Source organism: Myotis nattereri (genome assembly GCF_964212035.1).
Source record: "Myotis nattereri genome assembly, chromosome: 19".
Lineage (NCBI taxonomy): Eukaryota > Metazoa > Chordata > Mammalia > Chiroptera > Vespertilionidae > Myotis > Myotis nattereri.
Window position 1 is genome coordinate 14671616 of NC_138095.1, and position 70587 is coordinate 14742202.

The 70587-nt window shown below is 50.1% G+C and overlaps 2 protein-coding genes across 2 annotated transcripts; one reads left to right on the forward strand and one right to left on the reverse strand.

Moving 5' to 3' along the window:
* Window positions 1-4159: 4159 nt before the first annotated feature.
* On the forward strand, window positions 4160-30319 carry SLC37A2 (solute carrier family 37 member 2; the record flags this gene model as incomplete). The annotated part of the gene is made up of 18 exons (XM_081114023.1): window positions 4160-4218; window positions 17377-17458; window positions 17850-17943; window positions 18066-18144; window positions 19853-19988; window positions 20331-20407; window positions 21435-21601; window positions 22159-22196; window positions 22502-22654; window positions 22935-23025; window positions 25323-25385; window positions 25753-25838; window positions 26566-26614; window positions 26751-26824; window positions 27069-27147; window positions 27283-27380; window positions 27628-27692; window positions 29434-30319. The coding sequence occupies 18 exons, from the start codon at window positions 4160-4162 to the stop codon at window positions 29447-29449; spliced, it is 1506 nt and encodes a 501-aa protein (XP_080970149.1). The 3' UTR covers window positions 29450-30319.
* A 6695-nt stretch (window positions 30320-37014) lies between these two features.
* TMEM218 (transmembrane protein 218) lies at window positions 37015-46074 on the reverse strand. Its single transcript, XM_081114087.1, has 4 exons — window positions 46011-46074; window positions 41449-41558; window positions 40639-40741; window positions 37015-37461 (listed from the first exon to the last, which is right to left on the reverse strand). Exons 1-4 carry the CDS (start codon window positions 46017-46019, stop codon window positions 37327-37329), a joined length of 357 nt encoding a protein of 118 aa, XP_080970213.1. The 5' UTR covers window positions 46020-46074; the 3' UTR covers window positions 37015-37326.
* Window positions 46075-70587: the final 24513 nt, after the last annotated feature.

The following is a 70587-nucleotide window of genomic DNA, read 5'->3' on the forward strand; positions in this document are numbered from 1 at the left end:
GCCAGGCCCTTTGTACACATGATGTTTAATTCTCATAGCCATTCTGCAAGGTATATGTTATCCACATGCTACAGATGAGAGAACTGAGGTGCAGAGAAGCAGTGTCTGTGCCAGGGTGGACTCTGCCTCAAAGCCACCACTGGCCTCTCAGAAAAAAAAAAAAAAGCCTAATATGAAACTGAATCTTTAAAAGGTTAAATAATCTCTATTTCTCCTAATATCCCACTCCTACCCCATTAATCAAGGGTCTGGGTCTTGCTTCTATCATGAAAAGGTGGGCTGTTCTCTGGTTAGTAAGACAGAAGTGGGAGGCAGCGGGTACAGACTGTTCAAAGAGCGATGCCTGTGCGTGTGGTGCAAGTCAGGGTTCTGTTGCTAAATGGCTTATTCTCCTGGCACTTAGCCTCATAGACTTCCTCAAGCAGTCACGTCCCTGGGTCCCTTTGAAAAACCCAGGGAGGACACTTGTTGCCATGTCTGAAAGGCCTAATCAGACACTGGCTGCCCCAAACTCCTGTGGACGGTCAGTAGGGCTTGCTAGTAGTAGGGCCTGGTACTCAGTGGGCAGACAGGCCATTAACAGCCAGCTCCCGTCTTACAGGTGTTTGATGCCATGAAACCATAGTAAGCGTTTTTTGAAAATTACAGGTCTATTCACAATAAGAACGGAGGATCTTTTCCTTTAGTTTCTGATTCAGGAGCTCATCCCTTCCCTCATTTCCTTCAGATATTACTGCCCACACCCTGCGGGGTTTGAGGAGGTGGTGTGAAAGGGATGGCAAATAACAGGTGAGTCAGGAGTGGAGAGCTTGTGTAGGTGAGTGAAAGCATCTGAGCCACCTCGTCCTGTTTGGCACGCCCCGGAGCAGCAGGAAGCAAAGGGGTTTTCCCCGCTCACCCACAGGGCCCAGCAAGGAGCACTGGCAGCAGTGGCCCAGTTGTCATCCGGCCCAAAACATAGATAAAGGGCTGGAATGCACAGGAAGTAGCTGGGATAAGGCAAGGTCTGTCTCAGGACTGGCCCTGCACCCAGCAGCTTGTAGGCACTCCATGAGCAAGCCATGCCACCATAACGGCATATTCTTTTTTTGAAAAAATATTTTTATTGATTACAGAGAGGAAGGGAGAGAGAGAGAGAGAGAAACATCAATGAGGAAAGAGAATCATTGACAGCTGCTTCCTGCATGCTCCCCACTGGGGATCAAGCCCACAAACAGGGAATCAAACTGAACTCCTGGTTCATAGGTCAACGCTCAACCACTGAGCCACGCATGGGGGCATATTCTTTTTTTTTTGGCCTTTCTGTGCATTTATTGTGGTGGGTTTTTAAATTTTTAAAGAAGGCGTGCTTTTGGGATAAGAGGAAGCCACTTGCATTGTAGAAATGGCGAGACATAAAAGCTCAGATGCAGCCGCCACGGTCAGCTCGAGGGGCCCCACTTCTCTATGTCACAACCTGGGCTCATACAGATTCATCATTTTCATGGTGTGACCCACACCACCCACATGTCAGGAAACACAAGAACCACACATTCACCTACTGTCCAGGAGTGGAATCGGTCATATGGTTTGACCGTTTGGTTTTTGTTCAAGAGTCTAAGAAACTGACTTCCAGCCCTAACCGGTTTGCTCAGTGGGTAGAGCGTCAGCCTGCGCACTCAAGGGTCCCAGGTTCGATTCCGGTCAAGGGCATGTACCTTGGTTGCGGGCACATCCCCAGTAGGGGGTGTGCAGAAGGCAGCTGATCGATGTTTCTCTCTCATCGATGTTTCTAACTCTCTATCCCTCTCCCTTCCTCTCTGTAAAAAAATCAATAAAATATATTTTTTTAAAAAAAGAAAGAAACTGCCGAAACCGGTTTGGCTCAGTGGATAGAGCATTGGCCTGTGGACTGAAGGGTCCCAGGTTCGATTCCGGTCAAGGGCATGTACCTGGGTTGCGGGCACATCCCCAGTGGGGAGTGTGCAGGAGGCAGCTGGTTGATGTTTCTCTCTCATCGATGTTTCTAACTATCTCTCTCCTCTCCTCTCTGTAAAAAGTCAATAAAATATATTTTAAAAAAAAGAAAGAAAGAAAGAAACTGACTTCCAAAATGGGGGCTCCCTTCGGGGGTTCAACGTGGAGTAGCAGTGTCTGAGACCTTGTGACGTGGCTCCTCTAAGAACCTGTGCTCAAGTAGGTACAGGACCTTCCAAGACGTTTCAGAAAACTGGCTTCCAACGTGCAGTGATTAGAGGACGCTCCAGACATGGGCTGGAGGGCCCCGCTAATGGTGTGTATGAGAATTGTCTTTCATCTGAGTACAACCAGGTCAGCAAGGTCCCCGCTTGCGCACTGAGTGTAGAAAGCCTGGATGAGGGCATAGTCTTGATGTCTCTCTGAGCGTTCCCGCCCCAGACAGACATGGTCCTCTGAGAGGCCCAAAGGCAGTGTCTCCAGAGGGCAGTGAGATGAGCAGTCATGAGCCTTATTCCTTGGCTTTTCTCTGTCTGAGATGGGAAGATGGGTTTTCCGTATTATTGGAGTCTGGATGGCAAGTCTGGAGCCCTGGCGATGGCCCCGCCCCTTTGCCCGGGGATGCCCACGCGCTCCTGTGTAACATCAAGTAACTGCAGCACTGTCCCCGCTCATTTGTATTCCCAGCTTTCTCCGTCCTTCAGCCCCCGAGAAACAAGTAGCTGTCTTCCTGAGGATATTAGCTAATCACTCTAGTTTGCTCTCCACCCCTTAGCCTGCGTCCATAAAAGCCTAATGTCTGCTGGATGCTACTGACTTCAGAGCTGGTCTGGACAGCAAGTGTCTCCTGGACTTGCCTCAGCAAAACAAGACGTGGAGTCCCCCGCCCCAGATGGATGAGAATAAGGGACTGTCCACAGTGTGCGGTGTATTAAGGATTAAGTTAGCGGCTGTTAACTGGGCTCTGCCTTTGGTGTTTCTGTAACTTCCATCATCTAATATTGGCTCCTTGGCCCTTTCTTCTTTCCTCTCTATCCCTTTACCTTCTGGCCTCTGCTCTGTTGTCTTTATTTCTGCCGCTGACCCCCACCTCCCCCCGCCCCCCCATACACACACACACCCTGCCATTGCCTGGCATTCACAGAGGGCTTTACAACTGGCTTGCCCTCTCTCTTGGCTGGTAGCAGCCAAGCTCATTATCCTGGGTCCTAACCTGTTTGGTGAAGTTGTTGCTCCACTTCCCTGACCTTGCACTTAGGGCCTGGGCACTCCCAAGAATTAGGGACAGGGTGGGGTCCGGGCTGAGAGCCATTTGCACAAACACATGTCCTATTAACAGCTCTGTTCTCAGGGCGAATGCTTCCCTCTCCACCCCTCTGTAGTTCATCCTCGGGTTCATATTCAAAGACCCACAGTATCTTCTTTTTATAGATGGAAATACCCTGGAAATGCCAGGCTAGAGGCCAGGAGAGGATGCTCAGAGCAGAGAATCCTGTGCCCAGAATGGCCTTTCGCTGGCTTCCTCCGGGCTGCCGCCTCCGGGAGGGCAGAATGGCTGTGGCCCTGTCCCCGGGAGTGGATGGGGGCCCAGGCTCTGAGGGGCGTAGTGGGTCCTGTCTGGCTCAGCGCACTGTCTGGAGTCTGAGGGACAGGAAGCTCCTGTCCCGCCCGGGAGGCATATTTGGGACAAGTATTGTAGCTCCGCGAGATATCCCTGCGCTCCGCCCTTAGTGGGATAATGATGGGACCACCCACCGGTGTCAGCTCTAGCCCTCCGGTGTGCCTCAGTTTCCCGTCTGTGTCGGGGCCACCTCTTCTCGGGACAGGAAGGCGCCCCGAGAACAGCTGAGACAGACGGGTGTGGGGTGTGACTTTCGGTTCCCTGTTGCGGGTTGAGTGGGGAGCGCAGGGCGGGCGCGGCCCCAGAAGCTCCGCGCGCCGCGGGCCCCCAGCCCCAAGGCGAAGCAGGAGAAAACCGGGCGCTGGCGCACCCGCCGGAGGATGGGCAGTCGCTCTGCCCCCGGCCGGTCTTCAGGGCGGATCGGGGCAAGTGGGCGGGGGCTCCGGGCCGGCGGCCGCGGGGCCGGGGCGGGCCGGCCGGCGGGGCATTTAAACCCAGCTGCTGCGGGCCGGGGCGCGCCGCCCTGCACCCTGCGCCCTGCGCCGTCCACCTCGCCGCCGAGTTCGGGCACCGGCAGGCAGGATGCGGTCCTCCTTGGCTCCGGGCATCTGGTTCATCCGCACCTTCTCCAGGGACAGCTGGTGAGCAGCGCGGGGGAGGGAGGCGCGCGGGGCTGGGACGGCTTCCCCTCCGCGGGCCGGGCGCCTGGCGGCGCCGCAGGAAGGTGACCCTGAATGGCTTGCGCTGGGACACACACACCCCACACCCCGGGCGGACCTTCAGGGCCCCTCACGTCCATAGCACTGGGGCCCAGGCGAGCCGGGACACCGGGGATGGTGGAGTTGCTGAAGAGTGGCGCTTGGAGTCGTGGAGTGTCCCTTTCGGTCTCTTTCCCCCTCGGGTAACACACACACACACAAAGGCCAGACCTCAGCGGTCCTGGGAGCTGGCCTCAGGGGCTCCAGGCCCCGAGGACTTACCAGGGAGGGCTAATCTCTCAGACCAGAGCAGGCAGCCGCTCAGCTGGGTAGTCACCCCAACAGTGGGCAACCCCAACAATGAGTGAGCCACTTGCACAGCAGCGTTCCTCCTGACCAAGGGAGGCCCAGATGGGCGCGCGCGCGCGCGCATGTGTGTGTGTGTATGTGTGTGCGTGTGTGTGTGTGTGCGCGTGTGTGTGTGTGTGTGTGTGTGTGAGAGGTGCAGAGCTTTCAGCTCACTCTTCGCCAGAGACCACCCACTGGAGTAGTTTGTTTGGTCTGCGGAGTATTTTTTTTTTTTAATATCGTTAGTTGCCATCATTTACAAATGATAAAAATCAACATAGCCAGATTCCTGGCTTCTCTTAAAAAACAGATGAAGCCATACCAGGCCTGAACTCCCAAATTATACTAGGACTTAAAGATTCCCCTTAGATGGGGGAAGTGTTCTGAACACGACCAACTCGGTCTAGTTTTAAAACGTAATATCCCACACTCCTGACCCCCTTGGTCCTTGGGCTGGTTGGTCACCCTGGCCTAGGCGCTTTCCTATTGGCCACCCTAGGCGCTTTCCTATTGGCCACCCTAGGGGCTTTCCTATTGGTCTTTCCTATTGGTGACAGCCCTCATTACTTCCAGCCTTCTTCACTCGTATACATGACTCATTTGGTCCTTTTTGAGTTTGGAACTATTAAGATATATTTTTCAGAGAAAGATAAAACCTGCTTCTCATAAGGATATAAAAATGAATAGATGTTAAAGATGTTATTTTACTCATAATGAGGGAATCAGAAGATGTTATAATCCAGGGAAAATGTAGGGAGGGGTTAATGGGGAGTTACTGTTTAATGGGGACAGAGCTTCAGTTTGGGAAAATGCAAAGGTCCTGGAAATGGATGGTGGTGATGGTTGCACAACAATATGAAGGGGGTTAATGCCACTGAACTGTACTACTACACTTAGCAAGGATTAAAGTGGGCCCTGGCCAGTGTGGCTCACTGGTTGGAACATCCGTGTTGCTCAGTGGTTGGAGTATCAGCCCACACACCAAAGGGTTGAGGGTTGATTACAGGCTGAGGGGTCAATTCCAGGTCAAGGGCACGAACCTGTGTTGCAGATTCCATCTCTGGCCCTGGTTGGGGTGCGTGCAGCAGGCAACCTATCTATATGTCTCTCTCACATCAATGTTTCTCTCTCTCTCTCTCCCTCTTTCTCTCTCTCCCTCTCTCCTTCCACTCTCTAAAAAAAGAAACATCAATGGAAAAAAATATCCTCACATGAGGATTAACAATAACAAAAACAGCAAAAAAAATGGTTAAAACAGTAAATTTTATGTTATATATATTTTGCCACAATTTAAAAAAAAAGAATCCAAAGAACATGCCCATGTATAAATCAAGAAAATTGAGGCAAAACTAGTATTTCCACAGGTTGGGAGCGGAGACTATTGAAACTATCAGTTCACAGACATATTTTGTATGACTTAGTTTCCGGCCCCATTGAAGCATTGTAAACAGCCCGTGGTCAATGAGAGGCTACAGTCAGATAAGCTGAGAGGAGTCCTCTAGACCAGTGGTTCTCAACCTTCCTAATGCCGCGACCCTTTAATACAGTTCCTCATGTTGTGGTGACCCCCAATTTCATTGTTACAAATTGAACATAATTAAAGCACAGTGATTAATCACAAAAACAATATGTCATTATATATGTGTTTTTTGATGGTCATAGGTGACCCCTGTGAAAGGGTGGTTCGACCCCCAAAGGGGTCGTGACCCACAGGTTGAGAACCGCTGCTCTAGACAATGCAGTTTTCCAGTGAATCACAGAAGTGTTTCCTATAGCGTTCCCTGCTCTGATAACAAATAGTCACAAAGAAAGACCATTCTAGGCTCATAAAATAAAGTTTGTCTCATCGGATTTGATCTGATGATACAGGTGTAGCAAGAGTGCTAATTTGTAATATCGGCCTTGGGAAGTTTGCTTTGCTGGAATTTTTTATAAGAAACCTTAGATTGGATTTCTACAAGCTTGTTATTAGTGACTGTTCTGAAATTAGGAAGCTAAGCCAAGAAACGCCATAGGTTTTACCTGCTGTACCTATACATTGGGCAAAGTCTTCCTTTGAGGTCCCCAAAATATCCTAAGGCTCCTGGGCTGGCCAGGGACTGACCTCCCTTATTTGCGTATAAGGGAAAACAGTAAGCCGATTTTCTTGGGAGGGTTTTATTAGCCTTGGCTCCATACAGTCAACCTTAGTTCCTTAAAACAGGCTGATTATATCTAATTAATTGAGCATCATAGTTAATTACGACATTCCAGGGAAGGCGTTGGTTGCATAACCAATTTTTCTAACTATGCTGTGCTTTAAAAAAATAGGAAAGATTCTTATTGAACTTTTGAAAATAACCGTCTTGCTATGAAAAGCAAGAAGATGCAACAAAAGTTTATGAATTCTGGGGACTCAGGTAGGGAGAATAAGATTTTCACAAATGTTTCATTTCGGTTTACTAAAACAGAGTCTACTAAATTGTTATGGGCTACATACAGCTTAAGAAGAAAGAGAAGGGGCTGCCTTATAGATCCAGAAAGCAGAACAACATCAACAATATTCAAAACACAAACAGCGAGCATCCCTTGCCTGTTTATTCACTCCTATGCGGTTGCTTCTTGTTTGCTGAATTGGGTTCGCAATCTCACAAACCTGTCTGCTTCTTGACTAAAGAGCTTTGAAAATTCCTGACTTAGTCCATTGGTATGTCCTTAAGGGTCTCTAAGCGATGCCATCAGAAGCGTGTGTCCAAGAGCAAGTTACTGGTACAGCACTTTTCTGAGCCAGGTCTCGGTTGTTAAAGATAAGACCTTTGACCTATAGGTAGCTGGCTGCAGAGCCTTTAGGAAGCATCTGAGTAGAACAAAACAAAAGCCCTTTGTAAATGACAGAGGCCTAAAAAGGAACAGGTTAACGCACTACTGGTAATTTTCAAAAGTGAATGATCTGATGAGCTGACAAGGGCTGCTTTATTGTTCTTCCTGAAGTATGCAAAACAAAATAAAGCCACCACCCCCCCCCTCAAAAAAGAAATCTAGACAATAACATCTGATTGATAAAAAATGGATGGACACAATTTTTATAGAGGAAAAAAATCTTGAGGTATATAAAAATCTCGAGACATAATTTACATAATGTACCAAGGATATTCCAAGAATATCAACTAAAGACACTCAGTACGAAAGCTTGGAGTGAATCCTAAACATTTGTACTTAATAAAACTCCACAGGAAAGCCTGATGTACGTGCGTGCCCTGGTGAAAACCGCCGACCTAGAAGATGTTAGCCTCAAAGAAGTGAGGTTGCAGGGAACATTTTTTTTTTTATTATTTTTTATTGTTTTATTGCTTAAAGTATTACAAAGAGTATTACATATGTCTCCTTTTTTCCCCCCGCCCTTGACAATCCCCTGGCCTCCCCTACCCCCCAGTGTCTTATGTCCATTGGTTATGCTTATATGCATGCATACAAGTCCTTCGGTTGATCTCTTACCCCCCCTCCCGCCCCGCCCCCCAACCCAGGAAACATTTAAAACCCAACCCAAATCATGACTGGTAACACACTATACTGCTATTATCAGGTAACGTGTCAGCAGGATGCTGATCCATCGAAACAAACCATGGACTAGAGAAGGCACTAAGAAATCTGTAGAAACTTCTCACACAGCATACAATTTCTGAAATATTTATATAAGTAACATTTCCCTTTTAAAATTTAACTTAGAGAAGGTTGAGCGTCTCTTCTGGTTTCGCGGCTATTTCCATGCGATTGCTCAGCAATAACATATGAAACACACCTGATTGGTTCTAGACCCTCTCTTTTTAAAAGGTGAAAGAACTGATCTTTGTGGTTTCCCAGACGTCCCCTTTGGGCATCTCAGAGATAGTTGTAGGTGCAAAAGATATCCTGAATGCTTTGTTTGATTTATGTTTGTTTAGGATTTGGGTGGGGGAAGACAAAAGTGATTAGGAGGCAAGAATGCTTATCTTGAGAGCTAAGAATCAGCCCTTGTCCCACCCATTTGAAAGTAATAACATTACGTTTAAAAATAAACATAGAAGGTAACATTTAAAGAAAGCTCTTTCCTAAGAGCCAGCATCTCCCAGATTTAAGGCAGACCTGGCCCGGAATCCTTTCCGCACTGTGTGCCCCACGCAGTTAGCTTTCCTCAGCCTCAGTTTCCCCATCCGTAAAAGCTGGGTTCTAGAGGACAAATGTGTATGTGTGCGTTCTTCACCCCCTGTGCCTAAGGGCGGGTGTGCGATAAATGCTCTTTTACTTCCTCCCTCGTGGATGTAGGTTTGGACTCCTATCGAACACACGGTGTTAATATAGTTCCCACTGTAGGCACGTGATGATGTTGAGATTGGAGGCCTGCAGAGATGACTAGGACATGGTCCTCCCTTCTCGGAACGAAGGCTCAGCTAGAGAGAGGGTGTGCACTCCTGTTATCAAACTTACTGTTTCTGCGTGTCCCCAAGGAGGGCATTCTAGGTGAATGGAGAAGCAGGCGTAGCTAGACCCAGCGAGGGTGGAGTGGGCCTGAACTCTGGACTCCTTGCCTATAAAGTGAGAATACTGGGAATTCCTCCCTGGGAAGATGTGAGGGTTAAAGCAGGTCAGTGCCTGAGGTTCCCAGGCCAGCGACAGGCTCCCATTGGGCACTGAGTGGGCACTGATTATGGACTATCCCTCCACTTGCTTCCTGCTAGCATCAGGCCTCGTTTAGCTGTAGCTCACTGCAAAGCTTCCCCACCCGCTGTGGGTAGACTGAGGCACAGAGAAGCTGTGCTGCTTGTCCAGCGTCGCACAGCCGTAAATGGCTGAACCAGAATTTGAATCCAGGTGAGCCTGCCGCCCACGCTGTCCTCCTGCTGAGAGGAGGGGAGGGGGAGAGATCGCAAGGCCATTTGGCCTTAGGCAGGTCATTTTGTCTCTCTCAGGCTCCAGGTCCTGGTATATAAAGTGGGAAAAAACAGTGTACCTATGTCACAGGGTCTTGGTGAAATTAAATAAGTCATTTAAAGCACTGAGCCCCCTTGTGTGGCTTGCGGTTAGCATTGGCGGGTGCTTGTGCGTTTTCCCGGAGGGAGGGGTTCCTCCTCATTAGAGGAAAGGGTAGCGTGTGACCTGGTGGAGCTGGAGGTACTATAGCCCAGGGCCTGGAGCAAAGACCTGGCAGTGAAGGTGTTGCCTGTCTATTGAAGGCCAGAAGGTGGAGCTGAGAGGCAGGCAGCAGGGGTTTCTGCCCCTCCTCCTAGCGGGTTCACGGCCTTTCATAGTCCTCCCGAGCTCTGGGCCTGGTCAGGGCCCTGCTTTCCGTGGCAGCGTCTGCACAGACATGTCTGCGAGCTGGCAACACGGGCATCTTGCCAGAGAGATGCCCGGGGCTGTCCTAGTGGGGCTGGGCCCATTTCCTGGGGCCCTGTGAGGGGAACAGCTCGGGACACGGAGAGGAGAAGCCTGGGGAGGAGGGACCAGCAGGATGAGCAGGACTGGGGTAGGGGAGGCAGGGGGGCAGGAGCTGTGACTCCCGCCTGGCTATGCCCCACACCTGATTCTTCCCACGTGAGCTGGAGAGGCCGAGGCTGGCTATGCCCCACACCTGATTCTTCCCACGTGAGCTGGAGAGGCCGAGGCTGGCGGGTGGCTGCTGCTGGGATGAATGGCTCTGCCCTTACGCGGCCAAGGGCTCACGTTGCCGCTCCATTGGCTGCTGTTTAATCCTACAACAGTCTCGTGTGGCGGGAGTTTATCATTATCTTCTTTATAAGAAGATCAGACTGAGGCTTAGAGAGATTAAACAAGTTGCCTGAGGTCACAGTAAGCAGCTGAACCAGAACTTAAGACTCATCCTCTTTTGGTCTAAGTTCTTTCCCTATTTTTCGATGACTCAGATCAGGGGCCCCAGCGCTGCCAAGATGGCTTTCTTTCGTCTGATTTTCCAAGTCATGGCAAAGCGGTTCTAGGTGAGGGCGGCAGAAAGGGCTCCTTCAAACGAGCTATGACGGTGAAAGGATGCTCTGAAAAGAAAGGAGAGGGCCTGGAGCAGGACCCCGAGAACTAATCACCGTGTCCTTGTCCCCCTCCCCCGCCTCTCAGGGTCAGGGCTGACCCAGGCGCGTGACCCTGCGGCTCCCCTCCCCCCGGTGTGACTGCTGCTTCCCCAGCGGCTTCTGCTTCCTCTTCCTGCCTGCAGTTTCCTCTTTCCCCCTTCAGAGCAGGATGGGGAGCACCTTCCCAGGCCCCATGGACTGGTCCAGAAGGCAGCGAGGGTTTGGATGGTCTATCAGTGGTCGGCAAATTGCGGCTCGCGAGCCACATGCGGCTCTTTGGCCCCTTGAATGTGGCTCTTCCACAAAATACTGACTTCTGCGCATGGGCCACGAAGCTTCAATCGCACTGTACGTGCGCATCCGCACGTGGTATTTTGTGGAGGAGCCACACTCAAGGGGCCAAAGAGCCGCATGTGGCTCGCGAGCCGCGGTTTGCCGACCACGGGTCTAAGTGATTGGCCGAGGCCTTATTCCTTTCAGTCACGCTGCGCCAATGGGCACCGAGGTCGGACTGGGCTGTCTGAGTCACACCAGAACTGGGGACACACAAGAGGTGGAGGCCCTGCAGCCCCTGATCCCCCACTCTGCCCCCCATCTGATTACCCCACATTGGTGTTTGTGGGGGAGTGGGAGTGGCTAGTGACTGCTCTTGTTTTGGCCTCTGGCTCATGCCTCATCCCCTGTGTCCTTCATGCTCAGGAGAGTGGACGAGGGTGAGGCCTGGGGACCAGGGTGAGGCCTGAGGCGAGGCCTCCATGGAATCCCGAGAGCAAGGCCGCCACCTTAACCCCCCCGAGCAGGACACAGCTCTGCCGTCCTCACCACGGTTCCCTCTGTGCTGCTCGCTTAGCCTTTCTTCAGGAGGACTGACGTAACACCTGCTGACCATCTCTTCCAAACACTCCCAAGCCTCCCACTCTTCCCAGCGTATTCCAGCTCCCTGGACAAAACCCCCCGGCGGAGCTTAAGGCCGTGTCTTTCCATCCTGTCTGAATGCGCAGGGTTCCCCTACTCAGGTCCCTTCTCCAGGCAAAACAATCATGTTTTCCTCTTCCCCGAAAAAGATCATTATGTTACCTACTCATTCTTCTAGAGTCCCGGGCTCCTCGGGGAAGGGTTTGGGGGGGCCAACCCTGAGTGATCTTGGCCTCTCTGAGCAAGCGCCCTGAGTCCCAGGAAGGGGAACAGTAGAGGACTCATTGCGCCGGCTCTCTGCTCCAGGAGGGCTCCATGTTCCATCTTGTGCACGGAAGGCCTGGCTCAGGACCCTGCCCTGTGGTGTCTGTCCCAGGCTGGCCTTTCTCTACGTGAAGTCTCCAGTGGCCGGGCAGGATTTGGCAGGGGGTGGGGTGGTGGCGCTGTCGCCACTGGCCTGGTTCTTACAGTGCCCAGCACTCTATCCTCTTCAGGCCTGCAGAGTCCTAAGAACAGGCACAGCCACGGACAGGCCACCCAGTCTATTTTCCCAGGGCAGGTGCCAGCAGCACCTGCAGCCACAGCCAGGAGCCATGTTAGAAGCCCTAGCCATCTAGTAGCAGCCCCTGTTAGGGCAGGGAGTGGCGGGATTGATTGAGGAGGGAGTGTAAGTCCCCACCGGCCTTACAGGGGGGAGGGACTGTCAGCAATGTGGATGCAGAGCCAGGAAGGGGGATGCAGGGAGTGGGGGTGACCGACTGGGTGGCCACTTGGGAAAGGGACCTCTTCCCACCATCTCCTAAGGCCAAGGTCCCTCTGCTCTGCTGTCCCTTGCTGTTTTCTGGACTGGTGGTGGGTCCTTTGGGTGGTAATAGAGCCTTTGTTTTTTGTAGTTGTTTTTTGTTTGTTTATCTTTCTTTTTTTTTTATATATATTTTATTGATTTTTTACAGAGAGAAAGGGAGAGAGATAGAGAGCTAGAAACATCGATGAGAGAGAAACATCGATCAGCTGCCTCCTGCACATCTCCCACTGGGGATGCGCCCGCAACCCAGGCACATGCCCTTGACCGGAATCGAACCTGGGACCTTTCAGTCCGCAGGCCGACGCTCTATCCACTGAGCCAAACCGGTTTCGGCTGTTTGTTTTTCTGTTGCTGCTTTGTGACAAGTTGGCTCCTATCTCAGAAGCATTCCCAGTGCAAAGTCATCCCATGGTCGATAAAGCCGTTATCATGCTCCCCGAGTGGATACGTTGGGCTGTCCGCTAATCCTGAGACAGCTGCCCGCTCTCTACTGGACTGGGCTGCCGGGTACCAGTGCCGGTATGGCAGGTTGGACTCTAAAAAGTGCTGCTTCTTCATCGCTCCTGGGTCTTGGGGCCAAGATCACGTGTAAAACGTGCCGCTTCTGGCTAACAAAGCCAGCCCCGATCTGGGGACCTCACCACCCAGGTGCATTGGTCCTTGGCCTTTGTGCCAGGCCAGCCTCACCTTTGTGCCAGGCTGCCATCCTCCGCCCTCACAGCCTCCCTGGGGCAGTGAGGTGGAGCCCAGCTGTGTGTGTTTGCTCCCTGCTCCTTTGGGGCCTCTCGGTTCTGCAGGCAGGGCTTGAGGGAAGTGAAACCTGTGGCTGCCCACGCTGCAGGAGCGCGTCAGCTGTCTTTCCTGCGGGTTACTGTGAGTTTGGCAGCCTTGCCTCCGCTCAGCCCGGCCCTTAACCTGACAGATGTCCCCGGTCCCCCTTGAACTGGGGCACATTGGCCTTTTTCTCAGAACAGTGGCCAAAGGGGAACGGAAAGAGGGCTGGGCTAAGAGGAGGCCTGGCTCCAGGCTCTGCCCAGCCAGCTGTGAGACTGAGCTCATCCCTCTGGCACGCCGAACCAGGCAGGAAGTCCCAGAGGGGCCCGTGCCAGGTCCAGCATCACACCGCGCCGTGGCGGGCCTCCTGCCCCCTCCAGGGCGGAGCTCTGCCAGTCGGGATGTCAGCGTGCACCTCTGCTGAGCCTCTGTGTCTGCTCCCAGGGCACATGGCAGGCCCAGCAGGCCGAGTCTGCCCTGAACCATGGCAGGCTCCCCATAGGCACTCCCCTGGTGGTTCCGCCAGCCCAGGTGTGAATACTGGGGGAGTGGGGCGGAAGGGGAGTCCTGGCCTGCAAGTCCCCACCTCCCAGGGAGTCCAGGGGCTGGAACGCCCCTCACCCGGAGGAGTGTGGTGCCAGGCCCACCCCCACTCACCTCCTGTAACAGAGCAGCACGGGGTGTTTCAGCCCCTCCAGCTCTTCTTCCTCATCTGAAAGTTTAAAATACCAGCAGCTGCCCAGCCGGTGTGGTTCAGTGGTTGAGCATCGACCACGGAGGCCACAGTTCAATTCCTGATCAGGGCACGTGCACAGGTTGCAGGCTTGATCTCCAGTGTGGGGCATGCAGGAGGCAGCCAATCAATGATTCTCTCATTGATGTTTCTACCTCTCCTTCCCCCTTCCTCTCTAAAATCAATAAAAATATATTAAAACATTAAAATACCAGCAGCTGTCCTGCTGGGTGTCAGGAACTCATAAGACCCTCCGTCGTTGGCACCACCTCACTAACCTGTCAGTAACCCTACGAGAAAGGTGCTGATCTCAGCTTTTCACATGAGCAAATGGGGGTGAGGAGGGAAGCCAGGTTTTGCCTGATTCCCCAGCCCTTGCTCTTTTTTTCTACAGAGACACAAACTCCCAGAGATGTAGCTCTGAGGGCTCCCTGTGCTGAAGTCGTGTGCCAGGGAGGGGCTGGCAGAATGGAAAAGGCAGTGAGGAAGCCTGCCACGGGCTCCCCCCAAATAGTGCACAGAGCAGAGCCTCGGGTGGTGTCCAGACCTCTCTGATCTAGAAAATGCCAGCCCCTTCCGTGCCTTCCCATCCCTGTCACCACATGGCCCCACATGACCTGTCCCCTGCCTCCTTCCAGCTTGGCTCAGTCCCGCCTTCCACACGCCCTGAGCCACCTGGAGTTCCCCAAACAGGCAGTGTCATTTCACGCTCTCTGCTTTTGCACACGCACTTCCCTGTTGCTGGACGCGCTGCCTGCCCGGCTCTGGTCGACCTGGCCTCCTCCCGCTTGTTTTGAAGAGTCAGCTAAAGCCTCGCCTCCACCCAGCTGGCCTCAGCGCCCCTCCTGTGCCTCTTTGCTGTGCATGGCCGCCCGCTTGTGTCGCGCTGTGGCCCCAATTCTTCATGTGCCCCCTGACCTGTGAGCACCCGAGGGCAGAGATCTCTGCTACCGTTTCTCTGGCATGTTGCTGGATCCCTACCCAGTGCCTGGCACGTGGTAGGCACACGTGTGGATGTGGGTGGGAGAATCAGATGTCAGAGTTGGCATCACCGTGTCCTGTGGTGACAGAGCCCCTCCCCCGTGGTCCGGAGAGGAGTCCAGATGAAAAGTGCCTTGAGCGGCGAAGGAAGGACAGCAGGGACACCAGCAGGAGAGAGCCCAGGGAGGCTGTCTGGGTCCCTGCCCGGTGGGCAGGCCCTGGTGCTTGGGATGGAAGCAGCGTGGTGGTGGGGAGTGGGGGTGGGAGGAAAGGGCGGCTGGCCACCAAGCTGGACTGTCGAGCCCCTGACTGGCTCTGAGCAGCTCCTCAGAGGGCTCATGTGTCTGCCGAGTGGCAGCCTGGCTTCCTAGGCAGTACCAGGCTCCATCGCTGGCAAGGGCCTCCCTGCTGGGCCCGTCAGGGGAGAGCAGTCCGAGCCAGCGCCTCGGGGACCTTTCAGATCCAGGGGAGATGTTATTTGTCACCAGGGTCAGTGGCAGCCAAGATAGGCTCTGCTGCAGCCCGGAGTCTTAATGGTGACACCACAGGGGCCAGGGACCAGGCTGAGAGCAGTATTGGGTTCACCTCTCTTTGAGGCACATGTGGTTGGTGCTAATCCCCACGTGCAATTGATGCGGAAACCAGGGACTTGCATCTGATACACAGTCAGAGGCCTCACCCGAAGCTTTCAGCTTCTTCCTGAGCGGGCAGCCTCCCGGGCAGGGCGCTGGGTCGGGGCTACCTGTAGGGCTGCAGCTTTCTTCCATCCGTCGCTCTCCGAAGGCCAGCTGGGCACCCTCTCCAAATTCCCCTCGGGTTCCGCGAGCCCCTGACTAGGAGTCATGAGCCATATGCCAACAGTGGAAACATTTCTGCTTGCTGATGCCAGTCACAGTGACAGTCCCCTTGGAGTAACCCCAGGCTCCCTGGGGAGCCCACGCGCCCTTGGGAGCTGGGAGCTGGAGGGACAGGTTGTAGGGGAACGTGAAGTCCAGGCTCGATAGTTGGAACTTCGTTCTCAGCAGAATGAAGAGCCCTGGAGAAGTGTGAGCGGGTGATGAATGAAGCGGGGCACGTGTACCTTCATCCTTTTAAGGGTGAATTGGGGCGCAGCTAGCGTGGCTCAGTGGTTGAGCGTTGACCTATGAACCAGGAGGTCACGGTTTGATTTCTGGTCAGGGCACATGCCTAGGTTTCGGGCTCGATCCCCAGATGGGGGCATACAGGAGGCAGCTGATCAATGATTCTCTCTCATCATTGATGTTTCTGTCTCTCTCTTCCTCTCTGAAATCAATAAAAAAAAAATAGCTTTTAAGAAAGGATGAACTGGGGGCAGTGGAGAGAATGGAGACAGAGAACCCAGGCAGGAAGCTCGCGTCCAGGCGTGCATAGAGAAGGGCCTGGGAGCCCACCCTAAACCCAGGCTCTGCCTAAATCCCCTTCGTGACACAGTTAGAAGAAGTGAGTGTGGGTTTTGGAGGTAGATTCCCGGAAGGGCGGGTTGAGTCCCAGTGTCCAGCCCCTTAGGTTCATGGAGCTGAGGGATGCAAAGGGCTTCAGGTCCCTCCTAGCCTTCCCCCGCCCCCACCCCCACCCCCACCATGAGATCTTTCATGGACCAGAGCTTCGGGTCTTTGTGAGTGCCTGGCCCTTTCTCCTGGGCAGGGAGCCTTTGCAGCCCGTTTTCCATGGTCTCCTGACTCCAGTTGCTGACTCAGCTCAGCTGATCTCTGCTGGGGAAGCAGACGGTGACTCAGGGCACCGAGGCCCTTCCCAGGCCCCGCAGCCGGGCGTGCACGGAAACTTTACTGGTGTTTGGCTGAACCGTTCTTTCCATCCCAGACGCAGCGCACGGGGTGAGGAGTGGGGGGTGCGGGGGCACATGTGATGGGTGAGCCACAGATGGAGAGAGTGACCCTGCTGTCCAGGCGGAGGCGAGACTGGGACCAGGAAGAGCACGTGGTTCTGTCAGCAGCTTCCCCCTGGAGCCACGTTTCCATGTATGGTCTGGGCTCTGCGGGACAGGCCGCAGGGGGCTAGTTCCGCTGTGTTCTGAGCTCACAGGGAGTACTGAGCTCACTGTGGAGATGGACCCTTCTCCCCTCTCGGCCTCCCATCCGCTCCCGTCATTTCTGGTATTTTAAACACGATTTTCGCTCCCTGCCCCCATCTCTCTCACACATGCATCCAGCCAGGCACCCTGCCCTTAGTGAGGCCGAAGGAGCTCAGAGGTGACGGAGGTGATAAGAGGCATACTGGGTGCTGGTGCTGAGCCAGTGCGGTTGGAAGCACTCAGAAGAGGGGACCAGGAAGACCGGGCTCCCTGAGCACCCTGGCCTGGGCATCTGTCCCTGCTATCCCTATGGCCTCTGCCCAAGACTCTTGCGTCCGGAGGGGGCCTGAAGGTAGAGAGTTGGTGGTGCTGAGGCCCGGGGCTGCAGTGTGGGCATAGGTGGCAATTTGGGTCCGATCTCCCTGCTAACCCGGACGCCCACCTTTCCCTGCAGGTACCGAGGCTTCATCCTGCTGCTCACCTTCCTCATCTACACGTGTTATCACATGTCCAGGAAGCCCATCAGCGTGGTGAAGGTGAGGCTGGCTAGCGGCAGGAAAGATGCAGGAGAGGCTAGAGAAACACACTCTAGGCGAGGGGCCCGGGACTGGGGCCAGGACCGTCCTCCTCCTTACCGCAGCCACCGAGCCTGGTCCTTGGCCTGGCGGCTCCCTCTGTTAGTAGCCCTGCTGTTGCAGAGAACCGCCCTAGCGCTCCTGTGAGCAAGGACCCCGGGCTCTGTGGGCTCTGCCTTCACTGAGGATCCACTGTGGCCACCTGTCCCTATACCAGGTCCTGCAGGGGAGGTGCCAGAGGCCGGAGCAGAGGCCGGTGGGGAGGCAGTGGCGCTGGTGTGGCTGGGGAGGGAGCTGCTTGCTCCTCTCGGGCTGAGGGGCCCCTGGCCTGTGTATCCCATTGTCTGTCCAGAGCCGTCTGCACCAGAACTGCTCAGGGATCATCCAGCCCCCCAATGCCACCCACAGTCCCAACGACACCACATGGTGCAGCTGGCCTCCGTTTGGTAAGAATGGGGCCAGTTGCTCCCCCACCCTCCCCAGGAAGGGGGTCCAGGGCCAGAGAGGCCTTCCTGCAGGGGCAGCCAAGCAGCGAGCTCAGCTTTCTGTCTCCCCCTCCTGCTTCCAGACCAGGACAACTACAAGGAGCTGCTGGGCGCCGTGGACAACGCCTTCCTGGTGGCCTATGCCATCGGCATGTTCATCAGGTGAGAGAGGCGGAGCCGCTGCCGCCCTCCATTCGCCCTCACCCGACAGCGGGTCAGTGAACGAGCCGCCAGCTCCCCCGGTGGAAATGAGAGCGAGACTTCTGCACGTGCGCTCAGCCACAGCCATTCTCGTTTCCCCGTGTGGTCACTCCCACTTCCAGTAGCTCTTTTCCTGGAAAGCCTTTCCCGGACGCTCCTTCTGACTCTGCACAGGGTGGCAGGGTCCATGGTGTGGCTGGAGTGCGGTTTGTTCTGGACCCGAATCCTTCAAGGGCGAGCGCTGGACGCAGAAACGGGCAGGAAACCCTGTCCTGTCCTGGGCCTCCATTAGCGAGGCAGGCCTGGTGTTTGTCACCAGGAGTCCGGCAGGTACCACCTCCAGCAAGCGCACAGCCTGACGGGACCAGCAGCAGCTGGTACACATCAGTGCGGTGGCTCTGTGACCGGCGGCTCCGGGTGGCCGCTTAGTCCAGGCCGGGGTCACAGAAGAGGGACTAGGGAAGGCTTCTTGAAGGAGATACTGCTGGCGCCAATGCAGAGCAGGGGCGTGGCGGTGGGGAAGGGGCGAGGCAGGAGGCTAGCATGGGAAAGTAAGGAAGAGGGAGGTGGCATGGTCAGGGCTGGGGTGGGGGCAGCAGCAGGAGATGGGCTGGAGAATGAGCCATGTGGGCCAGGCCATGGGCACAGGAGAGCGTTGGAGGGTTTCACTCAGGGTGTCGTGTTCAGATTTACATTTCAGGCCACTCCGAGTGGGACGAGAGGCAGGTAAAGGGAGGGCAAGGCCGAAGGCCTGGTTATGCTAGGAAGCAGATGGATGACAGTGCAGCTACACTTAAAAATATATATATTTTTATTGGTTCCAGAGAAGAAGGGAGAGGGAGAGAGAGATAGAAACATCAGTGATGAGAGAGAGTCACTGAACCGCTGCCTCCTGCACACCCCACACTGGGGATCGAGCCCGCAACCTGGGCATGTGCCCTGACCGGGAATCAAACCTGGTTCATAGGTCGACGCTCAACCACTGAGCCACACTGGCTGGGCGCAGCTACGCTTTGAGGAGCTGTAGAGTTAGAAGAGCAGTAATAGAGATGGGAAGACGACCTGCTAGAAACTGAGAGTAGGATTGGTGGGCTTGGAGGTTGAACGTGAAGGGTGGGAAGGAGAGGCAGGTGGCTCTGTGGTTTCTGGCTTGAGTGGCCACAGGCGGAGGTGCCATTCCCTCCGATGAGCGCACCGGGTAGGGCTGCGTAGGGTGAGGAGGAAGAGTTCAGTTTTCGAGTGTTGAGTTTCAAGTGTTTGGGGGTCTCCAGGCAAGATGTCCAGAAGGAAGTATCTGGATGTGCTGGCCGCTCTGGGGCAGAGAGTAAAAAATTCGGTGGTAGTTACAACCGCAAAAATGCTGCCGGAGAGGCTCCCAAGAAAATCAGTGAGGAGGCGTGGTCAGCCAAGGGGGAGGGGCTGGAACCCTCAAGAGTGGCGTCCAGCAGGCCAGGGGGAGAGCAGGAGTGTGGTCAGCAGTTTCAAATAAAGCAGAGAAGCCTAGCGAGGGGAGGGCGGCGAGTGTCCCTGGCTGTGGCAACACGGAGGTCACTGGTGGTCACCTTGACCTGAGTCGCCCCGCCCAGTGGGGTGTTGGGGGGAAGAAATGGAGGCAGGGTTGAGGAGTGCAGATAGCGGGACCAACCACAAATCTAACTCTGTTCTCCAGTGGGATTTTCGGGGAGCGGCTCCCCCTTCGTTACTACCTGTCGGCCGGAATGCTGCTCAGTGGCCTCTTCACCTCGCTCTTTGGCCTGGGGTATTTCTGGGACATCCACGTGCTCTGGTACTTCGTGCTCATTCAGGTAAGAGCCTCCGTCTTGCTCTCCGGCCTCTGTTTCCATCTCAGGAAGAATCTAGTCCCCCTCGGCCGCCCCAGGTCATGGCCGAGGTAGGCCCTCACGCCTCCTGCCCAGCCCACTGCTCTTCTGTGATGCCCCATAGGGTGCCACCTCCCAGGGTCACGCATTTGCCCGCTCAGTAAGTCTGCACTGAGCACACCCTGGGTCGCTAGGGTGCCTGAGCCTGGGTCTCTGCCGCAAAGGATCTTGGGCCTCTGATGTCGAACCTCCCCAGCCTGGGATGGGTCAGAGCAGGAAGTGGGCAGCATGCCGGGCCTGTCCCACCTGCCTGCTCTCTCCCTGCAGATCTGCAATGGACTCGTCCAGACCACAGGCTGGCCTTCGGTTGTGACCTGCGTGGGCAACTGGTTTGGGAAGGGGAGGTGAGTGTGACAAAGGAGTGTGAGCAGGAGGTTTTCCGGGAGGGCGGGGGTAGTGCGAAGGTCACTGGGTACACGATTAGAAACGTGCCTCCATTTGGCCGACTTGCATATGCTGAGTGAGATCAACATGTCAGTGACAAAAGCAGCATTGATTTTCTATTGATTAGGTTTTAACCCATAAAACAGCAACTTTAATTATGCTTTTCCTCATAATAAATGAATTTCCATTTCTCCTAAAGGCAAAAAAGAAGCCTGTAAAACTGTGGGTTTTTTGTGTTTTTTTTTCTTGATCTGGCTTTTCTTTTTTTAAAGATATTTTCATTGATTTCAGAGAGGAAGGGAGAGAGAGAGAGAAGAAACATCAATGATGAGAGAGGATCATTGATTGGCTGCCTCCTGCATGCCCCACACTGGGGATGGCAACCCAGACAAGTGTCCTGACCAGGAATCAAACTGTGACCTCCTGGTTCATAGGTTGACGCTCAACCACTGAGCCACGCCAGCTGTGCTTGAGCTAGGTTTTATGCAAAAAAAAAGGTTGCCTTCGGGCAGGACTTCTCACCTCGGCACTGTTGGCGTTTGGGGCTGGAGGATTCTTGGTCATGAGGGCCAGCTGTGTATTGTAGATGCTTAGCAGCATCTGCCCACCAGGTGCTGCTAGCGCATCCTGAGCTGTGACAGCCAAAACTCTCCGGACTTGGCCCCTGGCCCCTGGGGGTTGAGGCCCCGTGCTTTAGAGTTACAGCCACAGGAAAGGGAGAAGAGGGGGTGGGAGTCTTGACCCCTGAGGACAGTAGAGCTCCACTGACAGGCCCTGTGTGCTGGCTCAGGTCTGCAGGCCTGGCTGTCCCTCGTCTGATCCCAGCCATCCCTCCCCTTTCCCTGGCACGGACGCTGTAGGCAGCCAGCTTTCTGCACTTGGCCAGGGCAGTCGAGGTGAACCCTCTGCTTCCCTTTTAACTTTTTCTGCTCTTCTCCCCTCCCGCTCCTCATCTTCCCTCACTCTCCTCTCCTCCCCTCCCTCCAGGCGGGGGCTCATCATGGGCATCTGGAATTCCCACACCTCCGTGGGCAACATCCTGGGCTCCCTGATCGCCGGCATCTGGGTGAGCGAGCGCTGGGGCCTGTCCTTCGTGGTCCCAGGCGTCATCACCGCTGCCATGGGCATCGTCACCTTCTTCTTTCTCATCGAGTGTGAGTGGACCCTCCCTCCCCACGGGGCCCGCAGCTCTGGGAGAAGGCAGCTGGCTAGGGGAAGATTCCTGGTCACAGAGCGGGAGGACTGGATGTGGGACTCGGGACAAGCAGCCATTCGGAGCCTCAGGTTTCTCATTTGTCAATGGGACCAACAGCTTGTCCATCCCGGGGCTGGTGCAGGTTTAGGCGACACAGGAGGTTAGAATGGCTGCTGCTAGTTGGTGATTGGCAAATGCTGGCTGAGTGTGAGGGGTGAAGTGGGAAGGGCGGAGGGCGGGGTGGGGGACAGGACACTCCCACATTCGCTGTTCTCATCCCATCCCTGCCAGCCTGAGTCAGGCAGCCCAGGTAGCAGGGCCACCTGTAGCAGGAGAACGGAAGTCCCGGAGGCTTTGGTGACAGGGCAGGTGATGGAGAGCCGGGCCTAGAGCAGGTGGGCTCCACGCCCCAGCCCGGCTCCAGCTCCCTCTGGGGCCACTTGGGGGTGGGGACCAGTCCCAGTGCAAGGGGAGGGCCCGGCCTGAGGAAAGCTTCTTAGAAGGTTTTTGTTTCAGACCCAGAGGATGTGGACTGCACCACCCCTCAGCACCACGTGAGTGTGCACCCCCATCGCCCCCTGCCCTCCCACTGCACCCCCAGACAGGGCTGGGCGTCGGAGGAGGAAGCCCTGAGCCCAGTTACCTCACAGGCCCCATGTCAGGCCCTTGGGTTGGCTCCTCGCAGCCCGGTGAGGGGCGGGGGTGGGGGGGGAGGGGGGGGCTCAGGCGGTTACTCCAGTCCTGAGAGGGACCCGCACCTCTTCCCGCTTCGGAGCCCCTGCCTCTCACGAGGGTCACCCCTCCAGCCGGCAGGAGGGGCACATGGACATGCCCACAGCACGGTCTCATCTCTGTCCAGGGGGAGTCGGAAGAGAAGCAGGACAGCCCTGAGGACCCGGGGAACAACCCCTACTGTCACCAGGAGAGCAGCCTGGAGGCGGCCGCCGGATGCTCCAAGGAGCCAAGCGCTCAGCCCGCTGCCATCAGCTTTTGGGGGGCACTCATGATCCCGGTGAGAAGCCGGGGGGACGGGGAGGAGAGGGCTCTCTAGGTTTCTCGGTAGGATGTCAGGAGAGGGGGTTGCAGGGTGCTCTGTGGTTTCCAGGGTTTCTTCACAGTCGGCTTGTCTGGACACAGCGTTGGAGCGGCGCTTACATTGCTCTCGCTGACAGTGGGTGTGGCTGGAGGTGCTTTGGGTGGCGGGGGGTGCAGGGTGCTGGGAGGTGCTCATGGTGCTCATCTGCCCCGGGGGCCGCACCCTTTTCTCATCGTGCCCTCTGCTCCCCTCCCAGGGTGTGATCGAGTTCTCTCTGTGTCTGCTCTTTGCCAAGCTGGTCAGCTACACCTTCCTCTACTGGCTGCCCCTCTACATCTTCAATGTGGGTGAGTTCCGGGGAGAAGCAGGGAGGAAGGGGGCTCCGGTCCGAGAGGAAACCATTGCGTGATGCGTGTGATTCCAGGATGCAGGAAGGATCTCGGCTGATCCTTTCGGAGGGCAAAGGGCGATTTTTATTTATTTTTTTAATTACTATGCTGCTCTAAAAAGGAAGGAACTCTTACCATTTGCAACGTCATGGATGGAACTGGAGAGCATTATGCTAAGTGAAATAAGCCAGTCAATGAAGGAAAAGTACCACATGATCTCACTCATTCATGGATAATAGAGACCATTATAAACTTTTGAACAATAATAGATATAGAGGCAGAGCTGCCTCAAACAGATTGTCAAACTGTAGTGGGAAGGCCGGGGAGGGTTGGGGGGCAGGAGGTAGGCGGGTAAGAGATCAACTAAAGGACTTGTATGCATGCATATAAGCATAACCAATGGACATAAGACACTGGGGGATAGGGGAGGCTAGGGGACTGTCTAGGGCGGGGGGATAAAATGGACACATATGTAATACCCTTTGTAATACTTTAAGCAATAAAAAAAATATATATATTTTTATTGATTTCAGAGAGGAGGAAAGAGGGAGAGAGAGAGAGAGAAACATTAATGATGAGAGAGAATCATTGACCGGCTGCCACCTGCACGCCCCACACTGGGGACCGAGCCCGCCACCCGGGCATGTGCCCTGACTGGGAATGGAACCGTGACTTCCTGGTTCATAGGTCAATGCTCAACCACTGAACCACGCCTGCCGGGTGCGATTTTTATTTTTAAATACAAAGATGAACCTTGTATGCTACCCCTCAGGCCCTGACTCCAGCCACCCTTCCGTCCTTGGGGCTGAGTTGGGAGTTAGGACCTGGAAGCTCTGTTCTGTAATCCCAGCTCCCCCCCCCCCCCCCCCCCCCCGCAACATCTCCATCCTTTAGTGCAGGAGAAACCCACCTCCAGGCTGCTGGGCGCATTGGCGGGCGGGATTGGAGGGCTCTAGAAAAGGTCGGCCTTTTGAATGCTCCAGAGGTCCCTTGAGATTCTGCCAACCCGGGGAAGACCTGGTGAGCCACCCCCACCGCTTGTAGCCTGGAGGGGAACACTATTCTCTCCCAAGGGGCTGCCGGGAGCCTCATGCGACTCTGCCCTGTGCCGGGTCGGCGGCACTGCCCAGCTCCTGGACCGCTCTTCCTGCCTCTACCCCGTCCAAGGATGGACAGACGAGGAGAGGTCACTTTTGTGCTCGAAAAGAATGTGTATGTCTGCCTGGCCTGGGTCTTTGCTATTCCCTAGGTCAGGTGGCTACTCCACCAAGAAGCAGACTCCTGGTCCTGGCCAGGTGGTTCTGTTAGTTGGAGCATCATCTGTACACCAAAAGGTTGTGGGTTCGATCCCTGGCTGGGATGTATACAAAAGGCATCCGATCATTGTTTCTCTCTCACATCAATGTCTCTCTCTCTCTCTCGCTCTCTCTCATCAATAAACATATCCTCGGGTAAGAATTGAAAAAAAGAAACAAGCAGACCCCTGTCCCTGAGCCTCAGAGCTCCGCCAGGGCCAGGCCCTCACCCAGGCTGTGCTGCTCCCACAAGCCCCACGGGAGGGCCGAGGGCCAAGGCTGCCTTGCCATGTACTGTACTGACTCCAGACAGGACACCGTGGGGATCAGTCAGAGCCAGATTTCAAGCTGTAACTTGCCCCACAGCTCCTACCCGAGGGGCCTCTTGCACAAACAGAGGTGGAGCCTCAGGCAGCTGCTCGGACAGGGAGACTCTTTGTTTTCTGGCCTCGGTGCTGACTTATGTCAGAGGATGAGTCAGCCTTCCGGAGATTCCTTCCCTAGCGCTTGGGCAACGCTGGGACCTGAGGTCCTGTTTTCCCGTGAGCCTCCGCCCTGGCTGATTCTCAGCGGAGATCGCAGGGGGATGTGACGCCCCCTGGTGGTGGCCTGCCACTCAGCCCGGAGCAGAGCAGGCACCGGCTGCTTGGGCCGAAGCACAGGGAGAGGTTGATCCCCAGGGGAAGGTGGCCTGGCGGGTAGGATGCCTAAGCCAGATCCCAGGGCTTTTGGGGGAGGGCTGGTCTGAGAGGCCAAGGCCGTCCTGCAGGGGAAGAAGGCAGAGCAGGGTTGGGGGCCCAAACTGTTGTAAATTCCCTTTGGCCCATCACTTCCACTGGTTCTCACTCCTCCCTCCGGAAAAGGAGGCCGCGGGCTGCACCGCCGCTGTTTTTTCTGGCCGACACTCCGGGACGTCGGCCCTGAGCCCTCGGGCCTGACCCTGTCGTTGTGTTTCCACAGCTCACTTCAGTGCCAAGGAGGCGGGCGACCTGTCTACGCTCTTCGACGTCGGTGGCATCACAGGTGGGGCCTCCACGCTGCGTCCCCCTCTCCTCCTGTGGGGGTGCAGCAAGAATGTGACCTGGGCCGGTGGCATCAGAGAAAAATAGGGCTCCTGCCCCACGGGGAAACACAGCTCTTATGAGTGGTCTTCCCCTAAGCAGTGGGTACAGAAAGCATGTCAAACTCGTTTCAAGGCATGTGGGCCGCCGCCCGCGAGTCTGACATGCCGGTACAGGGAGGACGTTACAGGGAGACGCTCTGCTGGAGGCCCAAGCCAGCACCAGGCAGTGATGGGGCTGAGCTTGGGGTGGGGGTGGAGGGGTACCATGTGGGTGGGGGGCTGGGGTTGTGCCCTGGGCAGCAGTGAGCGGGCTGGTTTATGTTCCAGGTGGCATCCTGGCAGGGCTCATCTCCGATTACACCAACGGCAGGGCCACCACCTGCTGCGTCATGCTGATCTTGGCCGCCCCCATGGTGTGTATAACCTCAGGACGAAGTGTGTGTGCATGTGTCCCTGCGTGCGGCTGCTGACCAGGGTGTGCACCCGGACACCCCCAATGCTCCAACCACCGGGGCACGTGTGTGCGCATCCCTGGGCGCAGGAAAGAGACCCAGGCTGGGAGTTCAGAAAGGGATTGGTGACTGTTTGGCTTTGGTGGAGAAGGGGAGACCAGCTGATAAACTTCTTTTTTTTAAAACCCTCACCCGAGGATATTTTTCTCATTGATTTTTAGAGAGAGTGGAAGGGAGGAGTGGGAAGAGAGAGAGAGAGAGAGAGAGGAACATCAATGAGAGAGAGAGGAACATCAATGTGAGAGAGACGCATGGACTGGCCACCTCCCGCACGAGCGGGAGGGAGGGGAAGGAGGGTGGGGGTTGGCCACGGAACCTGCAACCGAGGTACATGCCCTTGACCCAGCGCCCCAACCACTGAGCCAAACCGGCCAGGGCTGATCAACTCCTTGGCCAAGGAAAGAACAGGAAATGGAGGTTGGATATGAGAGACTTTCAGGGGAAAGGAAGCAATAAATTACCAGACGTCAGACGCCCTCATCCTCGGGACGTTTAAGGGCCGTGAGACCTGTTATGAGAAGGAACAGGAGTGGGGTGACCTGTGGGATACAGGGCAGCACAGGGTTGTCCCAGACACCACAGGAGGCCGGTGGGAAGCCTGGGCGTGACGCTGCCTCTCCCTTCTTAGTTGTTCCTGTACAACCACTTCGGCCAGAGCGGGATTGCCAGCTCCATAGGTGAGACCCTGCGAGCCTGCCGGGCCTTAGGAGGGCACTGCCTTGGGGGTGTCGGTGGGAGGCACGGGGAAGCAGAGGTGCTCAGCCTGATGCCAGGGGTCTCCTCTTGCCTAACCGGCTCCCTGTTACACCTCAGTAATGCTGATCATCTGCGGGGCCCTGGTCAACGGCCCTTACGCGCTCATCACCACCGCTGTCTCCGCTGACCTTGTAAGTGGGCCGCCTCCCGGCAGCCAGGGGTCACGTGGGGGTCTTGGTCGGGGCTTCTGTCTCCTGGTCCGTGTTCCCCACAGCCCTGTCCTCCCTTCTTGGCCGGTTCAGACAAGGACCTCAAAGTCCTTGGAATCCCTCTTCCTCTGCTCCGAGCCCCAAGGCCTGTCCCAGGCTGGCGCCCCCTCGGTCCCAGCGCTCGGTGCGGCCTCTCGTCGGGCCTCACTCCGCTCTCTCTCCCCAGGGGACACACCAGAGCCTGAAAGGCAACTCGAAGGCCCTGTCCACCGTCACGGCCATCATCGACGGCACCGGCTCCATAGGTCTGTGGCTGGCTCCTGGCCCCTGGCAGCCGGGCACTGAGCCTTGTCTTGGGCATCCTCCTCAGCCTGCTGCCGTCCCGTGGGCGGGCCCAGGGTCCCTTGGCGGGAGCCCTGCCCTGACACTGCAATCCACAGGTGCGGCTCTGGGGCCTCTGCTGGCCGGGCTCATCTCGCCCACGGGCTGGAACAACGTCTTCTACATGCTCATCTCTGCTGACATCCTGGCCTGCTTGGTAAGAGTCCTTGGGGGTGCACCGATGGACATGGTGGGGTGTCCTGTCCTGCCAGGCCAGAGCCCTGGAGCCCCACAGTATTGCCCCGAGGGGCTCCGGGCCAGCAGCCCTTTGCTAAGAACCACGTCCCTCCCACGGAGACCCCGAGGCTATGTGCCAGCCCGTTCCCTCCTGCCAGCCCACTGCTGGTCACAGCACTGGGGACTGACCACTGCTCCCTTCCCTCTGTGCCCCCAACTTCCCGCAGCTCCTCTGCCGGCTGGTGTACAAAGAGATCCTGGCCTGCAAGTCACACCTGAGCCCAGGCACCGGGTGAGTCCTCCGGGGAGCGGGAGCCCCGCTTCCCACCTCAGTTCAAACCCCTGCCGCCGCCGAGGCCGTAGCTTCCTCGCTGGGGGAGCAGCGGGGCGTGGGACGTCGCCCAGGACAGAGAGGCCGAGTCCAGGGGCACGGAGCCCAGTCGGAGCCCGCTCCGCGCAGACCTGGATGTGTCCCGTGAACGCCCGCCCCGCCCCGGCCCCACTAACCCGCCCTCTGTTGTCCCATGTGTCTCCGTAGCTCTTGTCTCGCCTTAACCCACACGCAGTAGTCGTTCCCTCAAGCCCCATGACTTTTGTGAGTATTTCCTTCAAGTCTGTAGCTGATCATGTGCCAGCAGAATGGGTCCTGCATGCAGAGCCTCCTCCTTCCAGTGATTTTCGCCCCCCCAACTTTCTCTTTCTTCCTGGGGGCCAGTTCCAAAGGCCGTCCCGTCCACCCACGCAGAGCATGGTGCTTGGGAAGTGATTCCTGAGGCCTGAGCTGCCACCAGGGTTGCGGCCTCTTTGCTGGGGGAGCAGCGGGGTGTGGGGTGTCCCCCAGGACAGAGAAGCAGAGTCCAGGGAAACAGTTTCCTTCTGAACTCAGACCCGGGGCTGCAAGTGCTCCGCAGGCTCAGAAGCCAAGTCCCTGGGCCCCGCCTGCGGTGTGCGGCAAGAAGCAGCTGCCAATCAAAGCCTCCGGGACACAATCGAATGCTTGTCGCTGACGCTGGTGCGCGCTGTCGGTTACTAGCAGCCAGTGGTGGTGGGTGCGCAGGCTGCGCGGACAGGCTGGTGGCTGAGCGGGGCTCTGCTGGGGCTGGGGGCTCTGCTGGCCTTTCTGGCTCCCCCCTGAGCAGGAGGCCCTGCTATCGGGAAGCTGGCAGAGCTGTGGACCTGGTGGGGATGGGGAATGTGGGTCCTGGTAACCAGCATGCCCTGTGGGGAAGCGCTTCCCTTTAGGGCGGGTGCCACCCAGGTTCCGGGCGAAACACTGAGAGAGGAGTCATTGAGGACCTCCGTCCGTCGTGCCCTGGCCTGGAGGATCCGGGGGCCTGGCCATAGGGCCAGCGGGTCTTCCAGCTGCCAGCCCGCGGGGAGATTGGGGGATGAAGGATCGAAAAGAGGCAGAAACGGGGAAGAATGAACACTTAGGCGGCTCTGCCCTGTGCCTGGAATAGCCTGACGCCAGATCCTTAGCTTACCTCCCAGCCACCTTGGGAGATGGACATGCCCGTTAGAGACGAGAGGACAGTGGCTCAGGGATCGGATGTGCTTCAGTGTCCCTGGTGTGTGGGGTTTGTGCATCTCCACACGCCGGTCCTTCTCTGAAAGGCCCCTGTGGGGGAGCGGAGTGATGAGCTAGGGCAGAGGAGCTCTGGGCGGGAACCAGGAACCCCTGGGCAGCCCGCCTTCTCCGCTCACGTTCTCCGAACCTCCCCGTCCTCACGTGTAAAACGGAGCCGCGTAGCCCCAAGTACCTGCCGCGGCTGATCCGAGGCCGAGGCGACACGGGATATGTGATATTGCTTTTTAAAGCTGCCAGATGTGGTACAAATATCCCGAGGTTTTAATTTAATCTGGCTTTCTGTTCCCCGCTGAAGAGGGGAGAGGGAGCCCTGGTTACAGAGAACAGGGATGAAGGCAATTACGAAGGGACCCCAGGAGCCCGCCCTCCCTGTTCCCACCGCTGGGGCCAGAGATGATTAAACTGTCTCTCTCTCTCTCTTCCGCTCTCTCCCTTCCTCATTCAGGTATAAAGAAATATGAGGCCCCGATTGGGAAAGGAGCGTGGAGGGCCCCAAAGTGCTCCCCCTGGCAAGACCATTGAAACTGCAGGAGGCTGAGACAAAGCCTCCGGATCTAACACCAGCCCTCCCAGCACACGGGGACCCTGAGGGGCTGGGGCAGTCTCCGTGGGAAGAGGCCGGCCAGGCGGAAGGCGTCTCCATCCTGCAGAGGGAAACACCTGCTCAGACTCCTGCTGGTTCAGATCCCAGGACCGAGGCCGAGGCTGCCCAGGGCCAAGGCGGGAAAAGGCACGTCTCTCCTTCCTGTGTAGAATTGGACCTCTGTGGTCAGCTTGTACCTACAGATGGGATTCTGACCCGGTTTCGGGGCAGCCCAGCCTCCCTTCGTCCCTTTGTTCACAAGCCATTTATCGCCATTTGAACCTGTTCCCAACTCCTGACCCATTTGGGGTAAAGCACCGTTGCTGTATCCGGGGCCAGGACTGGGGGAGGTGCCAAAGACGTCATTCTTGGGCCTCCTTTGCCTCACCCTTGTCCCAGCCTCTATGTCTCGAGTAGAGACCACACATCAGGGCATTGCTGTGGGGAGTGGGAGCCAGGTCTGAAAATACCAGTGTGTGTGTGTTGTTTTTTATATATATTTTTATTGACTTCAGAGAGGAAGGGAGAGGGAGGGAGAGAGAGATGGAAACATCAATGATGAGAGAGAATCATCGATTGGCTGCCTCCTGCATATGCCCCCTGGACTGGGGTTCAAGCCCAAAACCCGGGCATGTACCCTGACTGGGAATCAAACCATGACCTCCTGGTTCATAGATGGATGCTCAACAACTGAGCCACACCGGCCGGGCCCAGTGTGCGTTTTGATTAAAATGCCAGTGTTTTGATAAAGAAGTGTCAGTGGTTATTGAGTGCTCCCTGGACGCCTGCTCTATTCTGGGAACAGAGTAGACAGTGGACACAGGAAAAGGACTTAACACCTGAGCACAGGGACCAGGGTGACAAGTCTGGGTCACTCAGGAGCCGTCACCTGTGCAGCTGCCTGCAGCTCTCGGCCATGGCCTCTTCTGCCCTGGGGTTCCGGGTGGACCTGTCCTGCCCCCTCAAGGCCCGGCGTGCGCCAGGCCAGGCCAGCTCGCAGCGCTCTGTCTGACCCCCGGAGCCGCCTCTCAGCGCCAATACAGACTTCGTGTGCTGGCTGTGCAGGTGCGAAGGCTCCCGTGGGCTCTGGGGGCAGTGTCCTGGGGCCCCCAGGTTGTGTGCTGGGCTGGTCACAATGGTCATTCCCAGAGGAGACACGCATGACAACGTTGATGACCGGTGGGGCAGGCCGGGAGCTTCAAGCCCCACGTAAGACACCACCATTGCCTCGGCTGGGACGCGGGGCCAGTGCATTAGCCGGATGCAACTTCTCAATGTGAAATAGGCAGTCCCCGCCCCAGTGTGACAGACACATGGGTTTGAAAGCAGGAGGACTGAGTGGATGCTGTAAAGATTTACCTGACATCATCCCTCAGGGGCCGCTAGGTGGTGCCCTCACCCCGTGGTAGGGACCAGCGTGAGCCTGGGCTCCGTCTATCCCTCAGGGCGGACCAAGGAGCAGCGGTTTCTTCACTAGCCAAATGCCATCTTGCTTTCTGCTGCCGCTGCCCACGGGTCAGGGTAAGAGGGGGGGATCTTGCTCCTCTCTGGCACCTTTGAGGTCTTCTCTCCCCCAGTCTCACTCGCGTTCGGCCTGTTTCATCATCTAGAAAACAGTAACATTACCTACCCTCAGAGCACAGGTGTGAAGGGAGAAAAATGGGTATAAAACACTGCCCGCCCCGAAGAGCTTGTCTGGTGAGGGGCTGAGACAGGAATGCGAACATGCTGACAAACGACACAACACGAGAGAAAACACGAGATCCTAGGGCCTCCCGGTGAGCCCAGCCCTGAAGGGAGGGGCTGGCGGGAGGTGGTCCCGTGGCAGCGCAGGAACAGGTGTGAAAGGCACGGGGAGGAGGAATGGTGGGGCGGGGGCTGCCAGGTGGCTAAGGCCGTGGGGGGAGCAGAAGAGGGAGGCAGTGAAGGTGATGCTTACCAGGCCCCACGTGCGAGGCGGGGCTGGGACATGACAGGGCACACCCGCTCCTGCCAGCAGGTAAGGGTGGCACCAGGGAGAGGCCAGCGTGGGAACTCGGGGCCCCGCCACTCGGGCTGGAGGTGGGCGTTTGGGGAAACACCCGGGGCCTGGCCTTCCGCACTGTCTCCCGGGTCCCAGCCCCACCTCGCCCTGGGCGCCGGCTGTTCCCAGAGGCCTGGTCCCCGCCTCCTCCCTGGGCCTCACCATTCACTGGGGGCTAATGCAGGAGCGTTCCATTAATTAGTTATTCATTTAATTTAACTTCACATTTGGTCTCAATTAAGCTTAAAGTGTTCTTCCTTATAGATGTTACAATAGCACTTGTAATTAAAAAGCAATAACTCTTCGCATTTCTCCTTTAGCGATCCACTGGGAGGCTGGGCTGGCAGGGGGCAGGGGAGGGAGGCGGCAATGGAAAGGAAAGGAAAGGGAAGGGAAGGGAAGACGCTCTGGGTAGATGCAAGCTCGGGGAGGCTGCCACTGAGACTGACGTTGGGGGAAGGAAATTCTTCACGTGCCCAGGGTGTGGGAGTGGGAACTGCCAGAACTGGAGAGCGATCCTGGTGTTAAAGGGGTGCACTTTGTATAACGAGGGGTGGGCTTGGGAGAGGCTGGAAGGTGGAGGGTGGAAGGAGGCACCCCTTGGAAAAGGAGGATGGGGTCACGTATTGGTGGGAGGCAGAGCGGTGCCCCATCCCCCAAGCGGTCATATCCCAACTCCCAGAACCAGTGAACCCATTGTCTTAGGCGGCAAATGACACTGCAGATGTGAGGGAGGACTGTGAGGTGGGGGGTGGGGGACACCCTGGGTTTTCAGGGCGGGGCCCAAAGTAATCACACTGGCTCCTTAGAAACCAAAGAGGGAAGCAAGTGTCCAGTGTCAGATAAGAAGATGCTGGCTTTGGAAGAAACCGGAAGGGCACATCGGAGGAGGAATGCGGGCAGCCTCCAGAAGCTAGAAAAGGCAAGGAAGCGGGATTCACCCCTAGGGCCTCCAAAATTTTTATTTTAGCCTCATGGAACCCAGGTTTCTGGCCTCCAGAGTTGTAAGATCATAAATCTGTATTGTTCTGAACCACGAAGGTTGTTGAAATCGGTTCCAGCAGCAATAGGAAACTATTACGTCTTCTTCATGTACAACGAGGGCAATATCAGTTTGAAGACAGGAGAACTGAAGACGTCCCCAAAGATGAAAAAGAGTGGAAGGGTGTCCAGGCGGTATGTAGGCACCACATACGGGCCACTTGTCACTCCGCCGCGTTCTCTGACAGCGGGAACGGGCGATGTGCATTGCACATCCTTACGATACCCGACAGGACGATGAAAACCAGGAAAAGGAACTTTATCCTTCTGTCCATGGTGTTGGGCACTGGTTTTGATCCCTGCTGTCATTTCTTAGGCCCCTGCGTGTTGGGGTGGGGATTTGGAAACATTTTTTTTCCCCCTGGAGCTACCATGATCTGCTGGAGACAAGAGATGAAGAAACAAGCACATTTGTGGCGTGTGGCTTTGATTCTCCCATTGGCATCTCTGAAAACAAACAAGAATCCTTTTGCAGGGTGGACAGCGCCTAAGAGAGCGATGGCTGTGCAAGTCCTTCTGACAGCTCAGTCTAGGAGCTGCCCATGTGAATCGCTAAGCAAGAAGGAAGTCAACATCTAACAGAGCAAAGACCTTCCCCAAACCCATGTGATCAGTGAACTTGTCTCTGAGGCCCCACCTGGTGTTTAGCGGCTCTGCCTGGATTCCTGACCAATCTCTAAGGTTCTAGATTTTCCACTAGACTCAGTGGCTTCTCCTCGGTATTTCTGTCAACGGGATATGCATCTCTTGACCTTGGCCCCTCCTTTCTCTTTGTTTTCATTTTACGGAGTAAGTCGTCTGTAGACATCAAGAGCTTGGCTGGGGCCAAACTGCATGCCTCCTATTTAACCCCTTGCTTTGTGGCCTCAAGCAAAGCACCTCCCCACGCTGGGCCTGCTCCCCATCTGTGAAATGGGGACATTAAGAGTGCCTACGTCATAGGGTTGCTATGAAGGTTACAAAATACTTACAAAGCACTTAGAGAAATGTCTAGCACATGTTTGCTAAGCATTATACAAACGGTGACTTCTGCATGTGAAAAATGGAATATTCTCAAATACTGGGATGGAAATAGAGAGCAGGGATGGAACTCCGTGAACTGTAAGACCCCTTCCAAGCCTGGCTTTTATGCCCATGAGAGGATAATCAGCATTTTTTAAAAAATTCACCCCCATGTGGTTCTGGTTCCCAACATCTGGAAACTTGCACCTCTGTAAGTAACAACAGCCACATCCTTAAAGGTTTAGGCCAAGAAGTTATGATTAAATGCTTAGGAATTCCGTAATGAAACTTTTATCATTTTGGGGATATGGATTAGGGAAATGATGGGTACACATAGCTAAGAAACAGTATTAACCAATGGAAAAATAAGGCGTTTGAAACCCAAAAGCAATCTTTAAACTATCTGAGAAATGAGGTATGGGGGATCCTGGGGTCCAGTTCGAGCCCCTCTACTGACCAGCCGTATCTCTCTGCTGGTCTCTCACGTCAAATTGCGGCAGGTTTCTTTACACATTGAATTAAAGTCAAAGCAAAACAGAAACACTTCAACTGCAGCAGCAGTGACATAGTTTATTTTTTTTTAAAAAAGTTTGTCTTAGAGAACACAACGAGAAATGAAGGACTTTATGTTAGAATAAAAAATATTTAAAAGTAATTTGGGTGCCTTCCTCCCGGGACAGAGTTAGGAAGACTGTCTAGATGCCTCCGAGGCCAGTTCTCAGATTGGCTCACTCTACCAGGACCGACGCTATATACCCAACAGCGATGCAAAGTGTTGCATGCAGGGCAATGGGCGTGTGTGCAGCAGGCGTGGGTAGCTATGCAGACCCTAGTGACTGAACATCGGTACAATGATTTTGATGACTTTTTAAATTAAATATCTGATATCGTGCATCAGTAGAGAATGTTAGCTTTACTCTCATTTTTATGAGAAATGTAAGGAACTTGTCAAGAAATTACCTAGGGCTTTTTACTGGCTTGAGATTTCTAAAACACAACACACAGCGCCGCCTAGTGGAGAGGACACGTGCCTGCACGGTGGGGGGGAAAGGAGGTGCCCCGCTAACTTAGCTTCTGTCCGGACACAATTTTAAAAGGCTATGAAATATAGCCTGTTCTCTTACACAGAGGCCCTGATTTGCTCTCCTCCTCCACCTTACAAACAGTAGGGATCACCGCAGTCTCTTTGCCACGGGATCCGACTGGGTAGGGAGTGGTATAGCAACACCTGCTCCATGGCCATTCATCAAAACATGGTGACCAGGGACATTAAGATAACCCCTGCTTTATCTAAGGGACGACCTCCAGGGAGGCCATATGCATAAGCGGTGCCATATCAGACACTGGCGGTCGGGGTGCCCATGTAGAACTCCCCATGAAATTCATTCTGCGCCCTCCCAGCCTTTTACTTCTTATCCCAACCCTGTGCAGTTCTGGGAGGTGGTTGAATACGACTGCTTTGCGTATGAAGGTGGAGAGTAATCTGTCATTCATTTCACTGCGGCCGGTAGCTACGGACAGGATCTATAGAAGGCAGGTTGAGCTAAAAAAAAAAAAAAATACTTGGTTCCAAGTATGATTTTTGCCCTTCACACACAGCCTGCCATTTACATCTGTGAAAATAGCAACAACTGGATGGGAAGGAAGTCAATTTCCAACCTTCACACATTTTTCTCCACAGAAGCAGCCACCCGAAACGTCGTAACCATTACCCATTGATCTAAAGGTTGGACAACTTTGCTGGGGAATAAGAAAGACGGAAACCTACGCGTTTTCCCAGACTTGCGTTCTCAGCAAGTCTCTCGGGAGAAGGTGCCAAGTGGCAGCCTGTGCTGTTGGGAGTCACGGGGCTGGCTCAGCAACTCTGCACGGACTCGCCAGAAACTGCGGGCTTCGGTGGAATGTCCACAGGAGCCACCCGGCCCCACTCCCCTCAACATTTCACATCCACACCCTCCTTTTCCCTTCAATCTGCTGGGGTGTGTGGGGGGTACTGGGGCGGGGGGGAGAGATATTTATCTTACCTAAGGACTCTAGGCCAGAAGGAAACGATTTCCTTTGAAACATTCAGTGGCCAAACTATATCTGCAAAGTTTTTCCAAACTGAATACGATAGAGACAGTTCAAGGGCAGGGATACTGCGCCTGGTCCTCACCAGCCCATGACCCCCGAAGTCACCAGTTCTCTCCACTCTTCGTTTGGAGCTGAGCGCCCGCTGGGTGGCAGGGCTGGGCGACAGCAGGATGCAGGAGGGAAGGCAGAGGAGTGGGCCTGACAGCCTCCTCTCGGTCCCAGCCCACAGAGCTCAGCTGTTCTCAGCCCCAGATGGGCCTGGAGGGGGGTGGGGGGTGGGGGGTGGGGGTGGGGGAGGGCACACCTGCGTGCACCCTGGGCACTATGAGAAGTTGGGCACGTTACTTCATCTCTTTACGCCTTTATTTTTGCTACTTTACATTGGGGGTGATAATAGATCGTTGTAAAAATTAAGCAAATTCCATTTCAAAGGAACTAGTGTACTGCTGGCGTATAGCACGTACCCAGTCAACATTCTCTTTCCAATTTGTTTTCTGCTTCTTAACTTTAAGCCGGGAGATTCTTCTTCAAATGGCTCTAGGGAGTCAGGATGAGACTCAAAGTGGAGCCAGCCAGGGTCCCTCTATTTGGTGACACATTCCACTTGGCCTAGGATCTGAGACAGGTATGAAGTTATATCTGATCCTGGGAACACATTCCTTACCAGCTTCGGAGAAAGGGCTACCAAGATGAAACAAATGACAATAACCCCAAACGGACTCACTGGTGATTAAATAAGGCACACCAAGTCCTGGAAGAAAGAGAATCCAGAGATACACAGTAGCAAGACAAACACTCAACACTTCCACACCTTTCACTAATCCCCCACGTAAACCCGAAATGCACAAATACTAGATGCGGGGAGCTGTGGTGAGTTTGCAGCGAGAGCCAGTCCTGGGTTGGTATGTGGGCTCTCTTAGAGCGGAGGGAAGCGACACCATTGCCGGGGAGTTCTGTGGCCGGACACACACAGAGTGGCCAATAACAACACCTGGGGAGTTTTCCAGCTCATCACAGTAAAGTCACCTTTTGAACGCTGGGTGCCTTTCCTTCCCACATGACCCCAAGCTTACGTCTAAGGACTGTGTGCGTTATCAAAAGGACCAAATTTTCTCACTTACTGGACAGCAGGAGCCAAGCGCGCCTTTTCCTGAAATCCCCTTACTGCCCTACTGGTTGAAAATCTCCTCTAAGCGGATCAGTTACTATTTCCCTTACAGAACAGATGGGAAACCTGGGTACAGGTGTTAGGAAGAGTGCAACATCCCGCTCAAGCTGGTCAGAATCTACCTCCAAAGAGACAATTTTTTAAAAAAATATATTTTTATTGATTTCAGAGAGGGAGGGAGAGGGAGAGATAGAAACATTAATGAGAGAGAATCACTGATTGGCCACCTCGCGCACACCGGGAATCAAACCGTGACCTTCCGGCTCGTAGGTCGATGCTCAACCAGCAGCCCCGCGTCTGGAAGCCAGGACCCAAGGGATCTGTCTTAGCCATGAATGGATTTCCCTGATCTTAAGGCACGAAGGCTACCAAAACAAGGCTCCAACCAGTGCCCTTTTGCTCATCCAAGTGAGGGAGAGGACGGGGTCTTAATTTTCGTGAGCAGCACTCAGTAGGACCTCAGGGGTTTGGCATAGATTGGCTCCAGGATGTGATGAGTTAGAACCAAGAAGAGAGCTCCCAGGAAGACAGCAGTGAGGCAAGCCAGCAGGACGTAGCGACCAATGAAGAAGGCATCCACGATCTGGAGAAAGAAACATCACAAAGGAAGTTACTGTCACGTCAGCACCCAGCTGTGCTCGTCTGAAATCGTTGGTGAATGGGCCCAGAGTCTGTTCGTATTTGTGACTTCCAGTAACATCCTGCCCTGGGTCTCCTCTGTAATTGGTCAAGAAAGAACATTTTCTTAACGCCCTGAGCCGGAAGTGCAAGATAAAGAATGAATGAAGTACACGAAACAAATGGCTCCATTTGGGAGATCTGTAAACACGGTGAAGACCCCGGACAAGTTCTTTATGTTCTAGAATCATATGTTATGGTATCCGAAAGCATTTGTGAGAAGTTTGCTTGGTCTTAGAAAGGCTCATTTTTGTTAACTTTTTATTAGAGAGAATTTTAAACACGCATAAAAATGTGACAGCATAATAAATCCCATGTACCCCAAATCCTAACCCCAAAAATAACCCATTGCCAATTGTGGAGGGTTCATTTTCAAAGTGAAAAGGTGGCTCTTTAAAACTTTCATCTGAAGAGTTCTGAACCCTAACATTCATACCCAGCATTCCCAGGGTTAGGGAGAATGGCCATTTACCTGAGATACTAAAGCACTAAGAGGACAGGAAGATCATGGGCCCCAATCATACAGTTGGCTGCTTGGCAACCAGTCAGACTTGAGGCCCCAAAGCTGTTAGTCTTCGCTGACAAAAACCTATAATTAGTGTTGGCGCTACCCACTGGTCTCCTGTCCGCTGCCAGCGCTCTACTCTCTCCAGATCCAAATGGTGGTGCTTAAGTTTGGGCAGGAAAAAAGAAATTTCATCTACAGACCTAATGGAACAGCTACACAAACCAGAGACTGGGTGACTTCACAGATTCCAGAAGCTTTGAGAAGCCAGTGCCTCATAGAGAATCCCAAATATTTAAAAGGTGACTGGGGTACACAGAACAACACTGCAAGAATGTCCACAGCTTAATTTTCAGAAATTGGGGATGTGTTAGAGATTACATGGCAAAGCAGAATTAAGGTTGTAAGTGGAACTAAGCCTGCTAATTAGCTCACCTTAAAATAGACAGGTTAGCCTGGCTGACAGGCGGGCCCAGTGTAATCACAGGGTCCTCAAAAGTACAGGAGGGAGGCCAAGTCGGAGAGGTGTTACCTTCCTGACTCTGAAGAGGGAGCGAAAGACCCCCGGCCAAGGGTGACCGCCCGAAGCCGGAAAGGGCCAAAAGAACAGTCTTTCCGAGAACCTCCAGAGAGGGATTCAGCCCTTCCAACCCCAGTGAGACCGATTTTGAACTTCTGGCTTACTTTTAAGATAACACATTTGTGTTGAAAGCCACTGAGTTTGTGGTCATTTGTTACAGCAGCCGCCGGACAGTGACAGTACAGGGGCCACCCACCAAGCACCTGTCAAGTCCAAATACTGCTGCCATCGCTGAGACCCAAAGACACCACGAAGCAAGGGCTGCTCCGGAGACACCCCCACAGCCAACGCAGAACAAAGGTCAGTCTGATCAAACAGCTTTAACACAATTTTGACCTTGGCTCCAGTATGAACAAGTCTCCCGCGGGCTACATGTTTGCTCGTTCGACACGTTTCACTTTTTAATTAGCCAATTAGCAGGCCTTGGGTGGAGAAGGCCCAGGCCATGTATTATTGATAGGTATTGAGCCAGGCTGCTGCCGGACCGGTTCTCAGAGCCCGAAAATGAGAACTCCAGTCCGCTGGCCAGGCTGACGAACATCTTCTGCTCAAACCCCGCGCTCCTCTCCCGGGTCTGCAGGTCACATGACAGGACAAGAGGGACTGACTGTGAACAGTGTTTGCTCTGTGCCCTTCTCCCAACATCGGTATCTGCAGCCGCCCAGAAATCAGCAGCCTTCGTCGCGCTCCCCCTGTAAGTCAGGGGAGCCGAGGTGGGAGCGACCCCAGCTCACACACGGTACTCACACCAGCAGAGTGGTTTGAAACGCTGACCAAAGAACCTAGCACGGATGGAAAGAATTCCTTAAATTGTGTGGTATTATTTCCTGGGAGTTTTCAGAACAATTCTCCCCGCTTTTGCCATGATTAGCCCCAGGAAGAGTTGGAAATATGTGCCGATTTTGGTTCAGAATGCTATAATTTTGTGTCCTGTTGTAAAGTGTCGAAATAGTTACTTATGAAGTCTCTGTGATGGCCCCTCATAGTCTTGAGTCCCCAACAATGAAAGTTTTGAAGACAGAGCTAGGCTTCAATCGTTGCTCTCACTCCTTCTATTTATGTCTGACCTTGGGCCTCTTACAGCCTCAGTGTCCTTATCTATAAAATGGGGATAACAACAGTACCTAGTTCCTGCTACTTTGGGTCATCCAGAGGTTTAAATGAGATCATGCAAACAATGTGCTTATTACAGGACCTTGCACACAGTAATCCCTTAAAAAATGTTAGCTATTATCACCATCCTGCTTAAGAAGTTACAGTGGAGGTTGAAAGAAGCTGACAGAAGGAATAATGGGACATAAGAAGTCAATACCATTAAGATGGCAGGGGTCTGAGAGCAGCTGTGCAGGAAGAAGCCAGGGCCCCAACCAGGAATGAACCAGAAGGAGGAGAGTGTCCAGGGATGGGCTATGAGAAAGATGTGAAATCCACTCTGAGAGGTGGTGCGGGCAGGTGCGCTTCCAGGAATGAGGACCAAAGGAACGCCCGGAAGGCTGAGCGGTGAGCTCATCTATTGGAACGGCTTCCTCACTACTCTTCTCTATGAAAGGTGTATTCTTCACATCAGAAATGGAAAAATTCAAACACAAGGAGGCAGAAAAGCGTGCCGCTCGGCACCTTGAGGGCATGGCAGAAGGGTAGGCCCAGGATCCGAGTTTCTGAGCCCAGGCCTCCTGGAAGGGACACTGTGATGCCAGGAGCAGGTCTATTCCTATTCTTACTTCACTTTTCCTCTCCCTGCCCCACAGGAGGAGGTGGGTTCCAGACAGTGCTCATTCATCTTGATGGGGACTCTGAACACGATTCTATTCCTGGGTGAAGGGGCGGGGAAGCTAAACCTCCCCCGAGCTTTCCTCATCCTCGCTTGGACTTTACAAATCTCCTAACACAGCTCAGCCCACCGGACATCAGGGAACGCCACAGGGCAGGAGTGAGGCCTAGGCCAAGAGGAGCAAGAGTTGCAACTTGGGAGGCAAAAATAAAAGCGACCGTCTTACCTTCATCTCGACCTCTGGGGCTGGGGTCTCACTGGCGCGGGGGAAGAGCAACAGGATGGCCGTGATGAGCAGAGCGCCGAGGAATACCAAAACCACGGAGAACCTGGGGTCAAAGGGCAAGCGTTACAGCACCGCTTACGGTTTCCTCTCTGTCAGTCGGGCCCGATGGGCTCTTCCCTGGGGCCAGTCTTGTATGTTTCAGCCCATTATCAAAGCCCGGGGACCGGCTGTCCATGCTGCCTGTAAATTTAGAAATGGTTTCATCCCAAAGCCCTTCTTCCTTGGCAGTACCAGTTGGACGCATTCCTGTCCATCCCGTCATTCCAAGTTTCCAAGGATGGGAATTGCGAGTTTTCCTTTTTGCCTCTGCAGGGTCATAATCACAAAAAACCAAAGTGGCCCCTCCCTCACCCCTACGTCCGTCCGTGTTTGTTTTGAGAGCAGAATATCTGAGTAAAGTATGTGACTCGCTGCTTTACCCCCGGCAGTGGCCAGGGAGCACAAAGCTACCGTGTTGTTGTGTCAGCTCCTGGCCTCTATCCTGAGGCTGGTGCCTGATGGAGAGCCGGTCGTTATCAGGGTCCCGGGGCCCAGGCCTAGAGCTTAGGGACTGGACCAAGCATCGGCCACAGGCTGAACAATGAAGAAACTCACACATGCACAACCCCAACCCTTGGTGCTTATGACACCAGGTGAAAATGTGCCAAGAGTTACAGAGAGGATCTTCTGAATTCTAAATGTGTTATGAGCACCAGCGATTTTGCTCCTCATTGTTTTACCGTGGATTCCCGGGGGGAGAGGGCGCCTTACCTGGTTGCACCGGAGGCTCTGGACAACACCGCACACAGCAGCAGCGCCAGCACCCAGACCAGAGCTAAGACGAACACGCCGGTGCCCACGCCGAGCACAGTGCCGGCCACCTGTGGGGAGAGGAAGCCTGAGCCCTGCGCTCACCCTGGCCCTGGGCCAGGGCGGGACCAGGTGTCCTCTCAGCCCGCAGCCTGCCCATCTTCTGCGCACTCTTGGGGTACATGAAAGCTCTCAGCCAAACACAGAAAGTCCAAACTCACAATATAAAAAGATGTCGATATGCATATGTACATATGTGTAAGTAGGAATAAGTCCAACAAAAGATGTACAAGATTTTTATAACAAAACTTATAAAATGTTATTCAAAGATTTTTTTTTTCAAAGACCTGAATAGAAAAATAAAACAGACCCGAAGAGAGACATAACCCATGTTCCTATTTGGGATGGTTCAACTTGAATCGATCTTAATTTTCCTTAATCTATCAATTCAATGCCATTCTCACACACAGAAAAAAAAATCTCAAAATAATACTTTTTTTGTGTGGAACTCGAAAACCGATCCTAAATTCATATGGAAGAGCAAAAGACCAAGAATAGCAAAAACAATTTTAAGAACTAGGATGGAAACTTGCCTTTCTTGTTACCAACTGCCACAAGACACATTATAAAACCAAGGTAATTAAAACAGTGTGATGGTGGCATAAAGACACATGGACCAGCAGAACAAGATAAAGAACCCAGGCCAGATCCAGGCATTTATGAGAGAGCTTTGTTCAGGACAGAGTTGGCTTTAGGATTCAGTGGATTTCATAGGTGGTGCTGGGACAGATGATTATCCAATCAGAAAATAATAAAATTAGATCTCTACTTTAAATCATGCACAGAAACCAATTTTAAATGGAAAGCAATTCATTATAAAACAGCATATGTTTAAATATACAAATGTTCGGGCTGACTACCCTAGAATACGTAATGAAGTACAGCAGTCAGATGCTTGCACCTAAACTTAGAATCACCATGAGCGGAAAAGTACAGAATGCAGGCTGATGCAGGTGCGTTGGATGGCAGCTCAAATACCACGAGCTGCGCTGCCTTCGGTTATGTGAATTTTCTAGAGTGATGAACAACTCCTGTTAAAGTTCCAAACCACAAATAAGTATAATTTCCCCTTGATTTACATTAGAGTTGCATTCCTGGAAATTTTAACTATGTTCCGCTCTGCCAAAAAATACATTATGTTTGTCCAAAAAATAAAGTTAGATTTAGGCTCCGATGATACATGAGTATCCTGTGGGACACTCCGGAGTTGTACAGGATGCAGGACAGTTCTTCACAGCGAGGGCTGTCTGTGCATCACAGAATATCGAACAGTTCGGGCCCTGCTCTGTCAACCCCCAAAGTCACCATAATCCTCAAATAGGCCCCCATACATTCCAAAATGACCAAGGAGACGTACCACCCCTTTGGAGAACCACTGTTCTGGAAAAACTCATGCACAAAGAGACATGGGCAAGGATGTTAGTTTATCACACCAAAAACATCTGGAAAAACCTAAATGTCCATCAGTAAGAGAATGGATGCAATATTACATTCTCACACTGAACACGAAATGAATAAACTTGATCTATCGGTATTGATAGAAATATAGCTCAGAAATAATGTTGAGTGACAAAAGCTGCAAAATGAAGCCCACAGTATAATAACACTTGTATTTTTAAAATGTACAAAAAACCTAATAGCAATATATATTGTTTATGATATACTATATACTATAGAAGTATAAAAATATGGGCACGGATAATGCATAACAATTTCAGAAGGAGTGTTTGCCTCTGGGAAGGGAGGGAGGAAGGGGAATGGGGCCAGGAAATAGATCAAAAGGGATCTGAACTAAATCTGTGATGTTTTATTTCTTTAAAATATACAACTTAAGTCGATGTGCCAAAATGTCAATGTTTATTTATCTAGCTGGTAGGGCATAGGTATTTGTTATACTACCCAGTGTAATACTATTTTTGATAATTTTCAACCATTTTTTAATTTTTAAAGCGGTAACTGGAGGCAGGGTGCATATGAATTGAGATCAGAGAACAGAGATTGGTGACCAGTTGGGATACTATTGCAGTTCTCCAGTTGAGAGATGTGGAGGGCCAGAACTCTTTCTTAGCTGTGGAGATGGAAAGGAGTCTAGGTCTAGGACAAAGGCATCAGAAATGGGGCAAGGGTTTTTTTTTTTTTGCTCAGCAAAAGAAAACATCAACAAAATGAAAAGACAACCCACTGAGTGGGAAAAAATATTTGCCAATGACACATCTGATAAGGGGTTGATATCCAAAATTTATAAAGAACTCATGCAATTCAACACCAAAAAACAAACAAATAATCCAATTAAAAATGGGCAAAGGACCTGAATAGATAATTCTCCAGAGATGATATACAGGTGACCTGCAGACATATGAAAAGATGCTCAATATCACTAATCATCAGAGAAATGCAAATTAAAACCACAATGAGATATTGCCTCACACCTGTAAGAATGGCTATCATCACTAAAACAACGGACACCAAGTGTTAGCAAAGATGTGGAGAAAAGGGAACCCTGGTACACTGTTGGTGGGAATGAGGATTGGTGCAGACACTATGGAAAACAGTATGAGCCCTAGCCAGTCTGGCTCAGTGGATAGAGCATTGGCCTGCAGAGCAAAGGGTCCCGGGTTTGAATCCGGTCAAGGTCACGTACCTCGGTTGCAGGTTCCTCCCCAGCCCGGAACCTGGTCAGGGCTCGTGCAAGAGGCAACCAATCGATGTGTTTTTCTCATTTGGATGTTTCTCTCTGTCTTTTCCTCTCTCTTTCACTCTCTCTAAAAATCAGTGCAAAAAAATATCACTTGTGAGGAATAAAAAAAAAAAAAGGAAAGAAAACAGTACGGAGATTTCTCAAAAAAGTAAAAATGGAACTGCCTTATGACCCAACGATTCCACTTCTGGGTATATATTGGAAGAAACCTGAAACACTGATTCGAAAATACATGCAGCCCTATGATCATTGCAGCATTATTTACTATAGGTAAGCTATGGAAACAGCCCAAGTGCCCATCAGTAGATGAGTGGATAAAAAAGTGGTGGTACGTATGTACAATGGAACACTACTCAGCTATAAAAAGGAAGGAAATCTTAACCTTTTGCAACAATATGGATGAACCTGGAGAGTATTATGCTAAGTGAATAAGTCAGTTAGAGAAAGACAAATACCATATGACTTCATTTATATGTGGAATCTAAGGAACAAAACAAACAAACACAAAATAGAAACAGACTCACCGATACAAAGAACAGACTGATGGTTGCCAGAGGGGAGAGGAATTGGGTTACTGGCTGAAAAACGTGAAGGGATTGCGAAGTACAGATTGGTACTTACAAAGCATAGGGAATATAGTCCATAATATTGTAATAACTATGTCTGGTGACAACTGGGTACTGGAAGTATCAGGGGGAACAATTTGTAAAGTACCGTATATAACTGCCTAACACTATGCTGCACACCGGAAATTAACACAATAATGTTGAATGTAAATTCTAGAAACATCGATGAGAGAGAAACATCGATCAGCTGCCTCCTGCACATCTCCTACTGGGGATGTGCCTGCAACCCAGGTACATGCCCTTGACCGGAATCGAACCCAGGACCTTTCAGTCCGCAGGCCGACGCCCTAGCCACTGAGCCAAACCGGTTTCGAAATGTAAATTCTAATTGAAAAAAAGTTTTTAATTAAGAAAAAATAGATGATGCACCTTTCCTGCTTGGTTGACTGAGCTCTTGGTACTATCCTTAACAAGATACTAGTTAAGTTTAATTTGCTGCTGTTTTGGATATTACACACAAAAACCTGTAAGCCTCGGACCAACTCGAATACAGGGCAAATGGTAATGGAAGCCGATCGTTAGAAATACTGCCCATCAGTCTGCACAAAATCTTAGAAGTTCATGAGATACTGGGTTCAGTATATGGTCTGGCTTTAAAGGAATGAGATAAATATCCCAAACTCTTACAAGAATGAAGCTCAACACTTTATAACCAAGCCCTACATTTCCTCACTGAGCGTGAAAAGGAAGGGCTGGATGGAGCAGAGTGCTATTGCGGGGAAGGAGTGAGCATGCAGTCACTTTACCTCGGCAATTCAGTGTGTTCTAATGTGAATAATATATTATTTCCTACACTAGAATAGATACATTATTGAGTAAACGGTGATTTAAAATAGTAAAAACAACAGTGTTTTCACTTATGTCCGGGGCTTTTTCAAACCTTCTTCGAGGACTGATGGCCTAGCCAACCTGGGTTCCAGGGGAAGTCCATTTACTGAATGTCTGTGGCATTTAAAACAGGTAGATGGGCGATGGAATAAAATAGCCGGTCTAGCTGTGGCCCGTGTGGCTCAATAGGTTGGAGCGTCCTGCCACTCGCGGCCAGGTCAGCGCCCCGCCTCCCGCCCCGCCTCTCCCAGCCTCCTCTGGCCCAGCCTCCTCGGCCCAGCTCCCTAGGCTCCAGCCTCCGCCGTTCTCACCTCCGCCATCCTCTCCGCTGCAGGCGGCCCCACGCCTCACCTCCTCCCTCCCCGGCTTCCCACACCTGGCCGCCCCACTGGTTTCAGCGTTTCTGCTCCTAACGAATCACAAAAGGGCTTTCATCCAGGCTCAGCCAGATTCGCTAATCAGCGCCCCTCTTTCAACGCCCAGCTTCCCCTCATTTGCCTACGCTCGCCGTGGCTCCAGGCAGCGTGGTGGGCGGGCACGTCGCACCCCGTTACTCCCTCCGATTGGTTGGAGACAGGCCGTTCTTGGGACCCGCCTTAAGCTCGATTGGGTAGAAGAAGCAATCCAGGCTCCGCGCACGCCCCACCACGCATTGTCTGTCAATCACACCATCCCCTAGGTAACCTGCGGGCTCATTGGCCAGTCGCGCCTGAGGGCGGGTTGTAAGTCGGGGAAGAACTTCTTTCCCGCCACCGCTCGCTGTTACTAGGGGAGACTTCACAGGCTTGCTGTGGTGCGCAGGGTCCCGGCAACCCTTTCCTTCAGGTCCAAGTGCGGAGATAGGTACAGCCGTCTGGACATTAGTGCCTGTTTCGGGGTCTGAGGGGCACCTCAGTTCCTGAGCCAGTGGCGCGCCGGTGGGCAAAGCAGACGTGGCCTCAACAGGGGGGACAGGCCCAGTTATTGAGGGTCCTTCCTGCTCCCGGAGAGAGCCGAGTACGGCGCGGTCGCTGTGATAGCACCATGGTTTCACGTAGTCTCCCCTCGCCTTATTTTATGCGGCGGTATTCTCCCGTTATTCGTATGATGTAGACTGTGGCGAGGCTCACTCTCCTCCCGGGACAGCACTGGGAGGGGAGGCCAGGCCAGTGGAGTGAATCTGCCGTGGCCACACCTCCAGGCCTCCGTCCCCGGAGCTGGCGCACGCTTCCAGCCAGCGGCTCTGAGTCCAGCTGCGAACTGCATTGAATGAAACTTGCCATGATGTTGTCGCGAGGCTGTAACCTGTTAGACCCAAAGATCCATCAACCAGGCTAGCTAACCGAAGGAAGTAGGACAGAGGATGCACGCTCCATTGCCGAGCCCGGCAGGGAAAACAGAAAGCAAAACAAGACCACAGGCGAGAGCTCTAGGATTCGAACCCTCGACCGCACACACCGTTCTGAACTATCATGAAGCAAAGGATCCAATCCTGGGACACCACATCTTTTGATTTAGGGCATCCAATGCTGAATCACAGCTTTATGAGTGAGATTGAAGACGATGGTTGAACGCCACTGAATGTACGTCTCAAATTTATTCTACTTTAAAAAAAAAATCATTGAAAGTATTATGTATGTCCCCCCCCACACCAATATTGACCTCTTCTTGCCTGCCCCCCCTCCCCCCACTCCAGGCCTTCACAATAGTCTGTGCCCATCAATATTGATTGATCTCTTTCCACCCACCCACCCACCCACCCTCCCCTGCCTTCCCTCTGAGTATTCTACTTGCAAAGTTTCATTTGCAGTCATATGCACAACCACTGATTTCTGACGTGTTTAACAACTTGACCTTCCGTGGACCAATGAGGAGCTCTGTGGTTAAGAAAGCCGTTATTTTGATTAATTCATTTGCTTGGAATTGAGTGTTCACCGTAGCTAAGCACTGGTAGGAACTGTGAGGATTACAAAAGAAATACCATGTGACTCCTGCCTTAATAGATCATGGTTTGCTAATGAAGCAACTGGAAGATGCTTTAAAGCAAGATATAACAATGGGCCAGACTTATAGTTAATGGCTCCAAATAATAATAAGGCTTCATATTTACAGAGCATTTAGTAGTTTTCAGAGCACTTCTTCACTTGTGTTATTTGGGTGAAATATTGTTTTGGTCAGAGTTAATGTGGCTCTTCATGGTATAGGTGGAACTAATGCTGTGCCCTGGCATTTGGGTAGGAATGGGAAAGGTGGAACAGAGATGAAGGGAATCCAGGGAGAGAAAGTAGTTTGAGCAAGAGGCTGAGACAAGAATGAGCACTGAGTATTTGGGGAAAAAAAATGTGGAAACTGGTCCAAGCCAGAGTGGAGACAGATAATAGAAAATAACATTGTGTGGACCAACCGGTCAGGACCAGTTCTGAGCCCTTAATGTTTTTGGGGAAAGTGTTCAACATTAGAGTGTGGGATAGTTAATATTCTCTCTCTCTCGATGATGAGTTAGAAACATCGATGAGAGAGAAACATCGATCAGCTGCCTCCTGCACATCTCCTACTGGGGATATGCCCGCAACCCAGGTACATGCCCTTGACCGGAATCGAACCTGGGACCCTTCAGTCCGCAGGCCGACGCTCTATCCACTGAGCCAAACCGGTTTCGGCAAGGCTTCTTTCATATATGGTGTGTCTTCCTTGGGGTGAGATAGGTCTGGAAGCAAAGAGAGTCATCAAACATTGTCCTGATTTTGACCTGATGCCTCATCCAGATGAATACACTGCATGGCAACCAGTTGATGGATACTTGGACTTTCATGATTTCAGCCAATATGAGTTGTCTTCTATTTTCCCATTTTTCACGTTTCTCAAAAGGTGTGTGGCCATCATGAAAAACTTTCTTACTTTTATTCACCTTCTCTCGTTTACCAAATCTGTCTCCTTCAACAAAGGAATTCAGAGGTGGCTGATTTTCTGTTCCGGTTTAAGGTTCTTAAGGGAAGTGAGGATGGTTAGAAAGGCATAGGATGCAGATTTCACTCTGGAGTCCAGGGATGGGCCATGTGTGTGGAGAGGGGAGAGGGAGTGTCCACAAACCCACTGGTGAGTTTAGTGTACATACCCATATGTGGGTTTTTCTGGGGAGGGTATCCATAGCTTTCCTAAGATATTTAAGAGGCCATGACCTCAAGAAGATTTGGAACGATAGATATATAAAAGATGTGTTTGGGGGAGACTGCTGCTCAGAGGTGTGGTGTGGGAGACTGATCTGGGTTCTACGGTAAGACCTCAGCTGACATGCGGGTAGAGCTCTTCGCCCACTCACATCAGCCCACCTAAGTTGGTTTTTTTTTTTTTTTTACCTTCTCTGCCACTCATAAAGGTGATAAAAATTCATCAGATTCACAAAGCGGTTGAAGTCAGATGGTGATGAAATCCCAGCATAATTGTCACCAGAGAACGTTCTGATTAATAGAAACTGCAGAGGAACTAATTTTATGAAAATAGCAAACGGGATTGTTTTAGCTGAAGCAAGCTGGGAGAGCGGGTGCTGAGGCAAACAGCTCCATTGTGCGGTGCTGACAGCTCCAATCTGGCCGTTTATTTATTAAATGTCTTTCCGCTGTAAATTATTAAGCCTGGATTCTGGGAGACGAGGGAGCAGACAGAATAAGACAATAGAATGGAAAGCAAACCTGGACAGCTCCCTTCAGCATTATTGCAGCATTGTGTCTTGTGAAAGCCGCTGCCTCCCTGGTTTAGAGAAGGAGGATGAATTCTCTCTTTGGTGGGGCTCAGAAATGGACAAGACAAGTAACATGCTTTGATTTCTAAATTATTTGCCAGTTCTTACAAATCAAAGTGTCCTTCAGGGAAAATGTAACCAGTTGGCTCAACAAGTAGGAGTCAGGTATTTTGTCTATTCTCTGAAAAGGCTGTTTTGCCCAAACAAGGAAGAACTTGGTCTACCTTAACATTAGCAAGTACCAAATGAAATGTTTTAGGGTGCTCAGTCACCAGAAAATTGGGTTCATTTGGCCTGTTTGATAGCTAGAAAGGTCTTTCATGCTGGGAAGGAGTTCTAAGATCTGTTTTTTAAACTGAAGAATAGAAAAGGCCTGGCGGACAGCCGGGTGGAATTCTGATCATGCTCATCGTCATTTGAAAACGCTGGAGTCCTGGTAAATGGGGAGGGGAGGGAATAGTTGGTTTGTGTGAATCTTAGGCTCAACGTTTAACCCTCTTTCTGAGCAGCATAACAGGACAGGGGGCTTCACTTTTTGCCAAGCACCACCTCCTTATTTGCTCGGGGCCGGTAGTCGTGTACCATTTATGGAAGCTTGAGAATAGGTCATGCATTCATCATTTGTTTATCCGTTTGACAAATATTTGTACTGAGTATTCCTGTGTGCCTGGAAAGTGAGGATAAAGAATGAACAAAACAGCCCTGCTCTCATGGAACTTACATTCCAGTGGAAGGAGCCAGAAAGTCAACAAATAAATGACCTGCTGGTAAAAAAATCTGCTGCTTTCAAGTGCTATGAAGAAGAAACATGGGGTTCTGGATAACGATGGGTGAAGTGGCATGCAGGGTGAGGTATTATTTCATACAACTGAGGAAGGAGGCTCTCTCTGAATAGGCGACATCTTAGCAGTGACCTGAAGTGAGAGAGTGAAGAGCCGAGGGCCAAGTGAGCATGAAGGCCCTGAGAGGGATGTAGGTGAATTCCAAGAGCCGCAAGGAGGCCAGTGCAGCTGGAGTGGGGAGGGAGCCTGCAGGAGCCGTGTAGGGCTGTAGCTTTCTTCTGAGTGACATGGAAGCCACTTGAGGAGTTTTGCACAGAGGAGTGACATTATCTGACTTGCCTGCCAAAAAGCAAAACCAGAAGGAGCATGCCAGATACCAGTGAATGCGGTCTCAGGTCAGAATGGGGCTCGATTCTTGATTCTCGTAACACTAACTAGCTTAGGTGATTGCTTCCCAGTATGTGAAGCGGAAGGCTCATTTCTCTGCATCTGTGAGGTGGGTGAGGGTTCTCTGTTCTTTGTAAACAGCGTCTTCCCCTGGAGGGTGCCACGGGTGGTGACACAGTGGGCTTTAGATCCCTTTGTTCGCCCACAGTTGGAAGGAGGATATGAGGCATCAAACAGCAGAGAATCTGTTAGCACTGGCCCTGCCCAGCGCTGGGTTTGCGGCTGGCCAATACGAAGCTCTTGCAGGAGAAGGGTTCTTCGAGTTCCGATTTCCTCTCCTCTGCGGAGCAGGAGAGGACTGCAGCCCTAGAGGCAGGCACCAGGCAGCTGCTGGGAGGATATATATGGCAAACTCAGCTGGAGCCTTTGCAGGAACATTTGGTAGATGGGGGAGGAAACTCATGATGTTTTATGGGGAGTGAGAGAGTATTAGGAGAACCATGGGGCTTCTGGATTAGCAGATGTCTGGAAGCATCGCTACAGCCTATGACAGGCCCGAGCCCCATGCTTCCTTACAAGATGTCAAGTTCACTGTGTCCAAGAAGCAGCTGAAAAATGCCTCCATTCATTCATCTGGGGTCACACCAATGAGCACGTTCAGTCTGTTCTCTCAGGGTATTTCAGAGCAGAGTCAAGCGGAGGCTTGGGTAGTGTCGTCTTGATCATTGAGCCCTGAGTGGAAAGAGATGGCCAGACCCACACATAAGGGTTTTAAACGATGGATACAACTCTGATTTGAGCTCCCAGCTGCTGAAATTGAAAGGTTCTTTTTAGAGATTGGTGCTGCCTGAAAGTCCACTATGTCACCACCCTTGGCACTCTCCAGGAGAGGATGCTGTTTACAAAGAATAGAGAACCCTCAGCCACCCCACATATGCGGAGAAATGAGCCTTCCACTCCACATTGGTTCTGGGATTGAAAGACCAAATCCTCAGGAAAGAGATTCAGAGCTAAATCAGGGCTAGGAATATACTTCTCTCAGCAGTGCACAGATACCTGGGGCTGGCCCAGCTTGAGAGTACAGCTCACAAATATTCCGTGTTTGATCACTGAAGCCCACTGTCCACAGGGAGGGGAAGAAGCCTTGAAGATTTCAGTTCCTGGAATTTCTGCCTCTCTGAACCGGCTTTGCTTATCTTAGGAGTACCATCCAAACTATCCCGAATAGAAAGTGCTAATGAATGAGTTTGCTACACCAAGTCAGAGGCCCTGAGGGTAGTAGATGTGACGTTAGCTAATCTAATACATAAATGATAATAAATGGAATTGCTTCTTTGATTGCTTTGCCAGCATATTCCCCTGGTTGAGACAGGGGAGTCAGAAAGGACATAGTAGGGGACAAGAAGGAGAAAGGAAGAAGTGATGAAGGACAGACAGGTGCTGGAGGAATGACAACAATGAAGCCAGATTCCTTAAAGAGAAAGGAAGCACAGTGTGGAGCTGCTCCGGTGGGTGGTCCGCAGTTGAGAAGGATGGCCATTCCCGAATGAGTCATTTCCCCAAAGCCTCTGTTTCTGGAGATGAATGCGCACTGAGTAAACTAGATCTGCCTGGCCCCTTGATCATGCTTTGACCTAAGGAAAAAGGGCCTGAGGCAGTTCACTTCAAACACTAAATATCTACCATTCACTGAGCAGTGTTCTAGAAACGCAGGAGCTACAGCCCCTTTCTTCCAATTGTCCACACAGTACTGTTTGCGACAAACAAGGATAACACCCTGTGTGATAAAGGCCACATGAGAGGTAAGTCTGGGGGGTTTCCTAAGCACAGGAGAGGAAATAGAGGGGTCAGGGAAGGTTTCCAAGGTGACACTTGAATAGGGTCTTTATGAGTGACTGGAAATTAGCCCCAGAGAGTAAGGAGGAGAGGGATTCCAGGCTCAAGGAACAGCACATGCAGGCTTCTCGGGCTGTGAGAGAGACGAGCATCGGTGACAGGCGAGGAGTTCAGAGTGTCTGGTGTGCTGTGGGCTGGGGCTGAGAGCGTGAGAAGGGGGAAGGGCAGCAGAAGCAGCCAGGGGGCATTGGGATAGTGTCATGAGACTGGCATCATGTGAGAAGGACATGAGACAGTATCTTTCAGATTCTGATGATCCACTGAAAGATGTAACAAGGGAAGGTATTTATAACTTGTATATATAAAAATATTCTAGTCCATAAATCTCTCATATTTATCTGGTTATCTAGCTTTTGCATAAATTATGTTCAGGGCTGGGGTGTTCACAACCTCCCAGAGCTGCCCACTTCATTGTTGGGTGACTGTAAATTTTACAAAATCTTTCTTATATTGAGCCAAACTCTGCCTCCTCATAATTCCTACTCACTGTGTCTGGCTTTGCCATTTGTAGCAACACAGGAAAGACCACTTTAAAAATATTTGAAGATACCAGTGCAACCTCCCATTAGTTTTCAGCTTCCCAAGTGAAGCACCTAGAGTTCACTCGTTCTTTGTTTACTTCATTGTTTCTAGGCTCGTGACCACCGCTGTCACAGCTGTCTGCATTGTGGTTTATTAAAGCATCGTTCAGAATCTGGCACTAGAATTGCTCATAATACTTCAAATCAGCTCAAAAGACATGGAGTACAGCGATGCCATTACTGCTTATTTGAGCTGGACACTCTGTAACCATCAGGAACTCTAGTCTCCTTAGTTTGTTACTGGTCACATCCCACTATTTGCTTTTAAAGCTTTTGATGAACTGAAGCTTCTAACTCTTCTGCACACTGCTTATTGCCAAACAAAATCTCCACTATACTCTGTATGTACCGTTTGTTTTTGAAGTTTAAATATAGGACTTCATATTCTTTAAACTTGACCTTGTTAGTTTTCCAGACTACTAGATTTCAACCTATTAGATTCATTTTTAAAGGCTTGATTCTTTTTTCTATGACACGAGTGGCTCTCCTTGCACACTTGATAAACATCTGTTGTATGTTTTAATCCAAGTCACTAATAAAAATGTTTTCTAGGGCAGAACTTGGTAATCCTGGAGGTCTACTTCCAGTCTGGGTGTGTGTTCACACAGCTTGAGTTCCACCTCATGACCCATTTTACATTATTCACGAGTAACTTTGAAGATACATTGTACTTGGCATTTCTTCCCATTCAAATCAATAAATGTTTATTGTTGACCTCCTATCTTCTAGGTTCTGTGTTAGGCGTTGAGGACATGAAAATAATCAAGATATCATTCTTGTCTTAAAGAACTTTCAATTTAGCGGAGGTGACAGGTCTACATACACCAGCTACAAATCAGTATGTGTATAATTAAATATGTGTTACCTCTGATCTGTATTAGAGTTGTATATCTTTTTCAATATAAAACATAATAGGTAATAGATAGTATGCATTGTATCATACTGTGCATTAACAGTATAAACAAAGTATATAATAATACAGAGCAAGGGGAGATTACTTCTTCATGTGGAAAGGAGAAAGGAGGGCTTCACGAAAGAAGGAACATCTTAACTGGCCTTGAAAGACATCGAGGATTTGGAGATGAGTGGAGATTGGAGGTGGGAAGATATTCCAGAGTGAGGAAATGTGACAAGCCAGCCACAGGGTAGTGAATGTCTTCAGAAGGTTCAGGGACAGCAAATATTCTCTTGTGGGTGGAGTGCCAGGTTCAGGGAAATGAATGGCAAGAAATGAAATAAAACAGGGTGCAGAAGGTCTGTGTTAAGCCCAGATTTCAGGATCCCAAAAAGACCACCAGGGAGCGCCAAGTCCGATGCAAAAGCAGAGAGTCTTTATTCAAGCTAGCTTGAGCTCCCCGTCAGCCACACACGCCGACGCAGCGGCAAGCGGCAGAGAGAGAGCTAGCCCTGTGGGAAGAGGGGTTTTATAGGGGGGTTGGAGTAAGGGGAGGAGAGAGGACTGTGGGCCCTGCCGATTGTCCAGGTGCAAGTCGGGGTCTCGTTACACAGGATGTGGTTGTGTCTATGGCGCGCACTTCCCTTGATTGTCATTGGTTAGTTTAAAGAGCAGAGGCTTGGGCTTCTGGGAAGAAGCTCCTTGCGGAGCACATGGCTAATGGCTGCTGCCCAAATATAGAGGATCCGGGGTAAGATGGAGGGCGCAGCCCTCGCCCTCTCAATCTCCAGTGCCACGGTGAGGAGTTAAGGCTTTATCCTGTAGGTAAAGAGTTTAGTCAAGTCAGAAGTAATGAAACAAGGGAATAAGTAGTATGGTCTGACATATCAGCTTACATGACTCTATTGACAAGGAAATGAGTTCAGCTTGGCAGACTTACTCTAAGTGAATCCATTGTGGTTCTAGTATTAACTGACCATTAAGCATCTGTTTGATGAGCACCTCAATCCATTTGTGTATGTGTATTTGTGTGTTTTGTACCTTCTTCAGCTTCTATGTAGTTCCTGGCTGCTGCTTTGGCCTTTTAGACTCTTGCCTTTTTTGTCTTTATGCATTTGTTCTGCATTCTGTTGGTCTATTTGTTCGTCCACAGCGTGCTCTGACCTTTACTATTTAATGTGTCCTCTGTCTCTGGTATCTAAGCCATAGCAGTTCCTACCCTCAGAGCTAGCCTGGCCTCCACTATGGTTTGCTCACCTGCATTCACATTCCCCCATCTGCCATGATCTCTGCATTTTCTGTTCAGCCTTGTTCTAACCTGGTTTCATCCTTTGTGCTACTATCTTTGCCTCAGTTCTTCTCTTCTAGCTCCTTGACCTGCAGGTCGTACCTGTTTGTTCACTTCTCCTTTCTAGGAGCTGAATGGGGTAGTTGGAAAGACAGGACCAACACACAAGAAACCATGTTAAAACTGATTGACAAATTGGATGTACTGACTATGGAGTAATGTGAACTTAGAGTAAAGATTGAATGGAGAAACTCAAGGACCTTAGGAGAAACGGTCCTTTCTAGTCAACTCTATTTTTAAAGGGCTTGGATTTTTAGACAAATATTTCTTTGGAAGCAGGAGGGGATATATAGGGTGGAACTTCCTCCGGACTGCCCTATGATTGGCTTCAAAGCTGCCTGTCTTAGAGGAGCTCCCTTGTCTGTGTTGTCTAGCGGTTGTTGCCACCAGAGAGGCCTTACCCGCCTCAAGGAGAGAGCAATTTAACGCCATTTCCAACTTAAGCACCATATCTACAGGGCGTGAAATTAGTTCCAGCAAGCAGCAAATTTGCTGCTAATAAAAATATTTAGCGATTCACTTGTCTTTAAATCAGCAGAATATTCCTTTACTTGCATCGATGCTTGTTTCTCCCAATTCTAATATTTGCTAATCAAACTAGCATTGTTTAGCTAACGCTGCGAAACAGCAAGTTCTCCAGATCTGCATAAATGTGGGTTTCCTGAGGAGGAACTTTTATCTCATTCTTTAGGTCAGAAATAGGCCTAGATGCTCTTTGGCTCACGGAGATGGAACACTCCCTGCTTTGGTGGTCTCGGAAATAAGGTTTCATTCTCTTCCATCTGTCAGTGTTATCTCCTGAGTCATTGCACGTGGGAATCTGGGGCGCTCAGAGAGAACACGATTTCTATCTCCTGTTCATACACAGCTCCGCTCTGTCTCCGTGCCAAACTCATTTTAATTTCTCTTCTGTCTCTTTTAGCCTCTGTCTACTCAGAGGGAGGGTAACCTACATACTGAAGAGATATTCTGGGCTTTAAAACTTCTTTTTCATTTATTCAACAAATGTTTATTGGGCACCCACTGCATGCATTCTCTGCTCTAAGGTCCTGTTTGGATTAGAAGGTTCCAAGGGGCCTTGTGGCATAGCTAGGTGAGAGGCTGACCTGGCAGATGACACCTCTTCTCTGGGTCACTGGAAGGGTGGGCTCCATGCACACTTAACATCGTTTGCTTTTCCTTAGGGCACTCATAGAAGGAAAGAGAGCAGCAGGCATTCTCTTTCTCATCACTCAATTGGTCTAAGTGTCTAGACCAGCCGTGGGCAAACTACAGCCTGCGGGCCGGATTCGGCCCATTTGAAATGAATAAAACTAAAAAAAAAAAAAAAAAAGACCGTCCCCTTTTATGTAATGATGTTTACTTTGAATTTATATTAGTTCACACAAACACTCCATCTATGCTTTTGTTCCGGCCCTCCGGTCCAGTTTAAGAACCCATTGTGGCCCTCGAGTCAAAAAGTTTGCCCACCCCTGGTCTAGACAGATCACTTGTTTCAAAGTCCAAATAATTTAAAGAGAGAGTGCAGTGGCACCCTGGGGACTCTGTCTTCCACCCCAGAGGGGCCTACTGTATCATTTTTTTTCACCTCCTGGTAGAAACGGGTTTTGAGCATCCTGGCAGGAAATCAAGATGCAAGCAGCTTCAGACATGCACAACTATATCCTTTTCAGAAATCAGCCAACACGAGATGCTGAGGAAAGCAGGCCTCTTGGTTAAGAGAGGGACCGCTTAACAGGGAGATAGAATCAAAGACAAAGTAGACCACCTAATACTAACTTCACTACTGCAGATACTGGAGGGGGTAGATTAGAGCAGCAGTCGCCAACCTTTCAGACCTCACGGACCACCAGTGGCCCGTGGACCACCGGTTGGTGACCGCTGGATTAGAGAAAGAAAAAGACATCAGGAAATGACACTTGACAGATCAGCAGGAGGTGTAGGAAAGGGCAAGCCCTCTAGGTGTAGCGGTAGGAGGGACAGGGGTCTGGGGATCAGAGCATCTGGGCTCTACTCTTGGCTTTTCTCTCAGTTACATGACTCTGCTGAAGCCCCTTGTCCTCCTTGACGTCAGTTTCCTCATCTGTCAGATCAGATGAATTTTACTTCTACCCCAGATCCTCTAACTACAGCATGAGAAGGTTGCGATGGTGACTCTTTCAAAGGGACTCACCAGAGAGGTACTATGATGAAAATCTGGATTTCTCCTGGAATGGACAACACAATAGCATATACATTTAAGTTACATAAAAGCAGGGTTTTTCTAACGGGAAGGGATGGATATGAGACCAAATGAACTGGAATCACTTGCCCTGAATGAGATGTGTAACCCCCCGTCATGCTGTAGTCTCAGAGTTTCAAGTTTTTGTTCTACAGTGTGGGTCAACTGAAGTTCCTAGTGCTTTAAGCCTTGATGATTTTATCTTAGCTATAGGAGTAGTGGGAATCATCAGATATGAATGGTTGGGAAAATATGAAAGTGACCTGAAGTATATGCTCTATCAATTAAGTACTTAAGCAAGAACCAAAATCAAGATCAGGGGTGGAAACCCTAAAGCAGCAGTCGCCAACCGGTGGTCCGTGGACCACTGGTGGTCTGTGAGGTCTGAAAGGTTGGTGACCGCTGGTTTAAGGAAACCTTTGGAGCAGCGGTTGTCAACTTGTGGTCTGTGGACCACTGGTGGTCCGTGAGGTCTGAAAGGTTGGCGACCGCTGCCCTAAAGAACTTAGTAATTAAAACAGAAATAAAAACATTCTCTTGTCCTGGTCCTGTCTTCCTCATCTGTCAGCATGTAACCAAGAGAGACTTTCTGGGAGAGAGTATACAAGGAAAGCATGTGGCTTGACGGATGCGAATTGAATGTTGACTAGGGCAGCTGGGATGTTGTATAGCAGGGGTCCTCAAACTATGGCCCGCGGGCCACATGCAAATACAAATATTGTATTTGTTCCCATTTTGTTTTTTCACTTCAAAATAAGATATGTGCAGTGTGCATAGGAATTTGTTCATAGTTGTTTTTTTTTAAACTATAGTCCGGCCCGCCAACGGTCTGAGGGACAGTGAACTGGCCCCCTGTTTAAAAAGTTTGAGGACCCCTGTTGTATAGTATTAGGCCACTGGGGGAGCAGGGGACATAAGAGCCAAATAAAGGAGCTATGAGGAGAACTGGAGAGAAAGGAGGGGGCTGGCAGATGGGAGCCCTGGTGTCTTCTGTGAGCCCCTTGACCCTCCAGGCAGAGCTGACATAGGCTGGGAAGAGGAATGATGGGGTCAGAGGAGGGGTGCAGTCTTTCTCTGCCAGGAATCCTGGTGCTCTGGCCCCTCCCACCTGCTTCCCAACTCAGTATCCTTCAGGTGAGCTATTTGCTTCTCCATGTCCCATTGCAGCAGCCTTACCTCCACCTGCTACAGTCCTCTTGTTGTCATGAGCCAGAACTGGGTCAAAAGTCAAACAGACTCTGAGGATGGATTAATGATGCTTTAAAGTATCTGGTTCCCATCTGTTTCTTGAGCATTTTTCATAACAGCATCCATCATAGGTCAGCCGTTAGGTTTCCCTGAGTTCTTCTGAATTATGCACATACAAGGTGGAACCTTAGCTGTGCTTCTGCAAAGTCCCGATGAACACGACCCTAGGAGGTTAGTAATTCCAAACCTAGCTGAGCAGAGCATACAATCAGGGATCGTTAGTCAAAAAGGCCTCCGCAGGTAGAATGAATAATGCTCAGAGGCATTAAATCACTCTGTCATCTCAGAAAAAGGGGCATGGCTACATTACATGTTGGTTCATAAAATAGACTGGTCATTTGCAGAATTTCTAAGGGGTAAGGTTGCTGATCTCATTAAAAGTAGTTATCTCAGGTCCTGGCCGGGTAGCTCAGTTGGTTAGAGTGTCATCCCACTATGCCAAGGTTGAGGGTTTGATCTCTGATCGAAGCAACCAATGAATGCATAAATAAGGGGAACAATGAGTCTCTCTCTCTCTCTCAAATCAAGAAGTTAAAATTTAAAAAGTAGTTATCTCAGAGATCATATATCAGATATTTGATTTCTGTCCAAGGAAAACTTAACCAACATCCTAGCCCTTAGCATCAAAGATTTGGGTTGTTAAAATCAATACTGGATTCTGCATATTAAGGGGAGGAGATATGTATAGTGCAGAACTGTTCAAATAAATGCCATTGCAAGGACATCCCATTCCAGAATTGGAAGGTCATTGGAAGAGTGTCAAAATGAGCAATGGAAGCAATTATAGAGGTTACAAAGGTAGCATGGCATCTGATGAGAATGCAGGCACTTGTGTCAAACTGCCTGGCTTTAACTTCTTTCTCTGCCCTGAACTAGCTGTGCGACTGAGCAAGTTAGTTACCTCTCTGTTTTTGTTTCCTCATCTGGAAAACCAGAGATAAGTTACCTATCTAACAGATTTGTTTAAAGAAATAGATGTTAGATATTTACACCTTTAGTAAATGATTCATGACAGATGTTTGTGAAGCCCTTCAAAATGAGACATTCTATTTGTATGAGCCCTCTCTGCTTAATGTAACAATAAAACTTAAAAAAACATACCAATTGGATTTACTACAAATTTCTGCTATTTAAGCTTGGGTAGGCCTGTGCAGCTGCTGAGCACTCTCCTACCCATCCTTGGCTGAGTTCTTTTAATGAAATTTCCTCAGTGTTGTTCTAAAGCATGGTTTCTCAGCCTTGTCACAATGAACATTTGGGACAGCATAATTCTTTGTTGTGGGAAGCTGTCCTATGGATTATAGAGTGGTTAGCAGCATCCCTGACCTCCACAAGATGCCACTAGAGGCCTGTAGCACCTTCTTCCCCTTCTCCAGACATTGCCAAAGGTCTCCTGGAGGCGGAGTGGTGGGCAAAATCGCCCTGCTGGAGAACCACTGTTCTAAAGCTTTTCTGTCTTTTTTAAATTTATTTTTTATTTTTATTGATTTCAGAGAGGAAGGAGAGGGAGAGAGAGAGAGAAACATCATTATTGAGAGAGAATCATTGATCAGCTGCCTCTGGCACACCCCACACTGTGGACCAAGCCTGCAACCTGGTCATGTGCCCCAACCGGGAATCGAACTGTGATCTTCTGGTTCATAGGTCGAAGCTCAACCACTGAGCCGTGCCAGCCCAGCAAGCTTTTCTGTCTTCCTCACACTAAGGACCTCACCTTCAGACACACACGTTCAGTTGATGGTTGCCTCCCATTTTCTTTAGAAAGAGATCATCTGATTTAGGTATTTTGACGAGATCGGGCGCGTTCAGGGTGGTATGGCCGTAGACGATTTAGGTATTTTGAATATCCCTTTCTTCCCACGCAATTTCATCTGGATAGGCCCCCATCCTTTCTCTTCCCCTTTAGCCCAGAATTGTCCTCTTTTTCAGAACTGATCATTGCATAGTTCTTTTATGAAAGCCCCCCACAGTGCTCCAGCCCTCACCTCTGTCAGCCGCCATTCCTCTCTGCTCCTTCAGTCTTTGTCTTCGTTGAGACCTCACTTTTATCTAAACACAGTCTCCACTGTTTTTTAAACACCTTAAGTACTTAGTTATTCTCACTAAACTACTAACCTTTCCCCCCCTTCATTTAATCTCATGTTTCTCTGAAAAAGAACTAACAACAACAACTAAAGTTTGTGGAGTGCTTACTATATGCTAGGCACTGTGGATAGACTCAACTGCCTTAGCCCTACATAATTTTTATTTATTTACTTATTTTTAATTTACCTTTATTGTTTAAAGTATTACAGATGTCTCCCTATTCCTCCATTAGTCCCCTGTACTCTGAACCCATCCGCCTTATTCTCCCCATTGACCCCCCCTCCACTCTGTACCTGTCCACCCCACATCATTTTTAACCCTGCTTTCCCCTCCACTCCAGGGCACTTATCTTCTCAGTGACTACCTAAATGCCAAATCCAATGGCCTTTTTTAACTCTTCAATTCTTTACTTCCTCTAAAGCTCTTAACACTGTTGACCGTCCCTTGGTTGAAACTGTTTCCTCTGGGGGATTGTAATTTCTCAGTTTTGATTTGATTAGTTGACAGTTGGGGGAATTAATTGAAGTGATTTTTAAGACCCTGTTGGTGACACAATCTTACACATTTAAGATCTTCTAAGCTTGTCTGCCAGAGATCTGCCATCAGAATACAGTACTTGAGCTTTAGAAGCCAAAGGGGGCGGGGCCAAAGGGACCCCACTGCATAAAGGTGATCTTTATCTTCTCACTAGCAGCTCACTTTCTCAAACTTTGCTTTCCCTCCAAGCACGACCATATTCTAACGCAGGCTTAAAACCATGGGATAATTTTTTTCATTTTCTGTTTGTTTTCTGCTTCACTGTTCCTTGCTCTCAACCTTGGTCCCCAGGTCTTGCTTCTGTGACATCACTCCAATCAATCCATCTTCTTATTTTCAACCCCACCAGCCACTCTTCTAGCTCAGGACTTCATTACTTTTTCAAAATTAAATTTCTCTTATAATATTTAGTCTGTATTTTCTAGACAGCATTATGCTTCTACTGTTTGATTAAACCTCACCCCAACTTTGACATCATTATTGATTTCTTCCTCTGGAAGATGATAGTTTAATGTCTGAGCCTCCTAATTTAGTTAGTATATAATTTTGGTGGAATTGCTATTCAGTACTTACAGTATTATGATGACTATGGAAATATTGTCTGTAGGTAAGCCATGTTATATTCTATAATTACATTTCTTATGTGTTTTATTTCTTTAGTTAATATTGATGCTCTAAAAATTTGCTTAGTTTTATATGTACCTGTCATCAACTCTGACCCCAATTTTTAAAAAAATGAAAACATTTACATTTTATTGGGGTCATTTTTCCTGTCACGTACTGAAAAATCACATAAGCTTTCAAATATATAACCTTTCCCATACACAGATATAGTCTCTCCCACACACATATGTCCAGATAGATGGTTGTCCTTATACCCAACAAGAACACTAATCTCACATACATTCTTAGAGAAAGGGTGAAAACAATTTATGGATGTGTAATAATACCATCCAATCACAATAAGGCAAGGAATGAAATCTCACCTCATAAGACTTCAAAGAGAAAAGAAGTTGGACCCAGCTGGTGTTGCTCAGTGGTTGAGCATTGACCTATGAACCAGGACACGGTTCAGTTCATGGTCAGGGCACATACCCCAGTTGTAGGCTCGATCATCGGTGGTATGCAGGAGGCAGCCAATCAGTGATTCTCTCTCATCATTGATGTTTTTATCTCTCTCTCCCTCTTCCTTTCTCTCTGAAATTAATAAAAATATATTTTAAAAAAAGAGAAAAGAAATTTGCGATTAACACTGAGCTCTTGGTTAACATTCTCATTGGTGAAAGTCCCCAAGGGATTTATTTTTTAATTGATTTTATTGGGGTGACATTGATTAATAAATTATGTAGGTTTCAAGTGTACAATTCTATAACACGTCATCTGTATATTGTATTGTGTGTGTTCACCACTCCAAGTCAAATCTTCCATCACCATTTACCCCCTTATACCCTTTTCAACTTCCCCTCACCCCCCTTTCCCACTGGTGATCACCATATCATTGTCTATCTATGAGTTTTGTTTGTTTATATGTTTTTCTGGTGTGTGCTTAATCCCTTCACCTTTTCTACCTAGCCCCCTGCCCTCTGACAGCTGTCAGTCTGTTCTCTGTATCTATGAGTCTGTTTCTATTTCATTTGTTAGCTTATTTTGTTCATTAGATTCCACATATGAGTGAAATCATATGTTACTTGTCTTTTTCTGACTTTTCAGGTAATCTGAAATTTCAGATAATTTCAGGCTTATTTCACTTAGCGTAATGCTTTCCAGGTCTATCCATGCTGTCCCAAAAAGTAAAATTTCCTTCTTTTTTATACGGCCCAGTAGTATTCCATTGTGTAAATGTACCACAGCTTATTTATCCATTCATCTTACTGATGAACACTTGGGCTGCTTCCAAATCTTGGCTATTGTAAATAATGCTACAATGGCCCTAGCCAGTTGATAGAACGTCAGCCTGCAGACTGAAGAACTCCAGGTTTGATTGCAGTCAAGGGCACATGCCTGGGTTGTGGGCTTGATCCCCAGTAGGGGGCATGCAGGAGGCTGCCAATCAATGATTCTCTCTCATCATTGATGTTCTAGCTTTCTCTTCTTCTCCCTTCCTCTCTGAAATCAATAAAAATATATATTAAAAAATAATAATGCTGCAATGAACATAGGGGTGCATATGTTCTTTCAAATCAGTGTTTTGGTTTTTTTTCAGATAAGTGCTCAGGAGTGGAATTGCTGGGTCTTAAGGCAGTTCTAGTTTTAATTTTTTGAGGTAACGCCATACTATTTTCCATAGTGGCTGCACCAGTCTGCATTCCCACTAACAGTGGCTGAGGGCTCCCTTTTCTCTACATCCTTGCCAATACTTCTTTGTTGGTTTATTGATGGTAGCCATTCTGACAGGTGTGAATTGAAATCGCATAGTGGTGTTAATCTGCATTTCTCTGATGATTAGTGACGTTGAGCATCTTTTCATATTTCAGTTGGCCATCTGTATGTCCTCTTTCTTTTCTCTCTTTCTGGAATTCCTACTAGTTGGATTTTGAAACTTCCAGATTGGTGCTCAAATATTCTTATCCCATTTCTTCTCTTTTCCATTTTGTTTTCTTTTTTTGTTCTATTTTCTGTGAGAGCTCCTCAACTCTTTTCTAGCTTTTCTATTTAACATTTTATTTTGGGATATTTTAATATTAAAAAGCACTTTCTAGTTCTCTGGTTTTTTTTATAGCATCCTTTTTTAAAATATTGAATACCGTGTTAGTTCTTGATTCTCTTAACTTTTAGTTACTATATTTCCAAAGTTTTCTTTCTTTCTGTATCTGTCTCCTCAAAATTCCTTTATTTTGACTTCTAGGTCTTTCATGCTGAAGATTTACCTCAAGTTTTTAGTGATTATTGAAAATTTGCTCTAAAGTAGTATTTGAAAATGAAATCCTAAAGATAAGATAGAGATTCTCTTTGTGTGTGTTTGTGTATGCAGGGGTGGGCAAAATAGGTTTACAGTTGTGAGTATGTGAAACACAGAGTTTATTCTTGTATTATATTTATTAATTATATTGTATTAGTAATTTGTATTACAACTGTAAACCTACTTCTGCCCACCCCTGTATATGAGTGTGTGTGTGTATGAGTGCATGTGCTTGGTCTTGGTGACTAGTGGGTCTTATGGCAGAATGATTGGGCAGGAATCTGGCCATTTAGTTGGGGAAATCCCAAACATAAGTATTGGTTAGCCTTTTTTCTTAAGCTGGTAAGTTTCCCAAGAAAGGAATTCTGTAGTGTTCTGCCTGAGGAGGTGAGTACAAGCTTGGCTGCTGGCACTTTGGGAGCCTGGCCAGGGAAGGGAACCATGTGATCTCACCATTCAGCATGTAATCTTTCCCTATCCCTCCTGGTTTCAGAATGGCGCCTCACCTCCACCTTTAGCGGTAACTCTTGTCCCTGCATGTGAACACCATCCAGTTCACTCTCTCCAGGGAGGTACTGTCATCTGCTGGGCTTGGAGGGGGGCATTTTGGGCAGTTACCTAGCTGCCCAATTACAACCTGACCCCGGTCTGGGGCCTTCAGAGGCACCTGGCGTTTCCAATCCCAAGTCAGATTTGCTGACATCTCCTGTCTGCTGTTGTCTTCCATAGTCTTTGTCTGTGTGGGTTCTGGTCCTTACTGTTCTTTTATTGTCATTTTAGCTCGGCTCCACGAGGGAGCACAGATAGACAGCCTGTCTAACCCACCATGTTTAACCAGAGTCCTAATTGCTTTTGACTGAGCTCTTCCATCAGCCGCATGCTCATCTGTTTTAAGGCTGTTTCTACTTCAACCAATCTATGCATTTCTGCCAGATTAATCTTCGTAAAGCACAGCTCTAATCGTATAACTCCTCAGTTAAAAACTCTTACTGCTTTCCAATTTTATTGTAGAATCTTAATGTTAGAAAAGACTTGACAGGTTCTTGGGACTAGCTCCCTGCCTGATGCACAATCCTCTGCCTGCAGTGATTGGTCAGTGGGCCTCTAACTGAGCATCTCCAGGGAAGAGGAGCTACTCCTCACCAGGTCGTGCTTTCTATCATTACATAGGCCTGTTTGTCAGAAAGGTCTTTCCTATATGGAACTGAAGTACCACTCCTGAAACTTACAGTTATTAACCCAAATTCTGACCTATGGATCCTCAAATTAAGAGCCTAATCTCTCCTCCACATGATGGCACTTTATATAACTGAATTATTGCTACCATGTGCCCGCTTAGATCTCTTCTTCCAGTAAAAATCCCTTGTTCCTTCAGCCATTTCTTTTAAGACATCTCCTATTGAATAATGTCTGAAATCCCAAACTCCTATATTTAGGGCCATCTATGACATGTCTCTAACTTCCTCTTACGATGCCATCTCTCATCTACTTTTGCCACACACTCTAGGCACACAACTAGCCTTTTCTCTTCTCACATCCTCTTCTTTACTAGTGATACCATTCTTCTCTTTCTGTTAAAGTCATTTGCATCCAAAGATTAGTGCTGATACACACTAACCTGTTAAAATAGTTAGTTTTGGGGGATGGAGTGGGATGGGCAAAAGGGGAATGTTGATTTCTTATTCCATACAGTTTTTTAAAAAGCACTAGAGTTGTTGATCATCTTTTAAAAAAATGTTATTCAATGTATTTTTCAAATACTTCGAAATTAATTTAAAAAGCATAAACAACAAAGTCTGTCCATCAGTTGCAACCCATCTCAAAATTGGTATGGCACAGGAAACCTTTGACTCGTCCTTCTAATTTGAGCTTCCCTTCTCTGAACACCCATAGCATTTGGGGGTAGCTTCTTATTACCATTACCATGCTACACTTTATATCATAGATATTTGTGTGCAAGTCTTAACTTTTAACCAGGCTGCAAGCTCCTAGCAGTCCATCTTACTCATTTTGGAAAAGCCCTGCCTTTCAAACATACTTACATGTTACATGGCAGGAGCTCAATGCATTTTATTGCAGAGGTGGGTTGGTGAGTTCACATTATAATTCACTTATGGCCCTTCAGACATGGTCCTCTATGTTTCTTTGAATGGACGCTTCAGCCTCTGGGCAGCCACTGAGTCAGCCTCTTCCCAAGGCACATGCACTACTGCATCAGCTTTCTCTCTCCTTAGCCTCATCTGCGTCAGTGTCTGGGTGTGAAGCTAACCCAGAGACCCATGTAGCACTGAAAAGGACCAAAGATTCTAAAGATGGAGCGGGGAGGCCTGGTTGGTGTGACTCAGTTGGTTGGAGCATTTGATTCTCCGTCCAGACACATATGCAGGTTGCAGGTTTGATCCCCAGTTGGGGTGTGGGAGGCAACTGATTGATGTTTCTCTCGCTGAAATCTATAAAACAATTTAAAGAAAAGATGGAGGAGGGTGTATGGAGAGGAAATGGGCTGGGTCAGGGCCCAGGGAAGTGAATAAATTTCTGTTACAGAAAAATATCAAGCAGGAGAGTTGAGGAGGGGAGAAGCTCCTGGAAGGGGAGTAGAAGGCAGAGCAAGATGCCCAAGTCATCTGGCATCTGGCTCAGAGGCAGACAAAGCTGCTCCCCCAGATGTAAGCAACCCCCCACCCCACAAGTGCCATAAAGACCTCTTGTTCCATCTGGTGCTGGAATGAATGGAAGAATAGGGTCTATATCTCTGTCAATTCTTGGGCTGTTCCATGCCTGAGGTAGAAACACACTTTCTGTTTTTGTCCCCCCCACCACCTCTCTCTCTCTCTCTCTCTCTCTCTCTCTCTCTCTCTCTCTCTCACACACACACACACACACACACACGCACACACACACACACACACACCTTTACTTCCACCTCCCTCTGCTGGGTGGGATGTAACTACCTCTCACAGCTCCTTGCAGCAAGGATAGACGTGGACCAGAGAGGTCCCGGCTCCCTGATTCCTGAGGATGCCCCTGGTTACCAAGGTAAAGAAACGTAAGTCCTTGCCCTCTGACCTCCCTTGCTTTCTCTGAGTGCATTCTTTGCTCACCACTGGCCCACAATCAGAAGATGAACTCCAGAAAAAAAGTGAACAAGAGAGGGAACAACTTGCATAGTGCCCACAGGCAGATGTTTTCCTTCTTGTGGTTTTACATTTTAGACTTTGGGTGACATTACTGAGGTGATCTTGCTCCTCTTTTCATTGTGTGCTTTCATCCCGGGCCCAGTGAGACTGCTCACTGGTTTACCGAATTACTTTCCCCGTCTGTTTCCTTTCCCACGCCGGAGGCTCTCACCTGGTTATTTAATGTGCTCCTTGAGAGAGCTCTCTGGAAACAAGGTCGGGATTGGGGGGCTGCACGCAGGTTTATTCAGGATGCCCTTTCGAGATGCATGTGGAAGGGAGTGAGGACCACAGGATGGGACTGATGGTGAAGCTGTTCCCCTCTGTGGTTGCAACAGAGGATGCAGCTGAGCCCACAGAAGCTCTGGACCTGGCATGACCCTTTAGGGTTTTCCCAAATGGAAGCAAGGGGCACCAAGCTTTTGTATCTTTTCATCCGCCAGCCACGGACCACTCCCCTTGAAGGGGCACAACCCCAAAGGTAGGGCATTCCTCTGAGATGCACCCTTGAGCCTCAGCACTAATATCCCTGCACCTGGGGGCGGGTGCATTGGCCCTGATGAAGGGAATGGGCGGGGGGGGGGGAACGCCCCTGTACCCATTACAATGTGTATTCTTTCAATCCGCTTTCCACCTGTTTATTCATCTGCATATATGAAACGTGTGATTGCTTTGTGTCTTTTACAAATTTACATAAATGGTGCTGTGCTATAAGTGTATCCTCCCTCTACCTCCATCCCAACTCCGTTTTGGAGCTCTACCTACTTACGTTGTTTTAAGTGGATCTATTTTATTTCTTCTTGCTACTGCAAGAAGTTTTGTCACTTGTAGTTACCACAATTTACCCTTCCGTTCCCTTGCTGATGGACTTCCAGGCACTTTGTTACCGCCGTCAGCAAGGTGGTGGACATTGTGTGCTTCCATGTGAGAGTTTCTGCAGGGCTGTGTACCCAGAGGGGCAGAGCTGGGCCGTACTCTATGCATTCTTCCTTTGAATAAGCCTACCAAATGCTCTCTGAAATAGCTGTACCACATCAATCAGCTTTCCTGTTTCTCCACATCTTTGCCAGCACTTGGTATTATCAGAATTTTTCATTTTTGCTAATTTATTGGATGTAAAGTGGTATCTTATTTTTCTTTTGTGTTTTACATATTATTTGTGAAATTAAACATCCCTTCAAAGACTTGTTAGCCTTTAGGATTTCCCCTTCTATGAACTACTTATTTATATACTTTGCTTATTTTTCTATTGCTTTCTCTTCTTTTTTTCTTACTAATTTGTTGGGATTCCCTGAATCAGGCCCCAGAGTGTCTGGCTTTCTAGGCCAAAGTTCTCTACTTTACCATGGTTACTCATACTAGATTAACATACAGTTCCTTTTTCCAAGAGGAAAACTGTTCTCTAACATCTAATATGGACATAAATTTTTATATCACAACAAAGGTGCAAACAAAAAATAGGTATGACTTCCCAAATGTTTATAGCTTTTTAACAACTAAGAATTAATTAAATACTAACACATTTCTTTTAAAAAATCAACAGTATTAGTCCAATTAAACCATAATATCATTTTCCCTAAACTAAATCCCTGCCATGGAAGGGCATGGAACCCTGATGCTCAGCCATAGGTTTTGTTTTTTTAAAAAATATATGTTTTTATCAATTTTTAGAGAGAGGAAGGAAGAGAGAGAGATAGAAACATTGATGAGAGAAACATCACTGATTGGCTGCTTCCTGCATGTTCCCTACTGGGGATGGAGCCCATGGAGCCCAGGGGTGTGTGACCTGACCAGGAATTGAACTGGTGACCTCTTGGTTCATGGGTCAGTGCTCAATCACTGAGCCACACCAGTTGGACAGCCATGGTTTTTTGTTTTCTTCTAACCTAGTTTGCCTGGTGCTATGGGCCCCACTATTCTGCTAGATTTAAATTTCTGCATAATTGTTGTTTGTTGATAGCTCCCTGGTGCCATTTGGCTATCATTTGCCACAAAGGCATCACTTAATGGGTCTGCCTCTGTCTTTTGCACTTTCAAAGCTCATTTCTTCAGAAGGCAAGGGGACTAGTCATTCTTGTCAAACCCAGCTTTCCAGCGTGGACTGGGGTGGAATGCACTCTGCATGATGTAATCAAGGGGTCCACATGGGCAGAGTTAATCATTTCTAGATTTTGGGTCTTTTAAAAAAAATGGCCAGATTTTCGTCTTTGGGGAGGAGGTATGAAGAGGAAAAGAAATACTGAAGAATTCAGCTGTGTGCTGTGAAGGCCTCATCCCTGACAAGTAGTTAATCTATTTGTTGACACTGAGAGGAGAAGACACAGCAGGAGAAAATTAGAAAAACACTCAGCACCAGTTGCTGCCTTGGTGAATCTCATCCAATTATCTACCAGGACACTGCTGGCTGTGCTTCTTTATTATTGTTGTTTTAATTTTATTCTCTCTATTGTTTGTAGTACCATTGGAAAACTTTTTTGGATTAAAAAAAATCCTCCTTTGAATTTATTCTTTTTCATTTGGCCCATTGATGTTTTTATTTTTATTTTTTACTTCTGTGTTCATAACACTTGGAAATCAATGTAGGATTATTATTGATTTATGTATTTCTTTATTTACTTTCTTCCTGGAATGTAGCATCAGAGATTCTACATGTAGATTCTGTAAAGAACTTTAAAGAGTATCATTCGTAGTAGGAGAAAGAAAATAGTGTAGACTTGTGTAAACCTTTGAGAAAAGTGTTAGCTATACTCTTTTTTTGCTGACAGAGTCCCTTTCTCACTATGAAGAACTGGGGTAAAATATTCTCCCAGTGAGGAAATTCTATCAGTTTAGATCTAGTTAGCCTCTAGGGTTCCAAAAAGAGATGTTTTCTTCCTGAGGGACTCACTGTATGCTACTTAGATTCTGGTTCCGTCTTAAAGTCACTGGCAGAGATAAGAGACTTGAGCATATTCTTTATATAGGCCAAGGCCTTTGAAAATGGCCCTGCCTTTCACGGCTCCATCCCTAGCTGGAACATACTGGTGTAGCCCCCTATGGGTAAGGCTTTCTGGCATGTGAGTCCCTGAAAGTCCCCCGTCCTCATCCAACTCATGACACAACCTCATGGCCACCA

Bases quoted from the DNA above. Each gene is read 5' to 3' on its own strand.
- TMEM218 (XM_081114087.1), bottom strand. The intron at 40,742-41,448 runs GTAAGGCGCCCT...CTTTGACCCCAG, and splicing joins AGAGCCTCCGGTGCAACCAG to GTTCTCCGTGGTTTTGGTAT. The intron at 37,462-40,638 runs GTAAGACGGTCG...TTCTTTCTCCAG, and splicing joins CCCCAGAGGTCGAGATGAAG to ATCGTGGATGCCTTCTTCAT.